Source organism: Sprattus sprattus (assembly GCF_963457725.1).
Source record: "Sprattus sprattus genome assembly, chromosome: 5".
In the NCBI taxonomy this organism is placed as follows: Eukaryota; Metazoa; Chordata; class Actinopteri; order Clupeiformes; family Clupeidae; genus Sprattus; species Sprattus sprattus.
In genome coordinates this window covers 12465112-12526059 of record NC_137924.1, presented here as the reverse complement: position 1 = coordinate 12526059, position 60948 = coordinate 12465112, and the positions used below count along the sequence as shown (strand labels likewise).

Genomic DNA, 60948 nt, shown 5'->3' with positions numbered 1-60948 from the left:
GGGGGCTCCTCCTGAAGTCCACTGTCATCTCCACAGTTTTGAGCAAGTTAAACTCCAGCTGCGTGCACATATAAAGTTATGGGAAAACTATTATCACTGAGTCACTGTGGAGTTTCAAAATACACAAACATCTTTTACAATAGTAATAAGTTCACTATGGTACAGTGTAAGTTGAGACGTTATAGGAGGATCACTTCGTGCAAGGCCTAAGCATGTCAGGCCAGGAATCCATAAACCTCGGTGGCTATCTGGCCATCTACACTGTCATGATTTGCTGTAATTCATACCTATGGCTCCGCCTTGATGTCAATTTGACAGCTTTCAAGATGGCGGAGGTTGTTCGGAGAAAGTGATCTAGACAGGATAACAGAGCATTAAAGTGGCTGTAGTGTTTATACTTGCGGTAAAAACATATCTGTAGACATGTGCAGGGGAAAATAGTTAGGCTGTCATTTCGTCTGGAGAGAATATAATTATTGGACATATACTGGGAATTCAGAGGCCAGTTGCGAGGCAGCGAGGAATTTGCATCAAGCTACGTTAGCTAGCTGGCTATCTAGCTTGCAAGCTATCTTGTTTAGCCGGGGCTGTTATCTAGCTAGCTTACTTAGTATACATTAGATGATAACTGCAAGTAGCGGATGTGGTTAATAATTAAAAGGGTAAGAGGCTTGTTCCGAAGTTGGCCTATACCGTTGTAATATTGCTGACCATGGTTGATTTACTGAAACATTAATCTTTCTGGTACACAATAACATCCGCGGTGAGCAAGTCAACTTTGTAGGGCTTAACGTTACATCTCTGGTTTAGCCTCAGCCGTTAGCAAGGTAAAATGTATGCTTATTTTCACGTCTTTAGTTTTAGCTAACAGTTACATTGTTTGGGTTTCTACAGCTTTACATTCGTGCAAGGCCCGCTTGAAACTGTTATTGTTAACTTCTGCGAGGACTGCAGTACCTGCTGCTGTTTATCCCAACACGAGCTCAATTCTTATTCTCATTTGGTAAGTTAAGGTGTGCTAGATACAACTTATTATTGTAACTTACCAAGCGCTTTTTACGTTGGTTAAATTGTTAAGGATTACGTAGCTTTTGCTTAATCGTTATAGTTTAGAATGTGGTTCTCCATCCAGAATCTCTAAACGTCGTAACGTAATAAGGAAGTTGAACAATTTTTTTTTCGTTTATACCTTTCTCGGATTTGGCACTGCACTTTTGGCAGCTCTCCACAGACGACATGGCTCATTCCACTGCCCAGAGCGGTCTGTCAGGGATACAGGTAAGCCAACACTTCTGATGTTGAAACTGTTCCTTGCGGTGTCAGGTCGGGTATTTGTCTGGTCTTAACTCCAAATCTACGGCAATATAATGCCCCAAATTGCCTTATAACTCAAACGTTACTTGTAAGTTGGTGCTAACTTCAAGTGGATGAATGAGCTGTTATCGGATACGTTAGCCTAATTAATAAGTAGCTAGACGAATTGAATTGTTCTGCCACACGTTCTGGACAGCACCATCGTGCAGAGGACTTTCCCGATTGCAATTTGTTGCCAGCTAGCGCTATTCGAAGGCTTGAAACCAGAACAGCCTGTTAGCGATTCTGGCAATGTTGGGATACCTGGCAGCCTCGGTAGGTCATTTGCAGTAACTAAGTCCTCAGTGTATTTCAATTTGTATTACTCTTTACATTCAGTAAATGACCATCTCTCTCTGTAAATGCATTATTGAATGTTATCTTAAATAAGTCACAGAGCCAAACACAAACTCTGCTTACTAATTTTGTTGAGGCTTAGGCTTGCCCACAACACTGAGAGCTTTGGATGTGTAAACATTTAACTTAATGTGGCCTTGTGGAAACTGGTCCTGCATTTTGTTGCAGAACCAATCATGCCTGGTTTGGGCTTGATATCTGCCTTGAGTTGAAACAGACAAACAGCTATTTAGTAGAAATCTCCAAATCAAAGCTGAATTGGCGACAACTTGAATGACGAAGGACATTGTTTTCCACAGAGTAGGTATATTTTGAGTAGGTTTATTTTGTTCAGAGGTCCATATATATGCACCCTTGGATTACCACTTGCTTTTTTCTTGCTCAATCTGTTGAATATCAGAAACAATCTAATAGAACATTTCAATGATGGATTTGATCCTGGATTAAAGCCACAAGCGGTGTGTAATATACAGTACTTGCCAGTGATGGAACAGGTACATCTGATATGGTTGTGTCTGATGGTTAGGCAAGTGCTAGTCTGTAAACTAATATCAACATGATGCATTATGTAGTTCTTGATCTCGCACATGAACTTTTCTTGTTATTTGAAGCGGTGTTGTTAATTATTTTACTGCATACTACCAGGGCCTTTACATTTGAGAACTTTGGGCAGTTGATCTCTGTCAAGCTAAAGCAGTGACATATCTAAACAGGTGATGTGGTTATCAGCTTGGAGATCACAAGTAGGCTAGGTCTTTTCATCACAGCTGGATGTGCGGAGCCCCCTGGCACACCCAGACAGTGCAGCTGGGAGAGGATCAAACAGATGCTTTCAGAGGGAGGCTGGGGCAGCTTTAGCAGCCGCTGCAAACCTGCTGACTGAGGAAATAGACTCACAAGTTCCCAGCGTGTGGAATCCACGCTCACAGCAGCCCTGTTGTCTTTCCCACTGGCAACAATGGAGGATTGACTCAACATGATATCTTTCACCTGGGTGACCGCTTTGGTGGCACAGCGGGCACAGGCCCCAGTGTTTTCTCTTCTTGTCGGCCCTCTGCTCTCCCTCTCAGATAGAGCCACCTTTTTTAGAAGCTTTAAATCACACGAGCAGACCTGATGTAGTAAGACATGTTAGCAGAAGTTAGCAAGTTAGACATGTCGCTTTAAGCATTGCAGATGCCAGGGATGTAGAGATGTCTGATAGAAACATTTTGAAGACTGGAACATAATAAGCTGTTTCGTCTAAACATTCAGTATCCATTGTAGAGCCTTTTAAACTTGGAAGACTGGCAGTTTTGTCTGTAGTATGGTGAACTTCTCACTCCTCCATTGAATTGCATGAATTTGTCCTTCTTAGTTGTAGGAAACCCTCGGTTTGAACTCCATCTCAAAAGTAGGACTGCCAAATAGAGCTACAACGACTAATCGACTTAATGGGCTAAAATCAACATTAAAAATAGATGCCAACTAATGTTATGGCTCTAGTTGGCTACATAATATAGCAAGTTGTTGCAAGCATTAACTAGATCATTAGGTATAGAAAGAAAGGTTCTTTCTAGATCTCTGAATTAGCTAGATTAAGCTGCTGTAATAAGACAAAAGCTATCTATAAATGACAGGGGGATTACAGCAGCATGACGGAAAACATTTAAATCTAGGAGAACTTCTGGAAATCCTGGCCTCTGCTAAGAGGGTCATCAGCTGGATTGCAGTGATGCAGAGTTGACCAGCGTGGGCGCACATCTGCTATGTGGTATTTGTAAAGGAAACATATCAGCCCTGCGGAAAGAGACTTGGTTAACTTTAGTTCAAAACCAAGTATGATTAGCAACGCACGAGCCAAGTTTGCCACAGATAGTTTTTTCATACCCTTTGCTTAACATCAAAGTGTCACCAGTGTTTCCCTTTAGGACTTTATTCAGCAGAGGTGTGGTTGTGCGCGCGTCCACAAGCACACGGCACTGGACCCAGTTGTGTTCTCATTGCTCAGACATAAGATTAGATTAGATTCAACTTTATTGTCATTGCACAGAGTACAAGTACTGAGAAATGCAGTTTAGAGTCTAACCAGAAGTGCAAAAAAGCAGTAAAGTTTAGAGAATGTAAGTATATTGGTAATATATAAATAAAAGGGATATGGAAAGTACAGTCACTGGAGGAAGGTATGTGTGTGTGTGGGGGATATCAAGGGGGGGTGGGGGGAAGTTATCACCGTGGTGCAGAGTTCAGCAGGGTTACAGCCGCAGGGAAGAAGCTGTTCCTGAACCTGCTGGTCTGGGAACGGGAGACCTGTAGCGCCTCCCAGAAGGGAGGAGAGCAAACGGTCGTTTGCTGGGGTGAAAGTTGTCCCTGACGATGCTGCGCACCCTCCGCAGACTTCGCTTGCGTTGAACAGTCTCAATGGTGGGGAGTGAGGAACCGGTGATGCATTGAGCAGTTCTCACCACCCTCTCTAGTGCTTTCCGGTCCGCAACAGAGCAGCTGCCATATCACACTGTGATGCAGTTGGTAAGGATGCTCTCGATGGTGCAGCGGTAGAAGTTCACCAGAATCTGAGGAAACACATAGACCTTCTTCAATCTCCTCAGGAAGAAGAGACGCTGGTGAGCCTTCTTGACCAGGGTTGAGGTGTTGAGGGTCCAAGAAAGGTCCTCAGAGATGTGGACACTTAAAGCTGGCGGCAGGCTCAACCTCCGTCCCGTTGATACAGATGGGGGTGTGTGTGCCACCTTTGGTCTTCTTTGAGTCCACAGTGAGCTCCTTGGTTCTTCTCGGTGTTGAGAGCCAGGTTGTTGTTGGCGCACTACGCCACCAGGTTCTGGACCTTCTCCCTGTAGGCCGTGTGGTTCTCTAACCTAACAACCTGGGGTCTGTTGGTTAGGAAGTCCAGTATCCATCAGGACCAGCAGCTTTACATGCATTAATCCTGCTCAGTGAGCACACACGTCGGTGGAGGAGAGTGTGAGGGGCTGGTGGTCTGCAGGGAGCACAGCCTTGATGGCTGCCTCATGGTTGTCCCTGTCAAAGCAGGCATAACAGCTCATCAGGGAAGGAGGCGTCGCGGTCTGGGGGGATGGTGATGGTGGGTTTGTAATCCATTATGGCCTGAATGCCTTGCCACATGCGTTGGGGGTCGGAGTTGTTCTTGAAGTGCTCCTCCATCCTTAGCTTGTGGCTGTGCATGGCCTTGTTGATGTCCATCTTCAGGTCAGCCCTGGATGAAGTGATGTGAATGTGATACTGAGAAAGTCCACTAAATGTTGCATTAAACCAAACAGAGCGACTTGGAAACAATGTTTTTAAAACTCCATTTAATAAATTCATCAATTAATGTATTAATGCATTGAATGTTATATTGTGTGTTTTTTTTATGCAAGCATACTAAGCATGGTTAGTTTATAAACCTTAAATCTTGAAATGTATCAATTATATAGCACTATTCAACTAGTTGAGTAATTGAAAACATAATTTAAAGAATAATCGATAAGCCTATCAAAATAGTAGTTAGTTGCAGCCCTACTGTTATACACATAGGCACCTAAAGCTAGCAGCAAACTACAGGTCTTTAGAACTAATGCTAATGACAACTTTTTGTGAATATGCTATAATTAATCAAAATCTAAGTTGAGTGCAGTACACTAACCAATATTGCACTTAGAATTGATAATGTAACTAGTTTCAGAATGAATTTGTGAACTAGATTAGCTGAAGAGAGTATCATAAGGTAGATGTGTAACATGCTGCTGTGGGTACGATCACAGGAAATGCAAATGAGTAATGTTTTCTTTTTCATTCAGACAGAATGGCCACAGTAAGATGGCACTTGTAGTGTTCACTAGTGAAACCTTTTGTTCTGGTATTTTGAATAGTGAATGTGTCATGTGTGTTCAGTCACTGTTACTTCACCGGCCTTTTTCTCTCCAGTGTAATAACAGAACTGACCCTGAGGAGCTGTTCACCAAGCTGGAGAAGATCGGAAAGGGCTCTTTTGGGGAGGTGTTCAAAGGCATCGACAAACGCACCCAGTCTGTGATCGCTATCAAGATAATCGACCTGGAGGAGGCGGAGGATGACATCGAGGACATTCAGCAGGAGATCACAGTCCTGAGCCAGTGTGACAGCCCCTTCGTCACCAAGTATTATGGCTCCTACCTGAAGGTCAGCATACTCTGTCCGCTTGACCTAATGGTTCAACCCATAAAGTGAAGCCTAGGATCAGTGAAACCTTAAGCTTTGTTTTGTTTTTGTGGGAGGAGGGGAGAAGAGGTTCATCTTACATGCGTAGCTCCTGCAGAATGCATGGACACAGGGTACTACTAGGAGGCCATTGTTTTTGCCACTAAAGACCACTAAAGAATTCGTACAGATAGTAGGGTCCAGATGTGAAACCTCTGTACAGTCACCGTGTGTAGGGTTTGCTTCTGTTTTGGAACCACTGATATGTCGAGCAGGATTTTGACATGACCATTTTGTTTTGGCATTAGCTGTATTTGCATCATCACGCCTGAGGGAAACTTCATAGTGTTCAAGTAGAGGCACTCTAAATTGTCAGTTTCTGCTAATGGTAAGCAAAAAAAACGCAGTAAAAACATCTGACCTAAGCAAAGCTCTTTAGACCATAATGTCTCCCCAAGAGCAGTAGCTCGGATGTGAGGCAAGAAGGCTGGCCAGCTGGGTGTCTGTCTGTCTGTCTGTCTGTCTGTCTGTCGGGCGCTGGGTAGCAGCTGTTGCCAGGGAGATCCACAGCCACTGAGCATTGCCCTCTGGTCTGGTTCTTTCTCACATTGCCACCCAGCTCCAGCTTGTAAAGGCAGAGCAGGGCTTCTGCAGTTCCAGTGTTGCAACTAACGTGATAATCGAATCAGCTTTATTGAGCAATCATGTCTGGCATGGGGATTTTTCTCGCTCATATTCTTTATGGCTGTTTGCAGCCCTCCCATAAACCCTCCAGTTGGCCTGTTTTGTGTTGAAACTTTAACAAGTTAAGATCAAGTCAGTGCCAGATCTCTGGATTCCACATTGGTAGTATGTCAGGGCTGATGTAGCACCCTCTGTATTATGCCTTATAGCACTGTAAGCTATGGTGGCGTACCATGAGCGTGGATGGTGGTGATGCTATAGGAAAGCATGTGTCTCAGTTGTACTTGCTCCATATAGGTTAGGTAGAATAAGAAAACTGTGATCTGCTCTGTCATTATCTTTATCATTTATTTACCATCTGATTGTCATGTAGCTTATGAGTTTGAGCCCATGTATAGATATGCCACATAAATGGTGCATGACTAGGGGTTTAGGGACACTGAGGCAGATGTGGGAGAACGCAGCTCCCTGTCTCCTGCTCACTATGAATTTATGGCAGAAATGGCTTGAGTCCATGAGGGCAGCTGGGTTAAGTGCTTGTGTTAATTGTGCCCCACATTCTAACTGGTTCTGGCTGATCCCATGTGAAAATCTCCCTAAGGGTTGAGCATTGCAGGTTCGTGTCTTCTTATTACCTTATTCGTTCGTTGGCTGGTGTGCTTGTTTGTTAGCAAAACCTGCCCTGATTTTCATGAAACCTGGTGGAAAGTCACAGGGCACCCTAGCTTTCAGTAGCGCTGCGTGGGTACACCGTTAGTTTCTCTTTCACTAACGTAGGTTGGATTTAGGTCATTCGTTGTCGAAAGCAAAAATAACTCTTGAGGTTTGGGGCCACAAAGGTGCAAGCACAGGCCTCAGCACAGGCCTCACCCCAGCATGACAGTGGCCTGTCTGTTTCATGTTCTGGTATCACCTCCAAACCCTGTTCATCCAAATGCAATGTCACATGATTGGGGTTTATTGCATCTCTACCTTGCTATTTTTGGAAGTGATTAACTGTAATACAATAACGCTGGTTGTGTAGCGGATGCCTGACAAACTCAATTCTTTTGAAAGTGGAGCCTTTTTTACATGGCATTTTGCATGATGGATGTCTTAAACATATAAGAGCAATTTATTTTGTATCTCGTACAAATAACAAGATAGACATCTGGCCAGAGAGTTATTTGCAGAAATGAACATCCACCCATGTTTATAATATCCCTTCAGAAATGAACATCTACCCATGTTTATAATATCGCTTCAGAAATGAACATTGACCCATGTTATATAATATTTCTTCAGAAATGAACATCAACCCATGTTTTATAATATACCTTCTTAAATGTGCCCCTCTCTTGTATCCTCTTCTGCAGGACACAAAGTTATGGATCATCATGGAATACCTAGGGGGTGGATCAGCATTAGATTTGGTAAGGTCCTAGCACTTGAGTATGTGTGCATGTGTGTGTGCGTGCGTTTGTGTGCGTTTGCGTGCGTTTGCGTGTGTGTGAGCAAGAGCTGGAGATTTGGAACTCTTCTCACATTCATCAATGCAAGTTTTCCTTCTCCTTTGGGTCCAGATGGAGCCTGGGGTTCTGGACGAGTCCCAGATCGCCACCATCCTCCGTGAGATCCTAAAGGGGCTTGAGTACCTGCACTCTGAGAAGAAGATCCACAGAGACATCAAAGGTATCAGTTTCAACTTTTCACAGACACACACAGCTGTGCTCTCCTGCGAAACACAGCTGCTGTCTCTGTTTCTCTTCCTCTTCATACAGTTAACACCATCTAATCTGATTTTTGTTTCCTTCATATTCCCTCTCTCCTCCTGCTCTCTCATCTCCTAACTGTTTCTGGTGTCATGCAGCTGCCAACGTGCTGCTGTCCGAGCAGGGCGAGGTGAAGCTGGCAGACTTCGGCGTGGCCGGCCAGCTGACCGACACACAGATCAAGAGGAACACGTTTGTGGGCACGCCATTCTGGATGGCGCCTGAGGTCATCCAGCAATCAGCGTACGACTTAAAGGTGAGACTCAAATGTCGTGGATGGGCAACACAGCTGGCAACGTGCAAAATCCACCAGATGCCACCAGAAATGTGTTGTTTGCTCTACTTTAGGACAATTACTGAGCTCCGTTTGAACGTTGATGAGGTCAAATCATTATGATTGGCTGGTAAAGAATGACATCATTGCCACATCCACTCATTACTTGATTTGGTTGAGCCCTGCTTTGTGTCAGTGAAATGAGCCAATATAGGTGTCCCCGCCAATACTGACTGCACAATTGCTGATGCGCGAAGCCTGTTCGTGACACACACACACACACATACGCACACACGCACGCGCACGCCCACAGGTAATGGTGACTGACGCCTTTATGACTCTGGAATTGCTTGCTAGTAAAGTTGACATTTTATGAGTTAATGAGTTAATGAGTTTCTTTCCTTTATGGAATAGAAGAGTAGAAGATTGTGGGCAGGGGTGAAAGTACTGAGTCCATGAAGGAAGCCGCTGCTTTAGGGTGAGCCATAATGGTGCAGTGTAGCGCAGGGCTGACTCTGACGCAGTCATCAGGAGACCCAAGGGGAGCAGACACAGCTGATGACTCAGTGCTGCAGTGCGGTCTGAAGGGTTGGCGGCTCCACAGTGGTTGGATGGCGGAGACTGCGGCTGCTACTGCTGCTCCTCCTTTTGGCCCTCAGGTGGAAGGGCCCATCAGTCGGGTTGGCAGGGAGTTTATCTGCTGCAGAAGGTTCTCTTTGCAGAACTAAGGGCAGTGGAAAAGGCTTTTATTTCAGGCACATGTCCCCCCCGCCAAAACAGCAAAGACCCATGGCCACTGTTGACTCAGATCTCATGTTGGCTTACTCACTTTGAGGATGCAGCTGACTCAGATTTGCACTTTTGAGTTTTACACATTGAGGCCTTCAACCGTTGATTTTACTGATTATTATGTTATTGTATTGATTATTTGGTGGCTGAATTGAATTCTGTGATTATTGTTCATGGATGGGTATTTTGCAGGCAGACATCTGGTCTCTGGGCATAACGGCCATTGAGCTGGCCAAAGGGGAACCGCCCCACTCTGAGCTGCACCCCATGAAGGTGTTGTTCCTCATCCCAAAGTGCAATCCTCCCACGCTAGAAGGAAACTACAGCAAACCCCTCAAAGACTTTGTAGAAGCATGTCTGAACAAAGAGCCCAGCTTTGTGAGTGACCTCTTTTTTTTCATGAACTTGAACACAGAATGCCAAATATCATAAGCCGTTTGCTGTGACTTTGCCAGAGTTTTAAAAAAAAATCCGGAAATTGCACAACAACGCATGTTTGCTTTCTAAGTTAATGATGTATGAATATCACTCATGATTGCTTTAAAGTGGTAAGACACGTTGTTCTGTTTTCACCTCAGAGTTGTTCTCTTTAATGAATACTTCCTCAGAGGCCCACAGCCAAAGAGCTTTTGAAACATAAGCTATTCATACGACATGCCAAAAAGACGTCATTTCTGACGGAGCTCATCGACAAAAACAAGAGGTGGAAGGCTGAGCGGTCACGAGACGAATCAAGCTCAGAGGACTCCGATTCGTAAGTCCTGAAGTACTGGGTCTAGCATAGCTAAACTTGCTTTGAGAAATGTCATTCATTCATTCATTTTCCCTTGCCTGTATGCATATGATCCGGTTTTTTTGCAAGGCAGTTGCTATTTGATGCTGTCATAGTGCACTTGGACTGGTAGTTCATATATTAACCAGTTCCTTATTAAGCCTTTCATTAAAAATGCTATTGCTAAAGACCACACATGCACACAGTAATGAGCTAGAGCAAAAGTCTTACATGCAGGGAGAATTTAATATTCTATTCTTAATATAAAGGTTAGATTAAAGATTATCATGTTTGTGAAAAGACCCTTTCATATTTGGTTTATCTCTAGAATATCAACTTTGAATACTCTAAGAAGTCAAATTATTGAGATTTAAAGGGACTGTGATGTAGAAAAGCAGCACTAATGTGCCTTGAGAGTTTTAGCCTCACCTACCTGTGGTCACTCAAGTCTTGTCAGTTGTGGAGAATTGCATTATCACTGTTTTCCTTGTTACATTATGAACTGTTCGTTCACACAGAGAGCAGGACCAGTCTGGGAGTAAAGACCCCGCAGATGATAACTGGGCATTCGACACCATCAAGGATCCCACCAACCTGCTCATTGGCTTGGCCGAGCTAAACGACCAGGAGGCAAACAAGGTAAGGCAATAACCTAGTGTGACTCGTGTTTCGCCTCATGATCCTCCACTTTGACTGATGGTAAGCCATCAGCATTGTCAGTGTGTCTCTGAACACACCCCCCCCACACACACACACAGGCATGTCTCTAGACACACCCCACATACACACAGGCATGTTGCAGCACGTCAGCCTCGAAACCGGATTGACCTAGATAGATGAAGGACCAAACGAAATGCTATAACTGTTTGTCTGCTAGCCCTCTGTGATGAGACTGCTGCTAGCGGTCCTGAGTGAATGCAAGTGTAATCTGGTGGCTTTTAATAGGGCGCTTTTATATAAGCCGCATGTTTTTCAGGAAGTGGTTTTACAGGCTTGTCTGTGTCATGGAGACACTTTCTGGCCCCAGTGTCGTGTCGTGTCAGTGTCATTGACTCCAGAGCAGCAGTGTGAGCTCATGTGTGCGGTTGAGTGGTTAGAGTGGGGATGGGTGAGACAGCTTGAGGGCCTGCTGCTATTAGATGGACTGAAGGGACAGTAGTGGCCCAAGGTACTCGTCAATGAGAGACTTGAAGAGTTGTGCCCTGATCACCTCAAAATGAACTTAGTAGAGTCTCAGCACCTTGCTTTAATCACTCTGTCTCTCTCTGTCTCTCACAGCCTCCGGAGAGTCCAGAGAGGCCTTTCTCACAGAGCCTGACCACGATCATCGCTGAGGTAAGACTTCTCTTGTAGTCTTCACTAATCAGCACAATCTGTTTTTTTGTTTTGTTGTTTTTTTGCCATGCATTTCAGTTTTATAAGCACACATGTGCAGATAAAACATCCCAGTGATCACAAACTCATTCTTACTCATTTAGTGAGATTGAAGTCAATTCTCCATTTGGAACTATGTCTAATTGGTGTGTTGGAAACCATTGACTCACTGTGCACCTTACAGTGGGCATAATCACAATGTGCTGCTTTTTAATCTAAATGAGTTATTCATGTGTTAAAGCAGGTCTTAAAACATGCGCTTTTTCTTAATCAGTTCTGCCTCAATCCCCACATCCTAGAATGTTTGGTCCTGTACAGACAAATGATACCCTAAAATACAAACTCTTGAGTGCATGCAAATTCCTTATCTCACTCTCCAGAGTCCTCATGTACAAAGCCTTGTGTAGAATTCATGCTACAAAATGTAGCATGTACACGAATCGGCGTATACACAAACCAAATTGTCATCTGGCATTCATAACAAAAGAAAACAGTTGGAGTGGCACAATGTGGCGCTGGCCTGGGATGTCTGGGCCTCAGCCCCGGCACATGTGCTCTTCCCTGTCAACAGGGGGCGCTCAACCTTATTACATCCATCATCAGCAATGAGCACAATTTTACCATTTTTACACTTTTCCACTCGCACCATTAGCTCTAATGTTCTTGGATTAATTGCAGCTGTAGAGAAAATGTAACAACCTTCAAACATTGCAAGTTTCTGAGGGTTCTCTTTGTAGTTAAAATGTAAGAGTTTTTGTGATTTTTCCTCACTGGTGCTGATGCGCACACACACGCAGGTGTACCTATGGCTACCAAGATCAGAGCCACCCTACATTACAAATCCCAATTTAACCCCTGGCTATAAAAGCACTGGGGTCAGAGAGCCACATAATCCTCAGTCAGTCTGGGAGTTGAGGATGCTTAGCAGCCATGTCTTTAACCGGCTAACCTCAGTGTTTTGATGGCCAGTTGGAACAATTGAACAAAATAACTGCAGGCATAAATTTACAAATTCTAACATCAAATGAATTCTGTCCCAAGAAGCCAGCGATCACTCACCCTGTCACCTTAGGATAGGTGAAGTTGAGAAGTTGGTCCAGGCCAACACTTGTAAGGGAATTGGCAAACGTGCAGCATGGCACTCTAAAGCTGGACCCAGCTGGCTCTGCCTTTGCCATTGCCAATATCCTCTAATAGGGCTAAAGCTGCCATTGCAATTCGACTCTGCATTGCATAGCATCTGTGCATGCTTACATGTCCATGTATTTAACTGCATACACCTTGATGTGTTTATTATTTCCAATAAGGCCCATGTGGCAATACTGAGTAAATAATTCCGAGCAGTAATACTCTTCACATGTGAGCCTTTTTCACATTCCTTTCACTCTTGATACATCCGACTGTGAGCGTGAAAGGTGGCGTACGCTACATTACTGTGTGTTGTGCAGAGGCAATGTTTGGACATGAGGCGCCTGGCGTGGTCCTCTAACAGTATTGAAGGCGTTTATTTGAGGCTGTTCTCTTCTCCATCTTCTTCCAGTTAAAGGAGCGGGGCGAGGCAAGCAACGGTAAACCAGAGGCTCTGGATGCGCCGCGCAAGGCCACTCTGGAGGCGCTGCACATGGCCGTCCTCCTGGCTGAGAAGGCCTGCCCCGGCATCTCCGACTCCTTGGTGGCTGAGCTGGAGGAGAGGTTTCGGAGGTGAGAGGGGGTCTCACAGACATGGCACTGAACATTGAAACTGTGTCGGTTGCGCTCGTAGCTCCGGTTAACCCCCGTTTGTTCTCTCTCTCCTGCAGGTTGTCATCCCGCTGAGTGGGTCCTCAGCGGGCGTCGCAGCCATCAGGGCGTCATCCTGGACCAACAGCCCAGTGAACTCTCCCAGGGAGGGAGGACCCTCATCCACTCACAGCAAAAAAAAACGTTGAGCTTGTCGTTCGCTTTAGTTGTGTGTTTTGTTTTCTTGTGAAGCCAGCGCCCAGGTGGAGTGATTCGCTGGCAAGCTGCCTCTGAGCTTTGGGTTGATCAACCTGCTGTAAGGCACTCCTGTTGGGAGTGTGTTTACCTCTGAATCCACTGTTTTTGGGGGGATGGGGGAGGGAGGGATGAGGTTCTGTACAAAAGGGTCAGTGATCGGGGATCAAATAATCTCCTGTCTCTGGCTTTCTTTGCATAGGGAACCACAATCGCTGGCTCAACACATTTTGTTGCTTTGTAAACTCAGGTATTCTGGTTTCAGTGAATTGGCTGATTTTAGAGATTGAACACTCTGATAGGCTGGCTGTACAAATCTTGTAAATAGGCTACTTTTTACAGATGTAGAAAAATAATGGAGAGTACATTAAGGAATCACTGTGTACAAATGGCCAAATGCTTCTGTAGATAGATAAAAGGTTAATTATTTAAGTAGAATCATAAATGGCCATAACTGAGATTGCCTTGTCTTTTTATATTTTCATTTTTAACTTCAAATATTTGTTTGTTCATAATTTTTCCCCTTTTAAGTTGAATTTTAGTACATTTCTGACTGAACAATTACCTTTTATTTTCATTAGTACCTCGGTTGGTTTAAAGTAAGATTAAGACATATAAATCACAGTAAATCAGGATCACAATCTGTCCAAGCCAACCCAGACTGACTGAGTCACCCCCCCCAAAAAATCATATTGGTACAGATGAGTGAGAGTGACCTCAGCAACCCCTCTCAGTGTTTGTATGCTTCTGCTGAGGTCACTTAGTCAGGAGGACCCATCCTTGTCATGCTGCAGTGACAGCCTCATCCTCCACAGATGCAAGTCTTCCTGAGAAGTACAGGAGTGCAGTTCAGGAGTGTTCCAGCAGTTTGGAATTGCGAGAATACTTGCCTTTTATATAGAAGCTAGCCATAGCCATAAGACACAAGCATGATTTCAAGTGTACAGGTACGCCATGTGCAATGACATCTACCCAACTTAGGAAAGATGGGAATTAAGCATTGCATGTTACCTCTATTCCCTTTCATGTGGATCTGCAAAAAATGACCTTTGGAAATGAAACATTTCACTGAATAATATAGTAGTAATAACCTCCAAATCAAACACAACTTGACCTTGGTTTTCTGTTGGGTATAGGAAAAAGATGGCGAGAGAAAGAAGCCATGTGTCTGTTTGGACAGTGCACTTTTGCCTGCCACAGTATGCTTGGAGCGGTTGTTCAGATGAATGTGAGTGCGGAGCAGCTGTGGGAGAGTATGTGTTGTAGCATACTGCAGGAGTGGAGACACTGCCGCTGGCTCAGATCCTGAGGATGTCTGCCTTAGCATCTCAGCTCCAGAGTAGGATGCCGTTAGAACCCAACTCAAGTGTTGCCCTGCTTCAGGCCATGGCAAAGATGGCTCCCAGCCCATAGCCATCACAGTGTGTATGCAGCAATAACAGTCCTAAAAGGCTTGGTGAGGCTTAAGTCAGTGTGTTTATTTGAGCACATTTTAGTTGTAGTGTAGTGCTACCTTGTTTTGTTCTTTTTTTTTAATTTGGTAAATATGTCCTTGTTAGTTTAACTTACAGTTTTTGCAGGGTATAGTGGTTTTAGTGATGGTAAACAGTGGTTGCCATAGCAAACTGATTTTTGTTCATAGGTTTTTTTCTATTTGCCAGGTGTTTCAGTGCTGATGCTTTCTTTGGTATAAGTAGGCTTGTGTCATCGTGTCAGCATTATTGTCAAACTTGAAATGTTATCGCCAAATTAGGGTCTGAACAGGGGCCTTATGGTCTTGTAGATTTCAGTGAGTCACACGGCATGTGTGAAGTATATATGTTTATGCTCTTTTCATGACTATTTTAACTTGGACAAACAACATTCCTACTGTATGTAACATCCTTCAGTGATGATTTTTTTTTTCTTCATGGACATCCCTTTTCTGTCTTTCTCCCACTTCTGTTTTATATTGTGACAAAAAAATTAAGTGCCATGTCTGCAATCCTCTCCCTTGTCAGATTTCATTTCAGTGGTATTTGCACCTTGTGGGACTGCCCAGTTCAGTTATTAATGTGTTGCACTTTGTAAAATGTTTTTTAAGGACTTGAGAAAAGAGTGGTACTTGACGCATCTGGTCTCATGTCTTAAATGATTGCTACTGTACCTTTTGTGAGTATGGCAATAAATTATTCAGCTCATCAGGACATTTTTCAGCACTGGTAGGCTATATTATATTGAGCAAATCGAAATAAATCCAGTATTTTTGTAACTAAGAATAGCAGTATTATCGCGTACTATTATATAATCTGACATTCAAATTAATGGTAATGGGAGGCTTATCATGAATTCCATTTTCTGTAACCTGGCTGACTGTTTATAGTCCTCCTGTAGATAATCCTTGCTCTTGTCTTTCAAACTCCAGAGTGTTGAAATCCTTTTATGCTTTTAAGTGATTTAAGAAAAATAAAAATTGAAATCAAATTCTTAAGAGCGGATCTGCCTAATTTACTCCTAAAGGCTTTGGGTGTCTACATTTACATATACTGTGGAATTTTAAAAAGTTGTGTATTGTGTGTTCGGAAGATTAGGTTTGACAGCTTGTGTCAGTTCTTGGAAAATGTTTAAAAAAAAACATCACAGCTACACCAGTGCCATATTCCTCACAGCAAGATTTAATTGTACATCAAAAAGAACAGATCAGATTTTATCACACTATATACAGATATTACATACAATGTTTGTACACATATTACATAATTTTGTACACAAGAAAAATATACATAAAAATGTAAACCTTTGTATACAAAAAATACCTTAGACAAATTAAACAAGGACCAATAACCAAAGGTGACTAGCTCCTATCGTTTTTTTAAAAACAGTAATACAGTACATTCAATGAGTATAGGAATTTGTCAGCCATCTCTCAGATCTCAAGCAGTTACGAGTGCCTACAGAGCCCTGATGACTTTCTTTTAAGAGGGTTGGTCAGTTTTTCCCCCTCAATGTGCAATTAATCTACTTGTCATGCTTTGTGAACACAGCAGTTTTAGGTCTCTGGTGCAAAAAAATCATGAGCCATTTTGAGTGATTCCCAGGCCATGTGTGTGAGAGAGACAGACCGCGCTGGGGTGAAGTAAGACATGAAGATCCCGGAGGTGTTGCTGTCCCGTATGTGCTCGTCATGTCTTTGGATCTATGGTGTCTCATGAAGGAGTGTAGTGGGGCCTGCCATGGGATTCATTTGGACTATGCTATGAATGAATGGAGTGTATGAGGACCATTTTCATGAGGCGATGCTCTGAGCGGGCAGTAACAGCTACTCTGGTGGGACAACCTTTAGTTCAGCCGTTTCCAGTTCCATGAATATCAATAAAAGTATGATGTATATTTCTGTCAGTTGTATGTGTAGAAAACCAGTGCACTAGAGATTGATGCATTAGACGTCATTATTAAATTGGTATCTTTGGGCACAAGCTACCTAGTCCAGTCACAATGAATAAAACTTGTAGTTTTGCACCCATGCAAGATCCAATCTTTCAGAAGTGGCTTCTTGCCAGAGTTTAATAGCTATCAAAAGTACTGCCATACATCATCATAGTCACTGATAATTTTAAATAAATGGGCATACACAAACATCATCTGATAAGAAAACACAAGTATTTTGATAGCCATTAAAAGTACTTCACAAAAACACAGGCTCCATTAAGTATCTTGCAAATGACAACAAAGATCCTTTTTTTGTAGTTTTTAGTTGTTTTTCTTTTTAAAACCTCATATTCAGTCCACTGCCACTCATTTACCTTACCATTAAAACCCCATAGTCTGCTAATCTATGAATATATAATACTTAACAATATAGGCCCATATTTCAGTTTCTAAAGCTATACCAAGGACTAAAGACTTACTGTTATACAACTGGAAGCATTCTGGGACAAATTTCGCAAGATTTTCCTTATTCTCCTCTAGTGCAAAGCGCCAGGCAACTAAGAACATGAAGGCAGTGAAGGGTTGAAGAAGGCTCTACTCTCTACCCTGCTGCATCACTGAAGGTCAGGTGTCCTGATGCAAGAAATTCTGCTGTGTGACCCAATACAACAGCCATTTTAGCACCTGCAACTACTCCGTCCAAATTGCACTAGTTCTCCATACCCCACGCCCAGATGAGGAGGGGAGGGTCACGTGAGCTGTTCCTACACTATCCCTAATACCTGCATGCATTGTTTGTGAAAAAAGATACCTGTTAACCAGACAAAGTTGTTGAAGTTGTTTCCTTGCTTAGGGTACCACAAACATGCCTTAAACACATATTTCCAAGACTGAGAATGTGGAGTTGAGCTCAGTGGACATTTTGTAATCATTTTCTGCAGTTGCCGCACTTTTGTCCCGTCTCTACACCTCCTTCCTCTTTAAAAGGAATTCTCCGTGGCCAGAATACTCATGGACCTTAAAAGTGGATCCACAACCTCATCAGAACAGTTTGGCCTTAACTTCACATTTGATGACAAAACATGTCCGTCCTTCCTTCCCCCCCGTAACACGCTGGTCCACAACTGGAAAGCAATTCAGGGAGCGCATAGGTAAAGAAATGAAGATTGATACGATATTCATCACAATACTGTGAGGTGAGTACGTCAAGGTGTTTTATTGCTTTTGAGTAACCAGGTTTACCTCCAGATGTCTACTTAGGCCACTGATGAGGCATCTATGATCCACATATTACTCTGAGTTTCTGCATAAACCGGTTAAAAGATTAAATATATATACAGTAGCTTAAAAAAAACAATTTAAAATAATTTTGGCAATTTTCTGCTGTGTGTCAAGCTGGTCAGGAAACTTCCTTCATGATGGGATTTGACTTGTTTCAGTTTGAGCAGGCCCTGACGTTTATACTGGCATGTGTCTGTAGGGGGCGGTAGAGCCACCTGTGTGTTAACGTCTGTGTGAAGGATAGATTAAAGGAATACAATGATCCTATAAATGAGGAAGGATATGATTACAGCTATGAGACAGGGCTCAAGTTGAACACTTAAGACTAGACTGCGGATTGAGGCGTTGATTCCGTCACTGAATGCTGTAGCACTGTCTCTGTCACTACTTCTGGAATTGTGGGTCCTTTGCGGGGTGCATCCTGCATGGGAGTCCCCTGAGCACGTCACTGTCACTGACAACCACCAGACTCCCCCAGAGGAGGAGCTGGAGGAGGAGGAGGAGGAGGACCAGGGGCTGCACATGCACCCAACGAGTGGACTCTACACTGGGGCTGATGCAGGCATGCGGTCATGTAGTCATGGCAAGGTCTGGATTAAAACATTAAAACAGGCCATCATCCACTCTTGCGGCATGTACTTAATAAAATAGCAGAAATAATGTACTTGATTTCTATGAAAAGATGAGCGGAGATGCTAAGTGAGCAGAGTCCACTGTTTAGCTGATGTGCAGCCACCAGACAAACATATACATAAACATAAACACACACACACACACACACACACACACACACACACACACACACACACACTCTTTCAGTCACACTCTCCCATCACTTCTCAGTTACTGTGCGGGAAGGGGGGAGTCGCACTGTTGGCACTTGCAGCCGTGGCACTGGCGATGGAGTAGCCAGTAGGTGGCGCAGTGGAGCTGTGGCTGGGCTGCACGTCCTTGGGGATGCCACTGTGAGTGGCCAGCTGGTGGCCAAAGACGGCGCTGAACTGTGGGAGGAGCTGCTGCTTGGGGAGCAGCGAGCACAGGAGGTCCCGCGTGGGGGAGGACGAGGAGGAGGGCGGGGTGGAGGTGGAGGTGGAGGCTGGAGCAGGGGGGGAACCCAGCCCCGTCAGGCCGCCCTGGGGGAGGGCCGAGAGGGCAGCAGTGGGCTGCAAGGCTGAGGGGTGCGTGGTGGAGGGCGGTGTGGACAGAGAGGTGGAGAGCAGGTGGCCCTCCATCAGGGCGCCGTACGACGAGGGGTCGGCGAGAGAGAGGGGCAGGTGGTTCCAGGGGGACCGCGGCGGGCCAGGCACCCCGCTGAGCGGCACCTCCAAGAGGAGCGGAGACTCTGCCTGGTAATGGCCGGCGTGGGGGGAGGCCATGTGCTCGCTGTAGGGAGAGGGCACGTGTTCACTGCTACTGAAGGGGCCAGACGAGGGCGAGGAGCAGGCCGGGTCAGGACGGGCCAGCGCGTGGGGCGGGGGATGGGGGCGCGGGAATGTCCTATGAGGGTCACCGGCCGTGTGGGCAGCCTGGGTCAAGCTGGGCGTGGAGGCGGCAGATGTGGCGGAGACAGGGGCCTGCCGTGGCGGGGGTGGTGGCGACGGCGAGGAGGGGAAGTGAGCGTCGGCCGAGTGCAGCAGGTTCTCCTCCAGCTCCAGGCTGGTGAAGTTCTCCGAAGGCAGCCGGCCGTTGAGCAGGTCCCCCATGCTCCCCGAGGTGACGCCCGGAGCCAACTCCCCCATGGAGGAGAGGCACACCAGGGAGTCGGGGTAGGAGCCCATGGCCTGCAGCGCTCGCACCAGCTCCTCGGCCTCCTCTGTAGTGGGCAGCAACTCCCCATTCTTACCTACAAACACACATATGAGCTCTGCTATTCACAGACATTCTCACACATCCCAATGTTTGAAAAACTCCATTAAAATCACCCTTGTTATAATTATAAGTGTGAGTGTTGACTTCAAAGCTCACAGGACCCTTAAAATATGTACCAGCACATACCTTCAAAGAGGTCAAAGTCCTGAAGGTCATCAGGAAGCCGTGGCAACACGTCCGAGAAATCTTCCTGGTTGAGTTCAAGGTCGTTTGGAATGTCCGCTATATCATTGGTGATGTCATCAGGAAGCTCGTCTGTGCTCAGCTCCGGGGTTGAAGGACTCCTGCGACCAAGGACACAAATTATCAATTTCCTCCACCACGACAATGGAGCACATCCTGAGGAAAACATCAGCAACTAGGGAGACCAAGGGCCAAGGTGGTCCACCAGTCTGCCCGAGGCTTCATCCGGACAAGTCAACACACATCAAAAAGCAGAGAGTCCAGGAAAACATGTGGGTGGGTGACTGACCTGACACTGGTAGCGTTGGTGGGCAGAGCCAGACTGGAAGGCATGGCCAGGTTGCCCTGAGGCAGCGCGGGCGGGATGGGCTTCTGAGGTCGGCGAGGCCCTCTCCGTCGCTTCTTCTTGTGTTTCTTGGTGAGCGCCGGCGGTTTGGTCTTCTTCCGTGGCTTGCGCTGCTGTTGCTGCTGCAGCTGATGCTGGTGCTGATGGAGGTGGTGGTGCTGCTGATGGTGCTGATGCTGATGCTGCTGCTGCTGCTGTCTCCTGTTCCCATCCCCACGCAGGAAGTTATCCTGCCACAAAGAAGGTAAAAAAGAGACACAAAGAAGGTAAAAAACCTACTCCACTGTAATGGGTTAACAAAATCACGTGTAACTGTATCAACACAGACCACTCAAGATCTATGAAGAATCCACTCCTAAGCAGATGGGCTTTTCACATCCTGCAAAGAACCCTCAAGAGTATTATGAATTCAGGCCTCTTCACTGAGAAGTCAAAGCGCCATTGGGGGCTCTTGAAGGCACCTTATTTCTATGGCGCACAGTTTGGACAAGTTTCTCTACTGTAGGCGACTCACCATTTTTTTGGCATGTTCCTCACACAGCGGAGTCTGATGCGTGATGTCAAAGACGGGGATGGAGCACTGCTGTCCGTCGGCAAACTTGGCGGTGCAGCTGGAGAAGAGCTGCTGGCTGCGGTTCAGCAGGATGTCTGACACACACACCGTGAAGGAAACACACACACAGGCACCAGGCACTCGGGCTCACAGTAAGAGACAAACACATCTGGCAGAGCACTGCGGCCAGCTGTTTACTTTAAGTGACCTACGACCAGGTCCAGCTAATTCTACCACTTCTTGGGTCAGACGTCTCAGCAGCCTGCTTCTCTGAGATCATGACACTGGGTAATTATACACTCTTGAGTTTTAAACACAGTCAACTTCAGTGAGAAGGCGTGCATGAAGGATACGTTGGAAGCAGTGTTGAGTGAAGGGCAGGGCTTTGTCTTCGCAGGCCTGACCCTTGGTGCTCCCTGTGCAGAGTCCAGTAGTCTCTTTGACGCCCAGTCGCACCTGCTTTGCACTAAGAAGAAACTCCAAGATGTTACTCCACACCAATAATAAATACAGTGATCTGCCATTTCTCCTGTCCACTCCCCACCTCTACTCCCTCTCATTTCCTGTCACAATCTTCACTGCTCTGTCAACTAAAGGCATAAAAGGCCCAAAAAACTAATCTTAAAAAAATTAAATAAATACAGGTGATCTGCTGATACAAAATGCAGCCGCTCGCACGCTTAGTAGAACTAAAAATAAATATGAACACATTTCTCCTGTGCATGCTCCTCTTCACTGGATCCCTGTCAAAAGTAGATTTCATAATACTACATTTGGGATTTACAAGTCCCATACTGCCCATCAAGAACTCGCCAACCTCCAAAATGCAGGCATTCTTGTAATTCCAAGACTGTCAAAATTGGGGAGGGAAGCAGAACCTTTAGCCATCAAGCGCAAGTCTAGACTAAAAACCTCTTCTCTCCTCTTTATTTCTTCCCATAGTTGGGAATGGTGTGTGGAGGTCCAGCACTCATTGCAGGGCGTCTGGTGATAGGGCTGTCTTTCCTGTTGCCTCTGTGACTGGCCTGACATGGTTGGTATAATTGGCTCCAGACCATCCTCTCAAGGTGGTGTTGAACCAGCGTGCACCATCCCTTAGTTATGCTGATATAGGCCTGGGCTGTCAAGGCCCTCTCATGCGTCACGCCATACAACTTCTCCCTCATCTGCCGTCTCTGATGTCTGGCTACTGGAACATGTCATTTTTTAAATTGTGTACAAGCTTGCATCTCTTCTCTTTCCCTATAGGACCTTTGCCTCCATTGTGATGGCCGTGACCACGGTTCTCCACCATTTTAATTAGGTTTACATTCTTGTACATAAGGCAATCAATTACAATACCTAACACCATTCTCTCAGTATGTCTTCTCTCTTCCCCTCTCACTTTAGACTCTCCACTGAGAGGCCTGGCAGTCCCCTGTTTACTGCTGCCCTTTCCAACCTACAACTGCATTCAAAGTTCTACTGCATCGTGTCTACAATGTATCACACACGCATTTGGGTTCCTACCATAACTACCCAATACTCTGCTCATATGATCACAATCATCTGCATATTTTATTACTAAGAACCCTATGAGTACATTGCGACCCCTTAAAATGTTGTATGACCGTTATATTTGCATCCTGGCATTATGAAGACATTGTGTAACCACTAAGCCACGACTTTGAATGCTAGCTCTCTCCATTTATACCCACTATTAATCTTCTATGCATCATGCACATACAATCTTGTATGCATTATGTAATCTTCTATGCATCATGTAATCTTCTATGCATCATGTACAGTATGTGCTGCATGTATGTTAATATGTTTATCCTGATGCATTTTATGCCTGCTTGTTTCTGACCCCCCCCCCCATTTTAATACCAAGCAGATAGGTCCCCCCTTATGAGCTGGGCACATTTTCTGTTAAAAGGGAGTTTTTCCTTGTTGCCTTAATGCTTGCCCTAGGGGGTTAGGCTCTGGGCTCTGTAAACTACTTTGAGACAATTGTATTTGTTTTTAGCGCTATATAAATAAAATGGAGCTGGACTGAATTGAAATCCCACCACAGAACAACATGTGCCACAGAGTAGAGGCAATAGAGAGAAGGAGAGCTGGACACAGTCTGAACACAGCACAGGTCTGGGGGCCTTTCCCAGGCTCACCTTGAGGACGATCGTGAGATCTTGCAGAGTGCCTGGATCAGCTCCGCCGTGCAGTCTGGGTCCTTGGCGGCGGCGTGCAGCAGGGCTTTACGGAAGGCATAACGGTGTCTCTTCTGGCGTGTGGCTGCCCTCTCCTGCCTGCACAGGTGCTTGTATTTGTCCTGCAGGAGCGTGCAGAGGTTGGCCAGCCGGACCCTCCTGGAGCTACCCGTTTCCTCCAGCGAGCTAGAAGGCAGCACAGGGTTACTGCTGGGGATCTTCTCAGCCCCTTTACAACCTATATGGCCAACTACTGAAGTTCTTCACCTGGCACAACTTCACATTGCTTCATACATAAACACAGAGACATCAAATGACAAACAAAAATCCCCATAACGCAAGAGCTTTGCATAACCCATTTTAATAAACCAATTTGGAACTCCTTCTGAACCTGGATGTGGAACCTGAACTCTAACACACTTCAACAAGCTATGAGAACTTTCTCATCCTACTGTAAGAACACAGCGTCCGCCCGCCCATTTCCAAGTGCAATAACTTCAGTCTGCATGTGTGTGCTGAGCCTGCTACTTACTGGTCTTGCATGGGTCCTTCCTGTAATCTCCCGCAGAGTCGGGAAGGTGAAATTGCCTCAAAGTCTTCATAGTCGTCCTCTCCACTGTCTTCAGACCAGTCCAACCCTGTAAGACAGAGATCATATATTTCAGTTACCTGCAATAAGACATTTTTACATGACCTCAATGCATCATTACAGTGTTGGGAAGGACTACCTGCCCCACACTAATAGATTATCATAACATCTCATTATTATGGATTACAATATTGTGATATTCATAATATACTGCAATGTATTATCTACCTAAAAATCATTACCTCAAATGAAGTGTCTACATTTAACATGTTGATGTGACTTCAGAAGACAGCTTGGGAATGTGCAGTGAACTCCAGAAGAGCATGATTTAGTGATCTATGTAGCTTTCCAGTGTACTAAATATTTGACAAATTACTTGAATTTTACACAGTATTTGACCAAATTAAAATACATTGTCTTATATCACTACAGTCTTGTACTTGAAAAACGTTTGTTATCTCCTTTTCTGATAAGCTTCTTAGATTTCTTGCCCATGAACTGACTGGCCAAACACAGCTGGTTAGGAAATACAAAATAAAATATTTCCTGATTGCTTTAGTGCATTGCTGAGGGTAATCTGTTCCTCTTCACTGTGCCGTTCTGTGGCATTCCACTGCCCAATGGAAAAGTGGTTAAAATACCCCACGACACATAGCTTACGATCCCATGTCATTCAAATCAATCACTCTTAATTCACATAGACTGACCTAGTTTTTCCTAGAATTATCTATACTTTTAACTTGAACCTAATTGATGAGTGACAGCTCACCAAGTCCAGTCCAGACAACCCGCTGCACTGTACACTGTACTACAGGAGAAATGGCAATACACAGAAAATGTAGGCATCGAAATTGTGCATTTGTTCTCACTGGTTAAGCCAAGATGGTGCAATCTGCCAATATCAAAGCCATTCTACACCACTCGGCCTCTAAATCTATTACTTTTTGTGGGAGTCCATCTGCCTCCAAAAGTAATGGCGCTGGCCTACCAACCTTTTTACTCATTCCATTCTCTGGCACCCATACACATGATCACTGAGGACAGATTGGCAGACACTCATAGTGTTCCTAAGCCTGATTGTATGTTTAAAGCCCTTATATTCTGCTATCACACAGCTCATTTCCCATGTCAACTACATTGTCATGAAGTAGATTGCTACTAACAAAGCACTGGTTTACACTTCTGTACTACAAGTATTACAGGGTAGTTAGGATAGGATAGATAGCGTTAAATAGTAGGGTGTTGAAAGCTGGAGAAGGTCAACACACCTAGATGAGGGAAGAGATCTCCGTGTTCCTGCTGTCTCTGGGAGCACAGCTGCACCAGATGCTTGAGCCGCTGTAGGCAGGCCGGGGGTGGCGAGAAGGAAGCAGGGCTCATGGCCACCAGGTGGCGCTGTACAGAGTCCAGCGTGCCAGACAGCGAGGGCGTGGCAGTGAGTAGGCCTTTCCTGCCGAGGGAGGGGCCAGACGACTGCACCGGGCTGGGCACTGTGCTGGGGGCCAGCCCAGGAGGCAGTGAAGGGCCGGTGTGAGGTGGTGCTGGCTTGCATAATAAACCCTGCTGGGGACCCTGGAAGGAGAAGGAGGACAGGCTGCCAGAATGCTTGGGCAGCTGGAGGAGTCCGTGCTGGAGGGGGAGCTGGGTGCTCAGAGGGGAGGAAGGGTGAGGGCCAGGGTGCACAGAGGAAGGGCTAAAGTGCTCTGAGCGAGGCTGGAGGTGGTCAGCGTCGTGTGGCAGCGGTGGTGGTGGTGGCGGCGGCGGCGGAGGCAGTCTCTGGCTGAGCACCAGCCGACTCTGCGGCTTCTTCCTGACTGATGAGCCCTTGCGTGGGATGCCTTCCTCTGCCTCCATGTCCTCCTCATAGAAGGCGAAGGGGTCCAGGTGTTCCCCATCTGGCAGGGGCAGCAGGCGGGAGCAAGGTGGCGAGGGCGGCGACTCGTCCAGGCCATTGGAGGCCTTCAGCGCCAGCGAGGGCACGGTGATGTTGAGGGCCACCGAGTCCAGGTGAGAACGCCCACGCATCTCCTCCAGCGCTTCATGCTTCTTCTTGCGCTCCTTCTTGGGGATGAACCCCAGCACCTGCAGGTGGCTGTTACAGTATCTGTGAAAGAAACAAAATAATAACAATACTCAGAAGGGCAACCAAGTCCAAAATGAAATGGTTTAGTCAGACACCTATATGCTAAAGTATACCAAATAACCTTGACTTAGGTCATATGTTACTTTGTTTCACTTCTGTGTTTTTGGTTTGGAGAATAGGGCCTCACCTGCGGTCCTCGGATTTGGGGATGGGGTTGGTGCATCGCTGGCTGTTGTACTTCGCCACATATTCACATTGCTTGAAGGGAGCGGTCTTGTCCTCTAGAACGTGACGGATGCAGAAGGCATAGCCGTTGAGTCTGCGCTGCTTGCAGAGCTTAGGGCTATACGAGCACAATGGCTTATTGTCTACCTCCGAGAAGTGTATGTGTTTGCCCTCATACATCACGTGACTCTTGTCCTTGACAACATCAGCTGATGTGGGAGGCCAGAGAAAAAAGAATAAGATTAACATCATGAAAAGTCAGCTTGTCAGTTTTTCCTATGTTTTACCCTAACAGTGACAGAACACAAACATTTTGGCAACACTGAGGAGAGGTGTTGATTTGAGATCAGATGCTCAAACGCATACCTTGGATTGGTGACAACTTTACACAGAATTGTGTACCCACATTTTTTGGTGATGACTCATTAACTTTCCAGACATTTTCACCACATGATTTTCTAACTTTTCTGAACCAATCATCACACACAAAAACGCAGTGTGCATCTTTATCTTAGTTTAACAGACCAGAAGTTACAACATCAGTGGTAGAGACGATGGTACTCTTCAGTAAGCTTGTGATTGATGGATAAATAACAGGAGGAATAGTGAGAAGAGATACAAACACTATCAACTGATATTTTATCTCTTGAAATCCCTGACCAAAATAATTAATACATTTTGAGAAGGTTTGAGCCTGGCAGGTGGAGAAGGAACACACAACTTTTGATTCTGTTTTTTTTTTGCCGATCAGTTTAGCCTACTACTTAACACGACACCCATGATATCAATCCTTTAAAACAGTCATAGTTATACCACCTGAAGAGGGGGCAACCAGACGTTCTAAGCTAGATAACGTGTAACCACACAAGACTTCCCCACTACCAGGACCTTACTTGGTGCCCAACGTTTGAGGGGAACCCGAAAATAAGTCATCGGCATGTATAGATTGTTATCATAAGGACCGACAAATATTTAACCAGCTCTTGTTGATGGCTCTTTTTTTTACAACAAACCAGCAGAATGAGGATAAGGACAGTTGGATACAGACTCAAGTGTTCCGTTATCCTTGAAAATTAACGTTAGCTTGCTATCATAGGTATTCTTCCTCAATGTAAGTCAGCTTACATTAGAATACAACCAATAATGCCTTGTAAGTCATTGATAACTTATACTGTTGCTCATTTTACAACAGACCTGCCTAGCCAAGTCATCAAATTTGGATAGATAAATGCATTGACCTGATACCAAAACAATCGTACTGTTAGCTCGGGCTAGGTAGCTCACCAGGTAAACTGCAGCCAACTGAAACCAAAATTAGCTAACGTGTACGGTTACCCCGAGGAACTGGTTAGCCAGCAAGACGATTGGCAAACTAACAATCGTGATGTATGTATATTTATATATTTATATTGAGCTCGATTAATGTGACGGAACACCTGTCAAATAATGTAACAGTTCAACGGATAGGCATCCATCTCTCCAGCTTACAGAACAGTCAGCGCTGACCTAACCCATCAAAAATAGATAAACTAGCTTGCTATAATGTTAGCTGGCTAGTAATAATAATGTTAATCTATCAAACTCGTTAGCCACATCAAAGCTAAAAACATTGCTAACGATAAGAGGCCTTTAGCCAGGAAACGGACATATTACTTATATTTTTCATTACACAGGACACATTACACATCACTTGTGATAAAACTTCAAGGATAAGGCTCGATTTTATAAAAGAGTATGTTATGTCACTACAAACAATTGAAAGGTAATGTGAAATACAAACAAAGGCTATGTAATGTTAGCTAGCTAGTTGGGTGTAAGGGGCCTACCAAAACAGGCCTCCAAAACAAAACATTGCTAAATACAGCTAGCTAGCCTGCGAACTAGTCACCTTCTCTCAATTATAAATAGCGAAAGCACGACATAATGGGTCATCAATGTATTCCAAGGTACAAAAAATTGCAATGTGTGTTGCAATTATACTTCTGTACAATGCGTAATAAAAGACAGGGCCTAACCATTATCGTGACTGGGGCCTCGAGTAATACCTCCCTGACCTCCTCGCTTCAAGCTGGGATACTTCAGAAATTAAGCCCATGGCTGCAAAAAGATAAGCTTACCTTTAGTTGGTATAGGCTGAGTAGGGTATTCGCTTCGATTTGCCTGTCGAATTGCCTAACACAGTCGGCTAGAGCTACCAGATCGGGGTCGATATTCGGTATGTTTTGGTAATTGATCCTTTCCCTATCCGTGAACCATTTGAAATAAGATTACTACATTTAAACGTTGTTTACCCACAGCACACATTAGCAGTTAAAAGCTGCTGTGGTATTAGTTCAGTCCACGGTGGAGTCTCCTCACAGCACCACTATCGGCACTGCGGGGACATGACAACAGCCTACTGCTAAACAACAACTTCATCTACCATATTGGAAATTCAAGCCTATGTTACAGTGAAACCGACATTAGATGTGACTTCTAAGTAGTTTAACTATACAGATACATTTGGAGTGTTGATTTTTACATTGTTGAGTCTGTCTGAAGTTGCGGAGCACAGCATGTGAGAGAGAATCAAGCCTTATTGCACCACCAACCCTCATTGTATAAAACCGGTCTTTCCACCGTACAACTGTTGATTTCACCCTGTCCATCAACAGTGAGGTATGACATAGGATGATATGCGCATGAAGGGAATCATATTTGCAGTTTCAACTTACACTCCATCAACAAGAAGATATGACAATTGCAGTGCCTTTTGATTAATTGAGGAGAAGATACAAATAAAAAAACCTACACACAAATCATCATGGATACTTTTATAATAACGGTAGAAACTTTTACCTGTTTTAGACTGTCTTAGACTGCCAGCAGGCTACTGGTACATTTGTGCTCTGCCTAAATGAGTGACAATATAATCTAACCTAAATCATTTTTCTATTACATTCACAAAACAAAAATACTAAAGTGATTAGTATAATATAATTTATTATTACATTTAAAGTTGACAAAACTATTTAAAATACGATATTGAGTTCACTTTTTACATTTTTGTGCTGTACAACAAGCAGACTATAAGTGATCAGTTTAGATAATTCCACTGGAGCTATTTGAATATGTGAACATGTGTCTACATAACTCTGTAGGTATAGTGTGTCCTTGTGAAATTGTGCTGTATCGTATAGGAAGTAGAAGTATATTGCAGAAGTATATTGAGGCCTTAAGATTAAACTGAAATGCAGAGAACACGTTAACATATATTGGGTGGTTCCTCCACTGCTTCTGCTCCCTCTGTCACAGCCTTCAGACATTTGGCCATTGTTTGAGAAGCTCTGCTGATGGAATCTGAGGATGACAAACAGACCTCAGGGCACTCTCATTCACTGACAAAACAAACAACAACAGAAGGTTGTATACAGAACACAAACAAACCTGTCATGTAGAAATCCCTTACTGTGAGTAAAGGAGGAACCAAGGGGTCTGTGAGCAGGGTCTGATTCATGGTCTGACAGACAGAGAAAGGGGGAAACAGAGAACATACATGAACGATACCAAGGAAGTGTAATCAGCAAGAATGCAACCAAGAAGTTTGTATGTTTGACTGTGACTATTCAATGTCTGAGGCTGCTCTTATTTGATGAAGCTTACTTTAAGGTATATATCATTACAAGAGATAATAGTACCTTAGAAAGTGCAATGGCTTGTTTGAAATAGTTTGCTTCTTCCACATCATCATATCGCACCAAGTTTGGTGCCACTTCAGCCAGTCTGTCACGCACCTCATCTAGTGTATCATATGGCAGGGTCGCACCTGCCAGCTATTTGTTACAGGGAGGGGAAAAAACTAAGCTCTGAAATGAATCAGGAATAATGCATTGACATTCTTCCTTCATCAGGTACAAGGCCTCACCTCTGAGATGGCCCGGATAATTCTCCAATCCTCCCTTGCAATCCCAGGAGCTGTAACAGCCACATGAGTCTGCTGTGCTCTACCTTCAGTGTTAACGTAGGTACCACACTTTTCTGTGTATGCTGCCCCTGGAAGTATCACGTCGGCCATAATTGCTCCCACGTCACCATGATGCCCTGTTTCAGATGAACACAAAGTTCTGTTACAATTTGACTAGGCAAGACAATAAGCAAAGACAGATAAACACATATGTGAACCACAAAGTGTTTATAACAAGTTGTTTACTTCCATTAATGAATACATATTTTGATAATGGAATATTTGGAAAATTATGGAAATATAGTTCAGTTATTATATATATAAAAAAAATTATAAACCAATTTACTGTATGCTGTTATCATCTACTCCTGTTCTTGTCTTAAGATGCTGTAAGCAGTACTTTTTGTAAGAATACCCACATTCTTATACAAAGATAAATGCTATCACACTGATTATGGAATTTGTATACTTACCCTGATAGATAACAAAACAGTCCTTTGGTAAGTCTTGTCTTGTTATACAGCCAGCATCAGCCCCAAGCAGAAATAAAACTTTGGGTGGATCCTGCCTGATAGCCTCTACTCCTGGCTTATAACCTAGATCAAGTGCAGCCACTTGACTTGCCACTCTGTTCAGTCAGAAAATAAGAGACCCACTTTGACACAGGTTTGATAATCCTGTAAGATAATTATTCTATTGCCTATACACCAAAACACCAAACCTAAAAAAATATGGACATTTGGGGGTTCAATTAAGATGTATAGTAGTATTAGTATAGCTTAAGACATTAACATATAATATTTACCTTAAAAATTAAAATATTAAATAAAACAATTGTGCATATCAGTGTGGATGTTAAACTATACTACCTGAAAAACTAGTCAAAATTACTGCTAACTGTAGTAACTAGTGGAGCAGGCACTATACCTACGGAAAACGTATTGATTTTAATATCAGTTTTTCGCTGTAATACTGACACAGTATAATGACAACGCATTAATCTAGAATCCCAGCATTAACCCCGAAATGCTGTTTTGTTGAGCATTCGTTTAAATGGCTCAAAATGCTTACCTGTGAAGTACATTCAAGACTTTCCAGTTATCCTCTACACCACTAGTCACTCGGGCATTCTGAGCAATTGTGGACACAGCTGCATGTAAACCCGCACCATCCTCTCTCTGTAGGGCAGCACTGCCAACCACCACAACTGGACGCTTTGCCTGGGCAAGAACCTGGATGGAAAGTGATAATGTATCCCATTACCTGTAAGGAAAACCTAGGAAACCGTATGGTTCTTGGGCAGCAGAACCAGCCAACTTTCGCATGAAGGAGGAAATAATCTAGATATACCTTACTGAAGGGGTGCTTCCCAGCTGCTATATCTTGCAGCACCTTGGTGGATTCTCCAAGATGGTTGTATGTGTAGCTCAAGTCCACTTCTCGCCCCACTAGTGCAACCTGAAGTTCATTGTGAAGCCAGCTGTGGGGTTGACATCAGTTCATGAAATAATAACCACAACGCAGTAAAACACTCTTGGTAATGCAGGCAAAAGTCAGGCAGCATAATTTATCCCTTAAGAGATTAGTGAACATTTTGTAAATCAGGACAGTTGTGATTCACTACACTCTACACTTTTTTTTCACCCCTTTCTGATGCGAGCATTGAAGAGAGGAGCTTCGTAGCGTGGGTTGGTGCCAACCAAGAGAACCAGGTCAGCCTCTTCAATCCCACTGATGCCAGTGTTCAACAAGTAGTTTGAACGCAAATCCGTTCTGTGGGATGGAAATGATAACACAACAATGTTTAAAAAACTCCCACTCCTTTGCAGTCCTGATTTAATCCTAACCTGTCCATTTAAACTATTGCTTTCTGTCTCATCTCACCCAGCTCCAGCCATGGGGAAGATTTCTTCAGTGCACAGGTTCTCACTGTTGAGACGATTGAGGAGGTCCTTCAGAGCGACCAGAGCCTCGGCGTCCACCATCCCACCAGCAACACCAGCCGTTTTATTGCCGTTAGATCCTTGTAGCTGCAGTATTCAAAAAGGGTTAATTTCCTGCTCAGATCTAAACTTCACATAGAGAATATATCTTCTTCAAAAAGTGATTCCTGCCACATACAATTCCTGCCACTTTGGTCAAAGCATCTTCCCATGAAGTGGTTACAAGCTGTCCCGACGCATCCTTCACCATGGGTTGTGTAAGTCTCTGCCTTTTCAAACCATCATATGCAAACCTGGAGTAAGATACAAAATGTATAAAGCTTTTGGTTGAAAGCACACAGGATTTACTTGTCCGCTGTTGGTGTGGAAACATAACGATCTTAATCTTACCTGGTCTTATCAGAGATCCATTCCTCGTTGATGTCCTCATGAAGCCTTGGTAGGACTCTCATGATCTCCCCTCCTCTTGTGCTCAGAACAATGTTACTGCCAACAGCATCTAATACATCAATGGATTCGGTTTTTCTGCGTTTAAACGAAAATACATCCTTAATTGGGGCCTGCACTCTAACACACACCTCCTTTAAACAACATTTTAAAGCCATTTACCATATAAAATAATAACACAAATGGCATTCACAGATACCTTGTTTCCCAGGGTCGAGAGGTGAAGGCATATGGTTTGGATGTCAGAGCACCTACTGGACAAATGTCAATGACATTGCCAGAGAGCTCGGACATGAACATTTTCTCCACGTAGGTTCCTATCTCCATCGCATTGCCTCTTCCTGTAGTGCCAAGGTCCTCTACACCAGCTATTTCACTGGCAAACCTGAAAGGTAATGGTTAACTTTGATCTGAAGGTGTGCATTCCTTCATTCCTTCATAGCCAACAACCTCTTAGATAGGCCTGAAGTTACTTTTACATTCAATAATGTATTAAATTAAAATTATATACAACCAAGTATTTTAATAAAATGGATATTGATAGTCCATTTTTTTACCTCACACATCTGGTGCATTGAATACAACGTGTCATGATGGTCTTTATGAGTGGACCGATGTTCTTATCCTCGACAGCTCGCTTTCCCTCTGTGAAGCGGCTTCTGTCACTACCAAACATCATGGATTGATCCTGGAGAGCGAAAGGAGACAGTCAAAACATTAAACATAATCCATGCAATAAGTGATAGTATAATATATCACATAAGGAAAATGATGATGAACAGTGTCTATACCCTCCTTATGCCCTGCAGCTATACTACACCTCAATCACAAAGAACAAAAGTAAATTACAAAGAAAATCTAGCCAATCGCTTCAAGATGGAGTCAATTAAGCACAACCAAAAACAGCATGTGTGCATGCTTGGGGGACTTGTGGATGGTAAAATCGATAGTGCATTTCTTCAGCTGTTAAGTTCTTCAATGTGTGGCAGTAAGGATTAAGAAGAACATAGGATAACTAAGGGTGTACTTTAATGTTTCTGTTTACCTGCAGATCACACTCTCCTCCTTGATCACAGATGGGGCAGTCCAGAGGGTGGTTGGCTAAGAGAAACTCCATAACACCTTCTCTGTTGACCAAATTGAACAATCAGTTAAATGGTGGCTGATATGTTGTATACTGGACATTTGTATGACCATGACATTTGTTCTTTTTAAATACATGTAACAGGCCGAGAACACATAGAGAATGCACAAAGAAATACTGCAATGCTCAGTTCCCCTCAGAATTGAATCAGACAACAAAAAATACAATACCTTTAAAGAGATGCAATGAGAGTGATGCTTACTTAGGCATGCTTAGTTAAGGGTGTTAACTCACTGTGTTCTACAGGTTTTTTCAAACATTTTACATTTTTTTTTTTTTACATCTTTTTCCAAATAGCATTAGGTTTCACTTTATCATAATTAGTTGAAGCACAGGGTTGATTCAGATGCCTACCTAGCTTTCCTTGTTTTCTCTGAGCTGGTCATAATATTCCAGCCCTTCATGACTGGCATGGCGCATGCTGCCACTGGCTGTAACATAGTGAGTTGCACTTTAAACCTTAATCTACTCAAATGAATGAATGACAAAAAAATACACAAATAGACAGAAAGAGTGCACATGAACTGTAATGTGAATGTACATGTAGTAATACATACTTTAGGTGAATTCTCAATTTCCACCAGGCACATTCGGCAGTTCCCAGCAACAGACAGACGCTCGTGATAGCAAAATCGAGGTATCTGCATCCCAACTTTCTCACAAGCCTGATCAATTATAAAGAAGAATTTATAAACTTAAACTCAAGTTTGAATGACCCTCAAATACTGTATAATTATAGGCTCTGTGTTTACAATAGGCTTTTCAAATTATAAAATGTCAAAGTATAAAATGAACCATGTCTCTCCAGTATTACCTGTAGTACTGTTGTTCCTTGTTCAACCATTAGAGGTTTTCCATCAACAAACACCTCAATAAGGTTACTGGCAGGGGCAGTTGCTGTAGCAGCTGTGCGAACTGAAAAGGCCAAATTAACCTTTAATCACAGATCATGCACATTTTCCTTGGCCAGTTTCTCACCCTAAATAGCATATCCTCTGTCTATTTCCTCCATCATTTCTTTACTTTAGGGAGATTTAACATCTCCATCTTGGGCATTGCCTGGCACGTATTCCCATTTAGGCTGTGACAACTAATCCTGCAGCTAATCCTATGGTAAGGAAACATGGGCACAAGCACAAATTCAGTAACAGTTAGTATGACCAAATCTCCAAAGGTCGACAAAGCACACCCATGTCCATACATACTCAGAGTTGAGCCCACATCTGCAGAGAAGAACTGAATCTACTCTACTTACCATGGTTGGCACTGGCCTGTGCCACCCCAGAGAGCGCGCGCTTCACAACAGGCAAACGTAGCATGACGCTGGAAAAATGTCAGCGCACATTCAATAAAAACAACGTCACTATGTACCTCTACGTATAAAGTTTATTAGCCTATGTTAATTGCCTATAGTTCCATGCCAAGTTACCTTGTTGTCGTCTCTTAAATAAAGAGAGATGTGTGATTACTGCTCCCGAAGACTGCTTAGGAATGTGTACTTGTATTCCCACAATATAAATAGGTGTGAACGCTATGTCGCAGTTTGGTGAAACAGCACTTGGCTCCGGTGAGCCGTTTCCTGTCTTAACGGTGAAATAAGAGGATTATCTGCGCTGCACACCCCTATCCAAGAGATGTTAGACGCGCCATTGCATAAGATTGAAATAAACTTCAATTCTTAATTTTGACTACCAACCTCTGATTCAAAGATAGACCGATTACCCGAACTCAGCGGATGTATGACGTACCAGCTGAAGTGATGATGTTCAGAGTGGAGACACTATCCCTAACCACACTAAATGTTTTGGAAGTGGACATTGGGGTGAAAGCATCATTGACGTTAAGCTGCAGGGGGACAAACATAAACAAATATCTTTTTGATGACTCATCCAGCTGTGACCTGACTTAAAAACCTTAAATAATACATTAGGATACACTAATAACATGATCGTTATAATAGTTCGAGAACTATGCATCATGAGACGGGATGTTATTCAGTCCTGCTGACGGAACACATAGGCTATGTGAATAATACACATATAATAAAATATCATTTAGGATGGCACAAGGTGTTCATGTATGCCTGGTAATTAGCCCACGATTCCAGTGTGATTTCCAGACCATTTGGAATAAAACTTCACCATAATAACAAACGTCGACTTAATATATCTTGTAAAATTCAACTAGTTCAATTTTAAACCGTGTCAATTGATGTTTTATTACCGAGCCAAGAACGCTCCTTGGCATATTTTACCTGCTCAACAAAGATGTGGTAATTAATGCATTAAGTGTTGGCTGCATAGGGTCTTCATGGCCTTGCATGTGGAACATCTGATTCTAACTTCATGTTCCAACATCTGTTTATCAGCTGTTGAAAAATAACAGGAAATAGCTGCCTTTTCATTCAACATAACATTACATTGTTTTCATAAGTTAGTGCTTAGGGGAGAGGAGAGACACAAGTTCTAGTGATCGGTGAAACGGCTCATCATATTTGAGAGTAAAGAAAGATATATTTAAACACCAGTGGAGCGTGTCACATAGATTTTTTTTTAGCTTTTTTGAGAGACAGGGTCAGGATTCCATTAGGGGAAGTATACAAAAAGAAACAGACTGACATTCTTCAAGTAACTATTTTAATCAAAAAATAAACTTTGAGTGAACCATCCTGAGTAATTTAGCATTTTTATATCAAAAAAAGACTGCACTCAAACAACTGTTGTGTAAGAAAGAAATGTAATAATATTGCAGCTTACTAGAGTGTTCAACAAGGCATTGCAGTTGGGAGGACTATTGAAACAGATACAGGCAAACTGATGAAATACAACAAAATATATGTCAAGCCAGGACTTCTATAAGGCAGACAGAAGAAGGTGGACTATGGTATAATAACACCTAGGTGGGTATAGGTTGTAATCACAAATGCATGATTTCAACCAAATCTAATCAAATAACAGACATTATATTACCAGGACATGGACAAATCTGCAGTTTAGGAAAGTTATAGTTATTTACCAACATCTGGTGCAAAAGTGATAAGGTATAGGTCAATAAATTGTGAAAACATACATTCAAATGGTTAAGATCGACATAAGAGTAAAATGTACAGTATATTAAGGCATATAACGAGTGCCAATGACACTTATGTGAACTAAAACAGGGTAAAATATTAACATTTGGTGGAATAATTTCATGACAAAAACAGAAACATTATGACAACAATGAGAACTCTGCTTTTTAACAATAACACAAAGACATTTTACTGTTACATTGTATGTTACATGTATTGCAATCCCTTAATATTTTATGTAGTTGTCCTTTTCTTGCATAAATCTTATTTCTACTACAGATGATTTTGGGCCAATAATAATTCAAATCTATTTCTGTTTCTTTCCTGTCTGCAAAATGAAGCTATGGCAAGGCTGCTTTCTGGCTTACTCGGGTTTTCCACCCAGAGCATTTTGTTGTCATCAGACCTTGGCACTCTATGCAATGTAAACACAGGCACACTATCCCACAGAACGTAAATATGAGTGAAACCCTTAGAAACAAGCACAAGTCTATGAGGAACAGGAAAGTCTCCCAGACATGTAACGGCTCTAACTGACTGCTGAAAATCCCCACACTGAGTTTTTGTAGGAGGCCGTTCAAATCATACAACTGACGATGCAATGGCCTCCTCAGGTGTGCAGTTGGTATTGGGCGGCAGGGAAGCAGATTTCGTCCCTGTGATTGACTGGCTGAGCTCTCGCAGTGAGTTCTTAGTGATGTCAAGGCAGGAGCGTTTCAACAGGACTCTGACCTTCTTACTGACAAGCACATAGAGCACGGGGTTAACACAGCTGTTAAAGAAAGCTAGGCTGGTGGCCAACGGGAAGCCGGTCTTAAGCACCGTGTGCAGCACCAAAGAGGAGTGCATGGACAGTTCCATGAGACTGAATGTGTGGAAGGGCATCCAGCACAAGAAGAAGACCAGGATGACCACGGACACCGTCTTAGAGAAACGAGATACGTGGACAGCTCTGGACTTACGGACCTTGATGGTGAGCAGAATGCCGCTGACGCAGATGGCACTGAACGGGAGGATGAAACCCAGCGTGGTGCGCACCACCACCAGTGTGATGTGTCTCATAGCTGCGATTTGGCCGCTCTGCTCGTGGAAGTTGTTGAAGCACACCACTCTGTTGTGATACTCCATAGTCTCACGGAATATCAGAGCTGGACAGCTGAGGAGAGCCGACGCCAGCCACACACCCACACACAGCCCCCACGCTCGGGTCATGGTCCGGTGGTTCTGGGACCAGCTTAGGTGCACCAGCGAGATGTAGCGGTCAATGCTGAGGATCATCAGAAAGAACACACTGGCGTACATGTTTATCATCGACACAAAGGAGTTCAGCTTGCACATGATCTGTCCAAAATTCCAGTGGAAATCTCGGAGCACATAGTCGATGGAGAAGGGCAAGAAGAGCACAAAGACAAAGTCGGCCACAGCCAGGTTCAGGAGCCACAGGCTATTCACAGTCCGCTTGGTTTTGACCCCTGTCACCCATATCACAATTCCATTCCCAGAGAGACCAAGTACAAAGGAAATACTATAAATCACCACTGAAATTATATGCAAAGTTTCTTTTTGTGTATAACTTCCTTTGGAGTCTTCGAAGTCGCCATACTCTATATATTCATATGTGTAGTTGTCATAGTCCTTTTCATACTCTTGTTCCATCATTGCACAGTGAAGGTAAATTGTATGAGTTCTGTAACCAAAACAAATGATATGAAATATGAGATTATATTCAAAAGTCATATAATTATCAGTACAAATAACGCATTGCTGTGGAAATACAAAGGTTTGATGAAGAAAGATTAAAGCTTTATTTTACCTGTCCTACTTGGTGGCTCTCTCTTGATTTCTTTCTGTCAAAAAGCAGGAAGTCAATATTATTTCACCTTGTTCCTTTTAATATAACTTCCAAGTTACTTTTTAAAAATGTTAATTGAGAGGAATATAAAAAAATATATTAAGATGCTCGTCCAGGGTGCTTGTCTTCCCCAGTTTTTGTAAGCTTAAACCGTCATTGGCCATGAGCACTCCTTAAATCAACTGTGTACATCCTGTAGTTTATTCCTTAAATCAACTGTGTAGCCTACATCCTGTAGTCCATATCTTGTGAGGGGCACCCTTTGGCCCCTTAGAAACACATCTTACGTCACTCTTGACCCTGTTATGTTATCACAAACATCACTCACTTCTGCTTGACAGCATGAAATGCATTAAGGACCCTTTAAAAACAATATAACGTTTAAACTAATCTAAACTATCATAGAAAGAACGTTAAAATAGAACATTTGCATGGTGAAAATAGCAATAGGCCACAGACAGAATTTACGACCCGTTATTCAGGATAATCGATACGAAAAGATGTGCGCCCTCGCATGGCATTCTCTGGAACAGATGGGTTATTTTTCGAGTTTGGTTTTCGCCTCTAAATTGATTGATCAACAAACAAAATATTTTCAAGGGCATCTTGGCAATTGGTGCTATAAAACTATGACCTAGCAGTCCAGTATATCGTTCAATTTTGTCCAGCATTATTACAACATCCTCATGAGCACGAACGAGATGCTGCGATGTATGTCTTGTAGTGGAAATTCTAAAAACTACAGGGTCCTAGCCTACCTTTCAGGTCGAATCTGTCGGTATCATAGGTCTGTGTCCGGCATCCGCAAAGAAATCGAACAAGTCTTGCCAGTAGAATATCCAAACAGGGGTTAAATCGAGTGTTGGTGGAGAGGCTTGTTTTGATTTAAGTCGTCTTGAAAAATCTTAGTTTCGAGGTGAAGATATTCTAAATTATTGTTGCTCACTGTTGTTAAACTAGATCCCGACCACGCACTATTGTCGGCAGAGGTTTATAGTTGCCTTCTTACCCGTCCCCTGTCCGTTAGAGCCATTTATACTGTGAAATCCGATAGATTGGCGGTCCGGGGCGTGTTCAAGTTTTGCTGCAAAGACAATGCAGTCAACCAACGCGGCCAGAAAAGTGGTGCTAACAGGTTGGTTCGGTCCAACGCGTAAACATTGCCATCGAAAGTAGATTAGAAAGAGAACAAATTCATTTAGATAATAGTTTTGCCTTACTGGGCATTCCCAAACGCATTTTTTTCGAACTCAGACTCTTTCTTGACACTTTGGCCAATGGGAGAAAGTTTACCCTGGATATAGCGCGTACCGACCGCCTCATCCGCTGAATGAACAGCTGATGTGGAATGAAAAATACCCCAAACTTTATGAAACCATTTAAGTCTTTCTACTGACTTTTTTTTTTTTAGAATATAAAATTGGTAGCTGAAGATTTGTGGCATAAAGGTAAAGTGAAATGTAAAAGCTATTTGTTAAAGCAGTTTTTCTTCTTTGCAAGGGCCAGTTGTATAGGCCTTCACAGACAGATTAATTCCATTAAAATAAGGACAAGCCAAATGAATAAATACTTTCATGATGTGGTTTATATGATATAGACCCAGCGTATGTAAAACAACTGTAGAAAGTTAACATCAATGCTAGGCATACAGGAAATGCCTTAAATTTGCTGGATTGCACTAGCAGAGACATTGAAACAAGCTGTTGTTATTGTTTCCATAAACTGGAAACAAATCTGAGGGAAATGGGAAAAACACATAGTTCTTCAGATAAACACCAGGAATTGCCTTGACCCAGTATTCGGACAGACTACCCTTTTTTTATCAGATAAGCAAGGAGTATTCACAAGCACAGACGACTGGAGATATAAGGAATTGGTCCCTGTCCATTGGCTATCTGCTGGAACCGATCTGCTCCGTGTTCTGGGTGGACCAATGTGCATGATCAAAGCCAGCTGAGCCTCACCACTGAGCTGTAATGTCATGAGTTTTGTCACTGCGCTCCAATGAATTTCTCAACAATGAATTATAATATGTTCCAGTGTCATGATGAACTACGTCAAGTAAATTCCTCAGGCTGTATTAACATGCACTCATCTCCCCTGTGTTCTCCCCTCCTGTAGTGCAGAATGTACCCTGCACACAATGTGTTTGAGAACTTCTGGAGGATGTTAAGATGTTGGTCTGGACGTGTGTTTACAAAGCAGCTTCCTCTTGGGCCATAATGAAGGGTGCTGTGATTTGACCAAAGAGATTTGAGCACTCCACACTTACACTTTGGAGATTCTTGTCACCATTTTATTTTCAATTGATGAGGAATCTGTTTAAAAACCAGCCCCTTGTGTAAGCCCATTTTTTTTGCTTCAATGTCTACCAGCATGTGTATCTCAGTGATACGTATGTGCACACACACAGGGAGGGAGATAGAGGCAAAGGGAGAGGAAAAGCCCTGGTGAGTTTGATGAATGACCTCTGACATCTGCTGTTTCCTGCTCAAATCCTTCAAAACACATGTTGGTATGATGGGGCTGGAGTCTTCATATGCATTTTGGATGGATGTTGTTTCATAATTCAATTGCAAAATTTCTCTAAGCTGCACATGATCCAGTGTGACTGGGAAGTGTTCTACAGCATGCATGTGGTAATATGGACTAACTCCTGCTTTTCAATGCTTTGTATTTCAGTCATGTTTCAGTATGAACCCCATCATTGGCCACATAGACTTTTCAACTCACAAAACATGTGCAATCCATTTCATAGAATAATATCGCAGCCCAAGGTTTTATTAGGCCCTGGTGTGAGCCCAAACTCAGTTCATAATGATGTGTTAAAGTAAGTGTAAAGGCTATTTGCCACCACGTAAGAGGGAAGTTGACTCACTCAACAGATTCTGCTTTTGCCTTACACCCCTAACCAAGAGCTGCACGAAAACAGATTGCAACATCTGAACAGAAATAACACAAAACCATGTACCCTTCAAATAGCACTTACATGGGCAGTACCAGGAAAAAGAAAAACAAGCAGGCCAATGAAAAAAAGCAGCTGCCTTCTGTGCCGGTAGGGTCAAAGAGGATTGATAGAGTTACATTTTCTAGGTTAAATCTGTTTATTGAGGTTGGAATCAGGGATATATTCTTTATCCACAGACACATATGAATACCTCAAGGTTCTCTATGTACAATAGACCTCTACGTATATGTTCTCCGGATCTTTTTATTCTCAAGCTGGAGGGAGAGCATGGTGGATTATGGAGGGCTGTACTGGATTTCTGAGTAAGGGAAGCCCCATGGTTACTGTACCAATATGGCACGATAGTGATGGTGGATAGTGATAATGATGGTTTTAGGCACATTAATAGGTAGGTACAATACTTCCCTGGCAATTGTAGACTTCTGGTGCCACTGTAATGTGGTTCTCAGTACAGCCACATCAAGATAAAGTAATTTAATATATAATTGAGCATCTTTCTTTTCATATTCCGGAAACACAATGAGGATTTCGGAGATGTATGTCCTGGGAGGATGTTTTACAATTACATTTTCTATTATCTGATGTCTCTGCTGCAAAAAAATGGTTCAGTTATTTGGTTATTTTGTTGTGTAACAGCTTCTTTCATCCCTATTGAAAAGAACGGGGGAAAAAGGACAAAAATCTCAAAACAAATTAGAGGCCAATATCCATCCCTTTTTGCGTCTTTTGGACATGTGACACTAACACACTATTTTTTCTCCTTTTTTTGTAGCGCTCTCAGGGCGGCTGCATCGTGAGGGAGACACTCAGCACTTGCGCGCATGCAACATCAGGAGGAGCCAGCACGGTGATTTCGTGCGGATAGCCACCGCCTTCTATTTGCCCCCGCCTGCCGACCAGTGCTGCAGGACACATCCCTGCCCCTAAGGATATGAAGAATTTCCCCTAAACATAATAATGGGCCGCAAGCGATTTATTGCTTTGACGGGTTAACATAACGCTATTTTAAACGTCAACTATGAATCATGCATTTGATATTTCTCTCAAACCTGCTTGTGAGCATCCTTGTTTCCTGGCTTCATCCATCCATAGCATCAGCGTCACTTGGTACGTACTGAATGTTACTTAATACGTCTGTTTATACTTTTGCTAACTGTCTTAGACAGGGAATGCAGGGTGGAAGAATGGTGCTATTTTAGCTTGCCTGTCGCGTGTCGTTATTGCGGTTTGAAAGGATGTAGCTCAAGCACTCCGATAAAAAAATGAATGCTAAGGACAATTTAACAGCCTATGAAGTGACAGAAGTGATGGCCGAACCTGTATCTTCTCACTCATCTTTTGTTCAGAATTTACAGTAAGGTCTATGTGCGTCCCGGAACTGTAAAGACGCCTAAGCAATGCCATAGCTGCCTAGCCTGCAAGGTTAGAAAATGTTAATTGCAGTAAAAACGACCACTAACAGATCATTCACCCACAACCATTTTCAGTGTCATTCAGGTATTGATTTTTCCATGGTCACAGTGATTTGATCTATTTCAGAAGTAGGGATTCCAAGGGATTTGTGTTTCTGTAACTCTACCATTTGACACGTATCCTTTTATAATCAGCACTGTTTTGTCATGTCACACAATGTCCTAGTTCAAATCATGTTTAGTGTGTCACCCCTCAGTAGGTTAACACACCCTCAGGTTTGAGCAAAGACATGTCCTACTCTCACAGTGGGCTATATCTCTCCTGCTAATTTCTCAGGAGTTGAGAATGAGGTTGCCAGGGACGCAGTGTCATTGTTGCTGGAGCAGGAGGCAGCTGCAGCAGCAGCAGGAGCCAGAGAGAACACAACACACGCCGCAGCCAAGCATGAGATCACCTACCCCTCCCGCCTAGTCTACTACCTGAATCGGGACTCAGAAAGCACTTACCATGACCTGGACACTCGCGCCAGGAACCAAGTTAGCGAGAGTCCGGTAAGGCTGTGGAACATAGGCATTAATGTCCAGGGCGGATGTGTTATGGATATGTGTTATGTGAGTCCAAATATTAGAGCCAGATCTCCGGGTGATGCCCTTGCCTTGGCCCTCCCATGAAGCAGAAATAACAAGCAGAATCTCAGAATCTGTCAGTCGATTTGTTGGTAGTTTGCTTTTATTGTTGAAATGTTCTATGCCAATTCTGTGCTCCTTTTTACCCCTGTAGGTGGTCCACCTTGCTCAAGCCAGTTTTCAGTTAGAGGCCTTCGGTTCCAAATTTGTCCTGGACTTATCTTTAAACAAGTAAGTGCTTTTGTGTGTTAGAACAGGCTTGACGTGTGGTCAGAATCACAGTGGTGCTGCCACTGATATGATTTTATGACTCTCATGCAACTAGGTGGTCTACTGATCTCCTTCCTTTTGCTAATATGAAGCTAGGTGAAGAGTTGGTGCATTGTGGAGAAGAGTTGGTGCATTGTGGAGAGAGTGGTTGTCATGCAGATTTCACCAGTAAAGCAGCATGTTATACTATGAACTGGAGCACAAGTACAGTTTTAGATTATTTTGAATGCAGGATTCACACGTAGTCATTGATTCACCTATATTACTGTTGAGGCCTTTTTTAATTGTTTAAGTATTGCTTTCGAAGAGCTAAACTTATTTGTTGTGACATGTTGTTTTGGAAGCACTTATTCAGTTAAATGCATTAGTCTCCCACAAGCTTCTAGGTCTACAGAGGTGCCTCCACCATCTGTGTGTTTCAAATGCTGAAAAAGGCACAATGTGTTGTAGGCCCCCCCCCCCCCCCCCCCCCCCCCGATGTGAAGGGGGTGGTGAGCACTGAAGAGTCTTGTGGTGCTTTGCTTCCACTAGATATAACTGCCAAATAGCTCTGCAGTCAGACTGTGTGCTGCAGCTAGCATGATGACATTTTCATGGTTTCAAATAAAAGGGAAATTGATGTTCCATGGAAATTTGTCGGCTGACTATTTTGTGGAAATATGTCGGCTGGCTATTTTATGATGTTAACTGAAAGCCCACTGTAGACTGTAAACGTGGTTATACCAAGAGGAACGCACTCCATTTCAATATGACCATCTGAGTCAGCGCCTCTGCAGATATGAAACTGGAAGGGTGGTTGAGAGATGTGGATTTCAGGCACGCTGCCAGCCTGAGATAAATGCATGCTTTAGCAGTGACCTAACTCACTGCTCAGTCCTCAAGAGCGACACTTCTTCGCTAATAGGACTGTGCAACTTACAGCTCGGAAACTTCTCTCCTCTGTGTACCTCCTCTTGTTTTAGTAAAAGAACAAATATTCAACAAAATCTTGCTAGGTTCCTAGCCCTCCTGTGATGTCTGGCTGAGGTGGTAGTTGATAGTAGCTGTTTCGAAGGCTGTATAAATGTGAGTGTGTGTAGGTGTTTCTGTGCTGCTGATGCACTCCCCGGTACATTTCGGCTTGCTTGTGAACGGCGTGGAAGCTGCGACAGTGCAGATCTAAATATAGATAGGTCTGTGTCCTGACTGTGGGCACAATTTAAAGCACACTGCTCACTGCTGCTCTAACAGCACCTGTAAAGAGACTTTCTAGTCCAGCTCTGCACTCTAACTCTGAATATTGCATGAGCTCCTCTTAAAACTACAATGTAAACTCATTCGGTTTCATTGCATTCATTGTTATTGTCGAGCGACTATTACGGCTTCATTATTTAATGGTTGCCCCGGGGGTCTGTTGATTGTGTCTGGTTTTAAGTTTGGTGTGTTTTTTCCATCATATAAATGTCTCTTTTCCTGTAAAACATGATGTAATTAGGAGTCTAAGCAGTTATTGGGATGTTTTAGAGTTTTGGAAAAGCAGCAGAAGCGTAATTTAATGGGGGGATTTTTGGCAGCTGTGTGTTTTATTTGCCTTTGTTGCAGCATCTCTGCTGCATTTGGGCATCTGGTGTCCTCTAGGTCCACTCCTGAGGACAGGATTCCACTTCATCTCTGCCCTGCCCGGTGCCACTCTGCATTGCCATTTATTCTCTCACTCCCAACCCCCCTGCAGACAGACCTGTCCACACAGGGAAGTTCATAAAGACCTGCACGCATAGTGCTCTGTTCGAACAATTCTAACTACAATGCAGCAATTCCCCCAATCTTCACCCTCTCCCGCACTATCACTCTCTCTTTCACACACACTTACACACACACACACACATACACACACACACACTCACTCACACACTTTGTCAGAGAGTGCCGTGATACTCTGTCCCCTCCCTGCTTCATCTCTGGCTCTATAAATAGCCCCTCACTCTCTCAGTCTCTCTCAGACACACTGCACTGCTGTTGCTCCGTGCGCTCAGCTGCATTCAGCATCGCAGTCGGTCTCCCTTTAATCTGCCGACAACAAAGCCCCCTCCAAAAGCCCCACTCTCCCACTCCAGCGCATCACACAGGGCTTTACGGCACAGGTGCCTTGCCCTCACCAGGCAAAGGTTATGCTGAAATACTCCATTCTGGCACGACAGAGAGAGAGAGAGAGAGAGAGAGCGATGGCTCGGTCCCGGTGTGTGTTGCGAGGCAGTTGGCTGAGTGAGTGGGTGTGTGTGTGAGGCAGCGAGTCTCGCTGAGTCAGACTGGTGAGGGCTGCAGACAGCCTGGAGGACGATGCAGCTCAAGGTGAAATGGGTGCTGCAGAGCCTCCCGCTCAGCCATTCTTTAAGGTTATCACTGGATATGCTGTGATACATTGTTCCGTTTATTTGAAACAATCTGAGTCAGACTGTTAGCGGAGAGCTCGGTCAGCAGTCTCTGTCAAAATGACGGAAATCTCACTGGGGTAACCTTGAGAAGGCGAGTAGTGGGTTGTATTTCCCTCAAGAATGCGCTGAAATGAGCAAAAAAATGGACAGCAGTGTCATAACTTTAGTTATGTGCTCATGGGAAAGGCATTCCCCCATAGTGGGAATAGTTTCAATCATTGCTCCCTCGCTAAATCTGCTGTACCTCTCGGCCCAACAGTTTTAAGAGGTTTGACAAATGCAGTTGTCTTTCTTCATCAGGGTTCTGAGCGAGATCATGCCTCCCAGTGGACTAGTGTTATCTCTTTAGATCTACGCTGTCAGAAGAGATATATGTGAGAAAACAGCATCACCCTGATGCCTTGTTTAGACCGGCCTGGATCATTCAAAATGTTGTGTGCTTAAATAGACAGATGTGGTGATTTTCTAGCTTAACCCTTAAGGGTCACAGGCCTGTTAAGACTTTTTACGTCCCAACAATGGAATGGTAAGCTATTATGATTAATCCTAATCCTATTGAAACTGGCAGAGTGAGTAAAAAGACTGGAAAGGGCTTTGTGACAAATGAAGTGAGAGACTAAAGAGAACCTTTTGTGATCCTGTAACAGAAGTGCAAGGAACCACCACGACATCTAACTCATTCCTAAAAAAAAAATCAATTTTGGAAAGCACAGAGAGGGGGGCACTCCTGTGGTTACATTATAGTATTTGTCTTGTTCTTTTCTCTGTTAGCTGATGCTGCAATGTCCTGTCATCACTGAGTATTTGAAACAGTATCTGATTAACCTCCTGGTGTTGTACTCCCGTATGTATCTGATGCATATGGCAGCTTTAATGGCCTTACGATGTGTTACCACGTTAAATATTTCCCCTTGTTTGTCTCTGCAGTGACCTATTGTCCTCAGACTATGTGGAGATCCACGTGGAAGAGGGCAAATCCACCCATTCCAAGGTAATTCCAAAGTATGCACACTCACATATCCCTCGCTCTCCAGAGTTGTAATTTTGGTTGGATTGCCCTGGCTCTGAGTTCAGAAGGATTTACTAAATCACAGTTGAGGTCAGTAGAGATGTGAGTCTGAGGTGACATCAGCATTATGTTTCCCATGACTCCGTTAAGTCATCAGGAGGTAGAAATGGAGAAGCTGTTTTAAGAGTGAGTCAGAGGAATTGGATTTAAAATTGGATTTAAATAGGGAAGTGTCCAAAGCCACATTCCTCATAAGTTGAGCAAGACCGGCGTTGAACATGCAGACTACCTCACTGTCTCTCTCTGAGTCAACAGTGAGCCACAGAGTGTGTACCATGTAGATTGTGCACCTTCAGCATCATGAGCTGTCCGTCCTGATGTCACGACAGCCGAGGACCCTCAAAGCGTCCCTCCCCTCTCTCTCCTTAATGACATGTTTGAGGGCGTGGGCGTCTTAAAGGATAAGCATCCTTCGAGCAGCCCTTGTTGTTGTTTTCACACAGAGCACTGAAAAGACTTTGGTGCACGTGTGCTTACCTGAGTCTATTTTCAGCTCGAGTGCTGATTACACAGTCCCATGCTTTCTTTCTGTACTCACAGCAGCTGGAAGGACATAGAAAGAGGTGTGAAAAAAGGAGAAAGAGAGAGAGAGAGGTAGAGGATACATGAAGGCAGAGAGAGAAAGTGTGTGTGAGAGAAGAGAATGTGTTAGTAAAAGAGAGGAGGGGTTGCAGGAGAGGTGTGTGTACTGCTGCTGCTGCTGATTCAGGCTTGCTCTCAGGCACAGAGGTGCTGACTCAGCAGGGCTCTGATCGCCTGGCTGCCTGCAGCTCTCTCCCCGAGCCCAGGCCACGTGACCAGCAGGCCAGCCTCGCTCTGCAGTAGCAATGCAGCGTGGGAACGCTAGACAGAGGAAGGGGAGTGTGCGTTGGAGACAGCGAGAGAGAGAGAGAGAGAGAGAGAGTGCATGCATGTGTGTGTGTGGATGTGTGTCCTCTCCTCACCTTACCCGCTGAGTCACTGATGGATGTGAAGGATCTATGATGTTGAATCTGCAAGATGCGTAGCCATGTAGAGTATTAAAATCGACCCATCCTTCCCACATAAGAAGATTCACAAATGTATTTCATGGGGTGTTCATAAATTAATTTCAGATGTATAAACCATTTTGTTTTATTTAAATACATGAAAATCTACACTTTCTAGATCTACATTATGAGGTGCATTATGTGCATATATTTGCATTTCAGATCATAATACGTGCATTGAATTCAAATGATCTGCATCAAAAATATGTGTGTAATACCCACGTTTGTAAATCTTCTTCTCCCTGCTGATGTCATACACCCAAGGCAAAAAGCGCAAATGCCTGCCAACGCCGCCCTTTGACACTCAAGCACCCTGAGGGCAAATCCATTGGATCTATTGTGTCCCTCTGACATTGAAATCTTCGACGAAGCAGCTTTTTGAGGCTGCATGTGTTGTCTCAAGCAAACACAGATGTGGCCTGATTACTCTTGCAGTCACACACTGAACATATGTTTGCTCGGAGGCCATTGGGAAGGGAAGCAATGGGTGACAAGACAGCTTTGAACCTGTTTCCGTAAGAGCCGAGACATTTCCCAGCTTGGGATGCAGATGCGTAAAGAGATTGACTCAGTAATGTAATAAAAGCAAAAATAAAAGGAAGGGAGGCACGTACTGTAACCACAGGCTGTCTCCTGCACACCACGGCAGCCTCTTTGTCATCCATACAGTGCTATGTGACTGATTTATTTGGGATGTGCGGTTATTGGCACCACTGCTGAAAAAAGATTAAATAAAAGTTATAAAATGTGCACCTTTTGGTGAATTAGCTTAGTCTCACACTAATAAAATGATACAAATCCAACCTTTAAAGGCACAATATGCAACAATTATGCTTCAGGATTAGGGTTAGGATAAGCAGTTTAACCTTAAAATAACAGCTTTAAAAAAATTGGGGCGCTACAATGACTTTTAATATGGAGAATTGCGTCCGTGCCAATGGCATAGCAGGGTCGATAGGCATATAACTGCGTTCTGTAGTTTTGCCTGACGATGCCCGCCGACCTGACTTTGATTACCTTCTGCCGATCTAGTAAGTAGCTTATTTGCCGTCTTGCTTAGTCTTGTGTTGCACATGATTGATGTTTGACTGTGTAAGGACAGTCGTTGAGTAATTTGTTTGTCATAATGTCAAAGTCAGCACATTTCAAGAGATTTCGTTAGTTTTAGCTGCTAGCATACCTTTAGGGAATAGCTATTAATCCTTAATGCACCTTTAATTGAAACTAATTTGTCATAAACAGAGTCAGGAAGGTTCAACAGGTTTTGCTAAGTTTAGCCGCTAGCAAGACATCTCGTTGGCGTTGTTAGCAAGCTTGTTATAACACGTTTGGACATCGATACTAGTTATAAGTGCTCTCGCGTCGGCTTCTTTTTAATGTTATTGTGTAAGCTATGTCGGTAAGCTTGCTAGCAACAATCCTAACACAGTCAAACAACAAGCAAGTGCAACACAAGACAGCAAATAACTTACTAAATAGTCCAGCAGAAAGGAGCCCCCTACCTGGCGGCTCCAGAAACTCCATAGTGTTACTTTAACCAACATGTGCCACGATTATTGGCACCCCTGCATAATTGGTCCAACCCGCCTTTGCCAATAAAACAGCACTGGGTCTTCTCCTTTAACATGTTTTAAGGCCAGAGAATACACAGTTCTACTTACTTATTGACATTATGTATTCAGTACTTAAAATCTGGTATTGACCCAACTTAAAAAGTATAAGTTTTCTGAGCAAGTGAAGACGTTTTAATTGTATTGGAATGTATTTGTTTGAGTAAACATTCCCTGATAACTCATATTTGTTTAGTATCTGACGTCATCAATGCTTTGAGAACACCATTGCAGAGATCTTGTGATGAGAGACGGAGACAGCAGACTAAAGGTAGAGGACTCTTTAGGAGAGGTTGGAAGGTTGCTAACGCAATTCCCCACTCCTCCTTACTAAGTGTGAACCTCTAAACTGCTCCTGATCTATAAATGCAAAATTCCTTGTAATTCGCTTTGGATAAAAGCGTCTGCTAAATCACAGATGTAAATGTAAATGTACATCTGGCAACACTGGGAAGGCTGTCGACCAATGACAGTTCTCTCTACTGTAAGAGCTTGCGCAAGAAGTTGGAACTTAAAGGCACCCAGTGCAACTTTCGAGGCTTAAAAATAAACATTCAATTTCTAGTCTTTTTTACACATAGTAAGTTTCAATAACTCCATACCATTACATACCGACATTCAAGCAGCAAAGATGAGACGTCGTTGTGTGGTGAGAACTGATAGAAAATTTTCTTTATTTTTTTTAACCTGCAATAAATAAAGCAGGCTTCCAGTCAATGGAAAAATGGCTTCTCCCCACCGGCGATTGTTGTTGTTTACGATTTTCTATCAGTTCTCACCACACAACGACGTCTCATCTTTGCTCCTTGAATGTCGATATGTAATGGTATGGAGTTATTGAAACTTACTACGTGTAAAAAAGACTAGAAATTGAATGTTTATTTTTCATTGAATGTTTACATAAAGTTGCACTGGGTGCCTTTAAGGGGGATACCCTTTCAAAAACTTGTAAGAGCTTAATAACTAGTTTGTGAAAGACCCAGAGAAACACAAATGTCGGACGAAGCAAAATCCTGGACAATTTTGGAATAATATGAGTTCAGAGAACTTAAAAATTATGAAAATGATAACAAAATAAATCAGTATAGCCGATGTATAATTTTTAAGTTTATTTTATTTTAAGAAAGCAACATATGTACTCAAATTTAATTATGTAATCGGTTGCATCAAAAGTTTTAAGTACTCTGAACTTGTTCAGGTTTACAGTGTACAGAGCAGGGAATTTGAGACCATTCCTCTACAGAATCTCTCTCGTCAAGAGTCCTAGGTTCGCTCTTATTCACTCTCCCCTTTAGCTTACCCCACAGCCTGTATGGGGTTTAGGTCAGGGGACTGAGATGACCATGGCAGAAGCTTGATTTTGTGTTCAGTAAATATGTTGTGTTGATCTGAAGTGGACATATGTTTTGGATCATTGTTCAGCTGGAAGATCGAATGACGTCCTCGTTTTAGTTTCTTGGCAGAGGCAGCCAGATTTTGATTTAAAATGTCCTGGTATTTTATGGAGTCCATGATACCATGTACCCTAATGAGGTTCCCAGGGCCTTTTGAAGAAAAACAGCCCAACAACATCACAGATCCTTCACCATTTTGACCAGTGGGGACCAGGCTCTTCTCAGTATAGTCAACACCAAACCCACCTTGAGTGTTTGTTGCCAATAAGCTACATTTTTGTTGGGGGCCTCTCTTACCACCCTCCTCCCTGTGGTTGGGGGGAAAATAATCTCCAAGCAAGTTTGTAACAGTTCCAGTTGATTTAAAGTTTTTAATTACTGCCTGAACAGTAGACATGGGCATTTTCAGCAGAGTAGCTATTTGGTTTATTGCCATTACCTGACTTATATAGGTCAGCAGCCTTTTCCCTTATTTGTTTTGTGTGTTCTCTTATCCTTCCCTTGCTGAAAAAGAATGTTCAGTGTTTCAGTGTGAGACTAAGACCAGAAGGTGAATTTAGTCTAACCCTTTTTACTCATCTTTACCAGGGGTGCTAATAACTGTGGAGACTATGCACTTCAGTCTGTTGAGTTCAGCATGCTTTTGAACTGAATGCGCGTACAAAGAGAAGCTGATCATTTTGACATATGGCCCTGATTGCGAGAGGACTGTGTTTGTTTTCATGACAAAAATAATACTGATCACTGTAATAATTCTCTGATGTTTCCACTGGTTGTTCTCTCAGTGGTTTTGCCTTCATAAACCAGAGTATCGCACCTATCTATGGAATGTTTGTCTGTTGAACTCTGTAGCGCTGTATTGACATGCTTTTTCAACAGGGCGGAGAGCACTGTTACTACCACGGTCAGATTCGAGGAATCAATGACTCACGTGTCGCCCTGTCAACCTGCAACGGGTTACAGTAAGTCAGGGATTTGGGGGGGGGCGAGCAGATTTGCAAGCTAAGTGCGTCCACTTACAAATGCTTTCAGGCTCATATTGACTTATCATCGATGTTCTTCAATTTTCTCCTCTCCCTCTCTGTTTCTCTCTCTTTCTGTGTGGCGCCCAGTGGAATGTTTGATGATGGAGTCTACGCGTATCTAATTGAGCCTCTGAAACAGACTCACTCACTTGTAAGTGGCCAAGGTTGTCAATGGAGTCCCTTCTTCTCACTGTTCTGTCACTTACTCTCCTGAAAACAGAAATACCCTTCTACAAAACACTATTCATGTCCACGTTAAGTTAATCATGTTCTCTTTTTGATCTGGTAAAGCACTATTTCTTAAATACATCTGATACTTGCAGAGACATGCACAAAATAATACATATACTGGCACTACTCTAAGTATGAAGAGTAATTTTAGAATGCATAATGTCCCGTCCCCCCCCCCCCCCCCATAAGCAAAGACAAGTAATTTACACTGGGCCAGGAAACCAGCCAGTGATTAGTATTCTGTAAAGCTGTTTCCATTCAGATCTTTGAGCCTCTGCTGGTCCAGCCAAGCCTCACGGCTCTCAGCCCCTCTTGTCTGTTCTCTGACCCCCCCCCCAGTTTCATGCTGAGCGGCCCCACACTATCCGCAGGACAGCCTCCCTCATGAGCAACCAGGACCTGGAGGATGCAGGTGAGTGGGCTGGAGTTGGTTTAGCGCACACCTGCTAGTATTTCCCTGTAATCAGCATGGCCACCCACTGATCTGCTACACAAAGCCACATGTTTGTACTTCATCTTTAGCCGGCAAGATAAGGATAGGAATGTTAGCTTCAGCCTCCTTTCGGAATTGTAGGGTTTGTTGATACCTGAAAAGAATGTACAATTGCGAGACCACAAATGCATATTTTCCTGGCAATATAAGTGTTTATGATGACTGTATGACTGTGGAAAAGTAATAGTGAGGAAACAGTGTAAATGTAATGCAGTTCCTCCCATAGTAACGTGGCAGCCTGTTGCTGTGTGTCTCCACAGCAGGCGAGGAGGAGTTGCTCTTGGAGCTGGACGACATGTCTTGGCTGAAGCGCAGGAAAAAGCGAGCTGTAAGGCATTAAAACTCCTCTGCACTTGGCCCTTAAACCACCCCCCAAATTAGCTTGGACACTTGTTGTTAAAAAATGTGCCATAATTTACCATAAATAGAACACGCCTGACTGGTATTACTCCATAATCCGTTATCTGGTATAAATCCATCCCACACAGATAAAGAGTAACCACCGTTTATTAAAAATGGCACCCATAATGAAAATGATGCAATTTCTTTGACTTCTTCTGACTATTTCTTCGGTCTGTCTCGCCTCTTTTAGATGCCACGTAATGTCTTTGAGGAAATGAAGTACATGGAGGTCATGATCGTCAGTGACCACAACATGGTGAGCCACTGCACAGCGCACGTTACAGATTCCATGCATTCGCAGACGCACCATGAGAAGACAAGGAGTAACATGAGCTGACATACAGTAGATAATCCATAGGGTAACTGCCTGACTGAGAAGCATCCGGCCTGGTCCCAGCTGCTCAGCAGGCATGCCTTGGCAGGTGGCTCTGGTTGCAGCAATCATTCAGCGCTATATGAGCTAGATCACCATCAGCCCAGCAGAGACCTCACAACCATGATAGATATGCGTAGCATTATTGTCACCACAATAAGATAAGACACAAAACACACACTGTTACTGCATGTTTGTGAGATACGCTTTAGTTGCGAAAGGTGAATGGTATGTTTTTGTGTGAACATTCCTGTGCATTATTTTGATATGGGTGTTGTGTGTTTCCAGTTCAAACGGCACAAGAGCTTACAGCACACGGCGAACTTTGCCAAGTCCGTGGTCAATCTTGTGGATGCTGTGAGTAGTGTGTGGTCTTTCAAGAGGAGATTGTAATGTGTTGGCAATCACTTTCTTACCAAATAACAAAGGGTTTAGTTTTTAGCATTCTTTTGAGATAGATTAGCCTGAAGAACTTGAGGGGCTTAAATCTCCATTTAAGTGGTTGGCTGGTCCATGATCGTTTAATGGAAGGGTTTGTACAGGTCATAATAATGAAAAAATGTCTAAAAGCCACATCAGCCACAAGTATATATTATCTTTATAAATAAATATATTTATAAATAAATATCTTTTTGATTTTATATCATGTTATAATGTGATTACTTAGTCTCTGTAGTGTAAATATAGTAAATTAAGCAGACAGCTGAGAGACATAATTTGGTAGGTTTTCTATTAAAACTAAAGCATGTCTGTAATAGGTCTCTGAAGTGAAATGTAATAACAAACTCTTGTCTTCCCCGGCTCCCGTTCTGCTGTGCCCTTTGTGTTGTTTTGTTCAGCCTCAGTAGACAGGCCTAGTCCTGTACCAAATTACACCCAGTGGTATTCTCCTGTCCCTGTTTTGTCTCTCTCTCTCTCTCTCTCTCTCTCTCTCTCTCTCTCTCTCTCTCTCTCTCTCTCTCTCTCTCTCTCTCTCGCTCTCTCTCTCTGTCTCTCCTCATGTCTGTGTCATACCCGACCTGATGCCATGAAAGATCTTCAAAGATCAGCTTAACACTCGTGTGGTTCTTGTCGCCATGGAGATCTGGGTGGCCAAGGACCAGATCCCCATCAGTGTGATTCCACTGGACCTGCTGAGGGATTTCTCCAAGTATCGGCAGCAGCACATCAAGCGACGTGCTGACACCGTGCACCTGTTCTCGTGAGTGCTCTCTTGAGCTGCTGTCACTCTTCCTCAAAAATCCGAAAGTTTTAGTTTGGCACAAATAAAAGACGCTTAAAGTAAAAAACACAAGTCACATTCTCGTATGGCTGAAGACATTATATATGAGGTACAAAATCATGAGAAAAGACCAGATAAAAACATAACCTAAAACACCGTGGTTTCAAAGGTATTCTGAAAGAATGGCATGGTCGCATGTCTAGAAAAGTTGTCATGGAATCACCTGGTCAGTATACAAATTCTGTTATAGCTTTTCCCCCTCTGGGTACATTATTAAAGAATTTAGACCCTAAAAAACACGGAGGGTTTGAAAGCCCTCATGATACCATGTTTGTTTTGCAGCAACGTGACGTTCCACTACCGCAGGAGCAGCGTGGCCTACTTTGGCGGCATGTGCTCCTTGAGCCGTGGAGTCGGGGTCAATGAGGTGAGCTTTTCACCGGTCATGTCCAGTAAACGCAAGCTTAGTCAGGTAAACGCACAAACAAAGTGCCGCGTGAAGAGATGGACTGTTTCCTGTTTGCTCCCTGCAGTACGGCTCAACCTGGACCATGGCCGGGTCGCTGGCTCAAAGCCTGGCTCAGAATCTGGGCATTCAGTGGGATCCCGAGAGGCGAAGTACACCACTCACTTCTTATTCATTATTCATACACAATTCAGTTATATACATCACCAGTTATATACATCAACCAATTATTTCCCCACATTATCCTGTTCATCCTCAATGAACTAGTATTATGTATTGTTATATTTTCTATCAGGGAAGATGGTTTGGTAATCGGAAAACTAAATTATTATAAAATGTTTGTAAACAACTGCATGAAAACACAGCAGTGTTATCAGCTCCTGTCCATGTTGTACTTTGGTGTATCGATGTTTTTGTTTTTCTGTGGCTCAGAGGAATGTGGCTGCCTAGATACCTGGACCGGGTGTATCATGGAGGACACAGGGTGAGGCTCCTTAATTCACACTATAACAGTGCATGCAAGCACATACATGCAATATACAAAAACACATGGGTTTCATTCACGCACACTGCACGTGCACAAACACACACACACACACACACTTACATCATATGTAGTTCACAAACAATAAAAGCATACAAAAGCACACAAATTCACACAGCAATGTATGCCATGACATAAACACTTACAGCACACGCAAGTATTGTAATGACATGGTTAGAGAGTGGTAATGACAGACGCTGACAAACAGATGAAGACGGACTGCACCACTCAGCCGCCTCTTAGAAGAGCCACTACACTTATCTGCACATCAAAGCAGCTCTGACATGCGTGTCTGTTTATGAATGCAACATTACCTCAACACTGAACACTGAACACAGCCGAGAGATGGCCTATTCAATGCATGATTTGCCTTTGGATAGCAAACCTCTCGACAACAGCCTGAGAAAAACAACCTTACATAACAGCCTTGATTGGACTTGTCTTTGCCAGGGTGCAGCACCCCCGCAAGTTCTCCAAGTGCAGCATCACCGACTATAAGGAGTTCCTGCTAAAGGGCGGAGGTTCCTGTCTCTTCAATAGGCCCAATAAGGTGCGTGCAAAACAGGAAAAGCCTGGATCTCATCGCCGCTGAAAGCTCAAAGGAAACCCAGCCCCCTCTAACTGTACCATTCATTCCTTCCCCAGCTCTTTGAGCCAACTGAATGCGGGAATGGCTATGTGGAGGCTGGCGAGGAGTGTGACTGTGGTGTCAAGATGGTAAGTGACTCATCAGTGCTGAATGCGGTGTGTATGCGGTATGAGTCATTATGGGGTAGAATGCTGTGGGGAATCTGTGTGTGTTTTAATGTAGTAGAAGTCCAAAACATTTTAATAGAACACAAATAGAGCACAGAAGCATTCTTTATCAAGTGCCCTAGGGATGAATGGCATTTGTATTACTTTTTGGGAGGGGCGGATACCAAAGGGACCTTAGAGTGGCATTTTGTAGACAATTAAAGATGAAAGATGAAAGATGATTTTTAAAGACCGCTACGTCTTAGTCCACCAAAGCTGAGCATTTTCTTTCTCCACACTTGCTGTCCAATAGGAATGCCACAAGGAGTGTTGTAAGAAATGCTCCCTGTCGAATGGTGCTCATTGCAGCGACGGGCCCTGCTGCAACAAAACCTGTCTGGTGAGCACTGCCTGGTGGGGTCGGGGAGGGAGGCAGGGACTTATGGTACTACAAGGACTGCTGGTCCAAGTGATTGGAGGTGGTCTAAACATTTCAGTCTGTCTGCCCCTCTGCTGCAGTTCTACCGTCGAGGCTTTAGCTGTCGTTACGCAGTGAATGACTGTGACATTTCAGAGACATGCTCAGGAGACTCAGGACAGGTTAGCTGAATAACCTCTCACAGTTCGATGGCTATGGCTAGTCCATCCCCCATAAATACACTAAATACATACGACTGTCAGTAGTCTGTATAATGTAAAATCCATGTGTATACTCTGCAGTGTCCCCCAAATCTTCATAAACAAGATGGCTACTCCTGTCATCTCAACCAGGTAATTGTTACATAATATGTTCATAAAATGTTATTATAACAACAAAGAAGACACCAATGGCAGTTTGACATGTAGGCAGTCTTTCCATCAGAGTAAATGTTCCAGTGCAATACAGTGACCTTGCTTGTGATATCTTTGGGGTGGTTTATATAAATGTTCTGCGTTTCACAGGGACGCTGCTATGGCGGAGAATGCAAGACCAGAGAAAGCCAATGCAAATACGTGTGGGGCTCTAGTGAGTGGATCCGCTTTCCTGCTTACCTTAAGAGACTTAAGCGTGTTGTTTGTCATTGAGAAAGGAGGCTCCACCACCGCCGAGCAGACAGTAATCAATAGCCCTGATCTCTGCATGTGTGCGTTGACTAGCTGGCTCCAGCTAGATGTCTCACCTCTCCCTATCCGTTTCTCCCTGTCCCCCCTGTCACACAGCGGCCGGGGGCTCAGAGAAGTTCTGCTACGAGAAGCTGAACACAGAAGGCACGGAGAAAGGCAACTGTGGGAAGGATGGCGAGAAGTGGCTTCCCTGTAGCAAGCAGTGAGTAGAAACCTTGAACATATGGATGGTTTAGCACAGGGTTCCCGAGGTCATGGAAATCCTGGAGAAGTCATTGAATTTAAAAATCCTATTTTCCAGTTATGGAAAAGTCAGTCAGTAAGTCAGTAAATTCAATGAAAGTTTTGGAAAAGCCATGAAATGTTATTTTGCTGTATGTAGGTCTAATTAAATGTATTATGTACTCTTCCATGGATGATGTTTTGTTTGGCTAATTTCTGTAGCGTGATCAGTCTCAAATTGATTTGACATGGTCTAAGTAGCCTAGTGGAATAGGAATGGAAAAGATTGTTATTTAATTTTCATTCAATAATTAGGGCCAAACTGTGGAGTAAATTACACAATTTCCTGTATTTCTAAATTCTGAAAGTTCATAGAAATTTCATTAAAGGTCCTTGAAAAGTCATGAAAAAGTTTTGAAAAGTTGTCAATGAAAAAGGGTGGGAATCCTGAGGCACGTGTATTTATCTACTTAGCAGACGGTTTTATTGAAAAGAGCTTTCTTTACGCAGAGCGAACATATTTTATCAGTGTGTATGCTCCCTTCACCTACAGATGGTTACCATTTACCATGACTTTACAGTGACCTTTTGTCCCACCTTTGTCTCTTTCTCTCTCACTCACTCTCTTCCCTCTCTCTTTCTCTTCACTCTCTCTCTCTCTCTCTCTCTCTCTCTCACACACACACACACACACAGTGATGTGTTTTGTGGCTACCTGCTGTGCGCCAACACTGGTCGCACCCCACGTATTGGACAGATGAAAGGCGAGATCACCCCAACTATCTTCAACCACCAGGGCCGAATCATCGACTGCAGGTCAGAGGCCCTCTGCACACAGCTGTCTGTCTGAGACACTCTTCGCGGCTCGTCTTTAGCCTTCACAAATGAATCTGTCTGAATCGGCTGATTGTCTTTTGGTTTTATAGTGGGGGCCACGTGCTTCTGGATGACGAGACTGACATAGGCTATGTGGATGACGGAACGCCCTGTGGTCCGTCCATGACGTGCCTTGACCGCAAGTGTCTGCCAATTCAGTCCCACAACCTTAGTGCCTGCCCTAGCGGGCCCAACGGCCTTGTGTGCTCTGCCCATGGGGTGAGTGGCCACTAGACCGCTGCTGAGGTCTTCTTTATGGTTATTGTATGTTGACACAGTACTGACAAAATCTGCACAAACTAGCTATGAATAGTAACCATCAAAGGGTGGATCAAGGTTTTTGCTGGTGGTGGGATGTTGACCTCAGAAGCTGCCAGTAATATGAGGTGAGCTCAGAACTCACAAAGCCTGGCTGCATTTGTCATGATCTATGCAGTGCTCTTGCACCATCCTCTGATGTGGTCACACCTGTGTAGTCATGACCGAAGAAGGATAATGTTTGACTGTCACTTCCAAATCATAAAGACATTAACACAACGAGAGCACATGAAATGCTGTTGAAAGCCAAAGCGGTGTGTGCTGTATACCTGAGACTTTGAAGTTTAGTCTCAAGAGTACTGAATCAGTGTACTGACAGGCAGTTGTTCTGCCAGGATGGCTGATCGGCACACCCTGGGGGTTTCAGACTGTAAGAAAGAGTAGTATTTTCCATCTCCATTCCCAGATCGACGTTTCAGACATGTCCCATTTTTGTCTGCGTAACAGTGATCGTTGATGTTCTGTCCTCTTCAAAGAACAAAAATCACTCAAAAACATGGCCATGGATCGTGGCACAATCTCTGTATGCTGTTTAGATCATGTTGCATGGATCTGTGTTAGATTTCCTAACATTATCTAATGTAGAATCAGGAATCAGATGGGACAGTCACTGGACCTAACAGAGAATATTCAAGCAAAGTTGGGTGCCAGCCTCAATTCCGTGTGCAAACATTCTTGTGTGTGCCATATAAGGCCATTTTACTGGACTCCATTTTACACGATGTTCTATGTTTTGCTTGGGACTGATTTTCAACACTCTCCTTTTAATACTTTCACTGTATTTTGTTTTTTCGCTGTTCTCCCCCATCCATCTCCTGTTTTTGCACAGGCTTGCAATAATGAAGGCACATGCAGCTGTGAAACCACCTGGGCAGGGACTGACTGTAGCATGCCTGACCCTCCAAAGATACCACCCCCCACTGAGGACACGACACCTAAGGGTTTGTTTCTGTCTTGTCCTCTGAACCAAAGACCAATACTATCACACGGCTTCAAACACTCTTACTCGTAACGGAGTGAATGACTGAATAGCCTGAGCTATGTTTAGTTGGGTTTGCTCTGTTTTTGGATGTTGGTGCATTCTTAAGATGCTTCTAATGTCTTTCATTGAACACTGACAGTCATTTTTGTTGAATTGCTGTATGGGCAAATGCCCTTTTGATCTTTCTGTGCCCTCTGATGAGAGGGCGAGTGCAGTATCTTTCATGCATGGTTCAGCATTACTCATGGAGGAATGGTATATTACCTCAAAAAACATATCAAACTTCATGACAAAAAATCACCGTCTCCTTCTCAAATGTCTAATCAGTTTTATTTTCAGTGCCAGGACATAGAGCCGTTAGTCTAGCACTGGACAAAAAAGGGTGTAGGGGGAAGTAGGAGGGGCATGGATAATGCCGTGGTTGCCAAGGTGACGGGACGGAGGCTTTTTTGTTCTCTGCAGGTGGTAATCATGTTCCTTCTCCCTCTACGCAGTGAGTGTGGCCACAAACAGGCTGATAGGGGCAGTAGCAGGGAC

The 60948-nt window shown here is 43.6% G+C and overlaps 5 protein-coding genes across 8 annotated transcripts in view; 2 read left to right on the top strand and 3 right to left on the bottom strand.

The window, feature by feature from the left end:
• Window positions 1-336: 336 nt before the first annotated feature.
• Window positions 337-13532, top strand: stk24a (serine/threonine kinase 24a; the record flags this gene model as incomplete). Of its 4 annotated transcripts, none has more annotated exons than XM_080839891.1 (13): window positions 337-662; window positions 895-1003; window positions 1222-1278; window positions 5635-5868; window positions 7926-7982; window positions 8133-8241; window positions 8420-8577; window positions 9577-9762; window positions 9993-10138; window positions 10675-10795; window positions 11435-11491; window positions 13071-13231; window positions 13330-13532. In XM_080839891.1, the coding sequence occupies exons 3-13, from the start codon at window positions 1237-1239 to the stop codon at window positions 13343-13345; spliced, it is 1287 nt and encodes a 428-aa protein (XP_080696017.1). In that variant the 5' UTR covers window positions 337-662; window positions 895-1003; window positions 1222-1236. The 4 variants fall into 4 exon arrangements, with proteins under 4 accessions (XP_080696017.1, XP_080696015.1, XP_080696018.1 ...); XM_080839889.1 differs by having other exon boundaries at window positions 649-763; XM_080839892.1 differs by lacking the exon at window positions 13330-13532 and having other exon boundaries at window positions 649-763; window positions 13071-13235.
• Window positions 13533-16377: 2845 nt separating this feature from the next.
• ino80da (INO80 complex subunit Da) lies at window positions 16378-28567 on the bottom strand. The gene is made up of 10 exons (XM_080839475.1): window positions 28348-28567; window positions 26193-26439; window positions 25191-26026; window positions 23866-23971; window positions 23295-23519; window positions 21498-21610; window positions 21106-21239; window positions 20535-20821; window positions 20189-20346; window positions 16378-20036 (listed from the first exon to the last, which is right to left on the bottom strand). The coding sequence occupies exons 2-10, from the start codon at window positions 26408-26410 to the stop codon at window positions 19033-19035; spliced, it is 3081 nt and encodes a 1026-aa protein (XP_080695601.1). The 5' UTR covers window positions 26411-26439; window positions 28348-28567; the 3' UTR covers window positions 16378-19032.
• A 907-nt stretch (window positions 28568-29474) lies between these two features.
• LOC308365861 (NADH-ubiquinone oxidoreductase 75 kDa subunit, mitochondrial-like) lies at window positions 29475-35247 on the bottom strand (the record flags this gene model as incomplete). Its single annotated transcript, XM_080839476.1, has 19 exons — window positions 35137-35247; window positions 34963-35030; window positions 34522-34622; window positions 34265-34372; window positions 34062-34138; window positions 33609-33690; window positions 33121-33251; window positions 32763-32948; window positions 32507-32641; window positions 32295-32409; window positions 32058-32203; window positions 31818-31946; window positions 31524-31653; window positions 31245-31405; window positions 30647-30801; window positions 30135-30310; window positions 29908-30042; window positions 29657-29729; window positions 29475-29569 (listed from the first exon to the last, which is right to left on the bottom strand). The coding sequence occupies exons 2-19, from the start codon at window positions 35024-35026 to the stop codon at window positions 29475-29477; spliced, it is 2199 nt and encodes a 732-aa protein (XP_080695602.1). The 5' UTR covers window positions 35027-35030; window positions 35137-35247.
• Window positions 35248-36505: 1258 nt separating this feature from the next.
• cmklr2 (chemerin chemokine-like receptor 2) lies at window positions 36506-39512 on the bottom strand. Its single transcript, XM_080840020.1, has 3 exons — window positions 39388-39512; window positions 38591-38624; window positions 36506-38464 (listed from the first exon to the last, which is right to left on the bottom strand). The coding sequence occupies exon 3, from the start codon at window positions 38434-38436 to the stop codon at window positions 37360-37362; it is 1077 nt and encodes a 358-aa protein (XP_080696146.1). The 5' UTR covers window positions 38437-38464; window positions 38591-38624; window positions 39388-39512; the 3' UTR covers window positions 36506-37359.
• Window positions 39513-42619: 3107 nt separating this feature from the next.
• Window positions 42620-60948, top strand: part of adam23b (ADAM metallopeptidase domain 23b) — a 22403-nt gene continuing 4074 nt past the window's right edge. Inside the window, exons 1-24 of the mRNA XM_080839429.1 lie at window positions 42620-42704; window positions 43347-43561; window positions 43791-43867; window positions 47245-47308; window positions 52298-52380; window positions 52531-52594; window positions 53014-53086; window positions 53428-53495; window positions 53760-53825; window positions 54231-54299; window positions 54977-55143; window positions 55507-55591; window positions 55698-55782; window positions 56063-56114; window positions 56625-56724; window positions 56820-56891; window positions 57223-57309; window positions 57429-57509; window positions 57630-57680; window positions 57852-57915; window positions 58110-58215; window positions 58932-59051; window positions 59162-59330; window positions 60259-60370. Of these exons, the coding sequence (XP_080695555.1) occupies window positions 42623-42704; window positions 43347-43561; window positions 43791-43867; window positions 47245-47308; window positions 52298-52380; window positions 52531-52594; window positions 53014-53086; window positions 53428-53495; window positions 53760-53825; window positions 54231-54299; window positions 54977-55143; window positions 55507-55591; window positions 55698-55782; window positions 56063-56114; window positions 56625-56724; window positions 56820-56891; window positions 57223-57309; window positions 57429-57509; window positions 57630-57680; window positions 57852-57915; window positions 58110-58215; window positions 58932-59051; window positions 59162-59330; window positions 60259-60370 (2212 nt within the window). The 5' untranslated portion in view covers window positions 42620-42622. The remainder of the gene's footprint in view (window positions 42705-43346; window positions 43562-43790; window positions 43868-47244; window positions 47309-52297; window positions 52381-52530; window positions 52595-53013; window positions 53087-53427; window positions 53496-53759; window positions 53826-54230; window positions 54300-54976; window positions 55144-55506; window positions 55592-55697; window positions 55783-56062; window positions 56115-56624; window positions 56725-56819; window positions 56892-57222; window positions 57310-57428; window positions 57510-57629; window positions 57681-57851; window positions 57916-58109; window positions 58216-58931; window positions 59052-59161; window positions 59331-60258; window positions 60371-60948) is intronic.

What these genes read in the sequence shown, in the direction of transcription:
- ino80da (XM_080839475.1), bottom strand. Translation starts at nt 26,410, where the DNA reads ATGTATGAGGGCAAACACATACACTTCTCGGAGGTAGACAATAAGCCA. An exon ending in GAAGGACCCATGCAAGACCA is followed by an intron (nt 23,520 to 23,865) that starts GTAAGTAGCAGG and finishes GCTGCCTTCTAG; the next exon opens with CTCGCTGGAGGAAACGGGTA. An exon ending in ACCAACGCTACCAGTGTCAG is followed by an intron (nt 20,347 to 20,534) that starts GTCAGTCACCCA and finishes CCTTGGTCGCAG; the next exon opens with GAGTCCTTCAACCCCGGAGC.
- cmklr2 (XM_080840020.1), bottom strand. Translation starts at nt 38,436, where the DNA reads ATGATGGAACAAGAGTATGAAAAGGACTATGACAACTACACATATGAA.